The sequence below is a fragment of the Periplaneta americana genome, chromosome 5 (genome assembly GCF_040183065.1).
Source record: "Periplaneta americana isolate PAMFEO1 chromosome 5, P.americana_PAMFEO1_priV1, whole genome shotgun sequence".
Classification (NCBI taxonomy): domain Eukaryota; kingdom Metazoa; phylum Arthropoda; class Insecta; order Blattodea; family Blattidae; genus Periplaneta; species Periplaneta americana.
The window spans coordinates 57585132-57657220 of NC_091121.1; the positions used below are offsets into that span (position 1 = coordinate 57585132).

General features: G+C 36.1%; 1 protein-coding gene across 1 annotated transcript; it reads left to right on the top strand.

Annotated features, from left to right (window-relative positions):
* Positions 1–12916: 12916 nt before the first annotated feature.
* LOC138700487 (protein takeout-like) lies at positions 12917–37465 on the top strand. The gene is made up of 6 exons (XM_069827093.1): positions 12917–13046; positions 15894–15986; positions 19512–19659; positions 25158–25291; positions 29546–29695; positions 35761–37465. Exons 1-6 carry the CDS (start codon positions 12986–12988, stop codon positions 35919–35921), a joined length of 747 nt encoding a protein of 248 aa, XP_069683194.1. The 5' UTR covers positions 12917–12985; the 3' UTR covers positions 35922–37465.
* The last annotated feature ends 34624 nt before the right edge of the window (positions 37466–72089 follow it).

The window sequence follows — 72089 nt, forward strand, 5'->3', positions numbered from 1 at the left end:
ATTTGATTTTAAAATCATGATCGTTCCTACCATAGTACGTTGGCTTTTCTAACCAAGCCGTTATGTCTACCCATGTTTTCTGACCTAGATGTGCTCCATACAATGATGTTATTCTAGTTTTCCTACGTCTGTTTTCCAAAGTTTCCCATCTAAGTTCTTTTATCGTATCGTTTCCATCTTCTCTTTTACCTTTAACAAATTTAGCTGCCCTATACTGGATTCTTTCTAAGGAATTTATCTGATATATTCTATAGGGATCCCAACATGTAGTTCCGTATTCCATTAACGGTCGCACTAACGTTAGATATGCTATTTCCCTCGATTTGGGGCTTGCCTTTCTCAAGATTCTCATAATAAAGTGAAGTGCCCTCCATGCTTTACCCGTAACATTATCAACATGCTCTCCCCAAGAAAGTTTGGAGTTTAAATACACTCCTAGGTATTTACAACATTGTTCTTGCAGAATTGCAACACCACTGAATTCGTAATTAAGACTAGTTTCCTCGCGGGTTTTACAAAATGTTATAGATTTATTTTTAGAACCATTTATTTTCATCCTATGCATTAACGCCCAGTTACATATTTTATTCAAGTCTGTTTGAATAGCATCTACATCTGAATTATTTCTAATTTTTCTATAGATAATGCATTCGTCTTCAAATAGCCTCACATTTGATGTAATATTCTGGTCATTTACGTATATTATAAAGAATAATGGACCCAGAACGCTGCCCTGTGGCACCCCTGAACTTGTATTTCCAATTTCCGATATTTCATGACCTACTCTAACTCTCTGGGTTCTACCTTCTAAGAATTCTTGGATCCATAGCACCACTCTTTTATCTATTCCTATAAGCATTTTATATTCAAACACACTTTATTGAAATCATTTCACTTACATTTTCATTGTTTGAAGTTTGAAAACAGCTGCATATATTTATATATTTTTTGAATATTCTTATTTTTATTTCACACTTGAAGTAAGTACGCTTACCATAGGCTGAGAAACACTAATTACACTCTTAACTTGTTCCTTGTAAATTTGTAACTTTTATGAAATAGGCCCTCAACGTATCAACGATCCCTTTCAGAACCGAAATTTTGTTAAATTACAACATTAGAAAAAAAAAGATCTATATTTATTTGGCTACAATCTCCTACACCAATAGAGAATAAATTCAAACACATTACAATCCCAGTAAAAGAACATAATTCAGAAAACGATACCAGGAACAATTTTAGAATATTATAACACTTTAGATCTCTTAACATTAGTGTATGACTGCAAAACGGCGAGTAAGTGAAAAGAATAGATCATCAGAAGTAGATTTCAAAATGTTATCAAGAGTCATATAAATCATCGAAGGATCCGTGCAGAAGGTCTGAATCAATTTCTTAAAACAAGAATTCAACGATATGAAAAAAATCATCTACTTTTCCGATGGATCAAGTTCACAATACAAAAATAAAAAGAATTTAAAAAATAATTGCTTACATGAAGACGATTAATGGAATTAGCGCTGAATGACGCTTCTTTGCACCGTTGCATGGTAAAGGTCCATGTGATGTCATTGGATGAACTCTTACAAGGCTTGCCACGAGAGTCAGCCTATACATGATCCTATAAAAACGCCAAAAAAAACTGTTTGATTGGTCACAAAAAACATTTCTAACGTGTCATTTATATTTTGTCCATTGAATAAGCACAAAAACCACACAGAACATTTGCAGGCCAGATACCACAAACTAAAACCAATAACTGGTACATTAAAATTACATTCTTTCATTTCGTTGTCAAAATCTGAAGATTTAGTAAAACAATTTTCTTTCGAGAAAGAAGGTAGGCGAATGAAAATTTAAAGTGCAGTGTGAATGAAAACAAACGTCTAAAAAGCATAATCTACAAATATTTGAAGATATCATAATAAATAAATTAGCAATGTTTCCTCGAGTGACTTGATCCGTACTGGATATAATGTTGCAACGTGCACTCGATCATTCAGCGCCGATAAACCTCCCAGCGCGCTTCAATGCTTCCCGTCCACTGCTGCCGCACCGACCGCTACACATTGTTTCGTAAGTAATTATATTTCCATTAAACTATTGGAGATCCCATTGTGATTTTTTCTGAAACTATTAAGAATACTTCAGCGCACCTAGTAGGTATTTTTTTAGATTTTTTATACGGCTATTTCACATGATATCTAACTTTTAAAAATTGAATCATAAAAAAATATTTGTAATAATTATATTAAAATTAGTTAGTAAATATTTAACAAAAGACAGTACTTTATACTTTTAAAAACATTTTTCAAAAAATGTTTAACATCAATATCCTCCGAAATATGACGCATTTAATGTTGCATTATGCGACATTTTTAACGTTTTTTAACATGCAATCTTTTAAAAACATGTGAACTTAGGAGGAAATAAAAATATACTTGTTGGTTTATTAGACCCATAGAGTTGGTAAAAAAAATATAAACGCAATAAAAAATATGAACGTCAAAATTTGTATAGTTTTGTGCGATTTGACGTGCAATGACTCACATGTGTGGACATTGTGCCAACTGCCATACATCTATGACGCGGTGCATGAGGGTAGGCCACTAGAGGGAACCCAAGAGGTGGAACTTAAAAACTGTGAGGATTCGATCCGACATCGGGATGGGAGTCCGGTGTACCTTAGTGGATAGAGCATCAGCACTTAGAGCTGAAAACCCGGGTTCAAATCCCGGTGCCGGAGAGAATTTTTCTCTGTTTCACTCTTCACCAAGTGATGACACAGAATTTATGCACTGTAATATCATATGTGCTTCGGTACATCGTAATATACAATAATAGGTCCAATAAGTTTTCCATCCCCCAAATCTCCTTTCATAAATCAACCGTAATATCAGCGGAATGATATATAGATATTACCTGGACAAGAAAGCAATACCTATTGCTTTGCTTTGCAAGCATTAAGAATCATTTTGAAACGCACAAATTGAATATAATATGAAAACACAAATGCGTACTGTAATGATAGCAATACAACAGAGGACAAAAAGTAGACAAATAAGGCTTACGCAATTTTATTCCCTATGAAGTATTATTATTACGAGAATAAGATGAGACACGAATATCAACAAATATCAAGACGTCTAACACACATACCTACTTGACTTAAATAGAAATTGTAATAAAAGATAAATATGATTTTCTATACTTACCAAGGCAGTTGTTCTCAGAGATCTCTTGCAGTCACAGAAAGAATACCGGTATCTGAAACAATATCAAAATCAGTATATTTCAGTAAAATGTTTCGGGTGCAATAATGAAAAAAAGTAACTAAGCAATTTCCAAATACATTATGTTGTTAGTTAAAACGTCTGATGTCTTGGACTTCAGCCCGTTTAACATAGAATGTAATATTTACAGCTGTGTAATTTCCACTTTACGATATACACATATGGGGCTATTAAACATAAATCGATTGGGAGAATTGACCTGGTCGGGGTGCCACGAAGAGGGATAATTTCATTCTCTCATATTCTCTGTCTTGGACTTGAGAACACCATAATAGCGCATAATAGCTCCTCATCTGAACTACAACAAAGTACAATGATTCTTCTCTCTTTAGTCCGTGAAACTAAATTATGGTTTATTTAATGACGCTCGCAAATGCAGAGGTTATATCAGCGTCCCCGGTGTGCCGGAATTTTGTCCCGCAGGAGTTCTTTTACATACCAGTAAATCTGCTAACATGAGCCTATCGCATTTACATGCCAGTAATGAATTTCCCTCTCTGAACCGAAATTTTGATCACTTACAACATTAGAAAGAAAATTACACCTATATTTATTTAGGTAATCCGGTGTTATCTTTCAAACATCTCCTACATCAATACAGAATAAGTCAGTTAAATTCCAATATATTACAATTCCAATAAAACAACATACTTCAGAAAAACGATACGATACCAGGAAGAAATTAAAAATATTATAACACTTTAGATCTCTTAACATTAGTGTATGGCTGTGAAACAGCGATCAAGTGAAAAGAATAGAAGCAACTGAAATGAGATAATCTGGATATATCACGAATTGAACATTCAAAATGTTACCAAGAGTCATATGAATTATCGAAGGATCCGTGTACAAACTATAAATCCAATCAAAATGCCATATTAAATTTTAATCTTCGAAATAACCGAGAAGAGATATAGGATGAGCCCAAGAAACTATGGACAGTTCAGCCTCGATATTTAACAGTCGTCAACTACTTATGTACGGAAATGGGTTAATAAATGCATTTTGTGAAGGTACTGATGAACCTTGAAATGATCAAGCATGTAATTTAACGCAGGTGAAATATGTATACAAAGACACCGAAAACAGTAACCTCGTTATATGAAAATGATGACAAATTCAAAATGTTGGTAATGTAACTCACAATGAAGATAATTCAATATTTGTCTCTACATTATTTACCTCCTTTTTATCGACATAGTACAGGGGAGTCTATAATTAAAGAGTGTGATTCCAAAACTCACTCAGTCCGTTTGGCCATTTTATGATTAATACATATATCATAGGATTAAGTTTGAGACATCTATCATTACATCTAAGCTTGCTTTCTTCCAATACAACGCCAGTCCTTGTCTAAAACTTCATGTTATTTGTCATTCACTCGATCAGTCCGTAGACCAGTGGATAAAAAAAGGACTAGTCCACTCCTTCCATAAAAATGGACTTAACGCATTTTGGGATCACGTTCTTCAATTTTGGACCAACACTAGACTCTTTCACATTCCGGACATCAATAATGGAAATGTCACAAAGAAAGACAAAACAAGGAACAAACACCCAGTCCATAACAATGAAGATAAGTTACCGCCCACGAACCAATTTGTAAAGTAGCAGATGCACTATCCACAAAACCATGGTGACAGAAACCTCATTTTCCAGGATATAATTCAGTTAAGAATCGTATAAAAAATCTGCCAAAACACGAATTATCACCAAAGATGATTCCTTTTAGTAAAAGTTTTTGGAAGTTAAACTAATAAAATTATCGGCCTTTTTTACTTTATTCCACTTCACTATCCGATTAATGAATATCTCGAAAAGGCTACACAGAAAGTCTGATACACCTTTCACAGTGGTTAACCGCTTTCTGAGGTCTGACAGCTAACACCCTCCAAAATAATCCCCCAAGGCTCCCATACATCTTTGTCAAACCATGATGCAGACGTTGAATTCCATTGCCTGTTGCGATTCGTCTGTGTGTACCACCACTCGTCGAAACGTTGTTAAGATGTCCTTCTTGTTTGCAAACCGCTTCCCATGCAGCGGTTTCTTCAATTGCATCTCGTTGCTCAGAATGACACTGAGGAGCATTTCTGCCACGAAGAACTACTATTTTCACGTATGACCGCTGCTCAACTATACTTAGGTATATCCATCTTGGAGCACAGCCTCTAGCATAATAACTTTTGCGTGTGCTGTCAACTAGCCACCAACGCACACAGACGCATATCTAGCGGCAACATACCGTACACTACACAATAGTTTTTAAAACTTATATTACTGAACTACAACATTTTCGGTTATTCGGAAGATATAACATAGTTGTCATGACTTATGAAATGACCCTCGTATAAATGTTTGCTACGTAATTCAACATGTGAAAAACACTGAGTTTCTAAGTTAACGTCTGCAATTTTGAGCGATTGTCCTTGGGATTTATTTAAATATAGTCACTACGGAAGCTAGTCGCACAGGAAATTATTGCAGTTGCCTAAAATCCAACGCCATATTAGTGGCCATCATAGGAATTTGCGAGATAAAAACATCTTCTCTTTCGGTTTTGTCAGTTAATATTATTGCTTTCATTACGTTTTCAATTAGGTTGTTCACACAAACTGTTGCTCCATTGCATTATTTTGGTGTGTCAGTATTTCGGAAAAGCATTATTGGCGATTCAATATTCAGTAATAATTTGTGTGGCATCATTCCTTGTGGTTTCATGGAATGCAAGAATTCAGTTGGATAAAACACAGCCTGCTCACTATCTACAAGTGTATCGAGAAACTCATAATATGTTTTTTTTTGGGCACAGAAGGCCAGCGCTATACCAACTCGCCAACTTCAATTTGTTTGATGTTTTATACTATACAATCGTGAAAACTTCATGAAATAGAGTAAGTAACAATTCCCACAGTTACAAATGTATTCTTATACCTGACACTAAGTGAACAAATTGTGCAGTAAACATAATTCAACATAAAACGATATGATAGTACGAAGTAAAATTATGAAATTGGTAACTTTTTATGTTTAAGGTTTAATTTACACACATTACAGAATACCAGTAACTTTATTTTGTATTTCATGAGATGTAAGCGAACTTCCGAAATACTGGGTGTTCAGTTCAAAATGTGTCTTGGCTCGCTGTATGCCGTCATGTGGCTAGCTGATGAGCCTAGAGAATTCAATCTTCCTACACTTCCGCAGCTTAGGTGTATAATCTAAGAGGCAGAGAAGTTGGCTAGCAAGTACGGCGTTCATTCTGAAGAGTACGTACCGATAAGTACGGTAACGCCGGTAGTGGCAGGAATGTGAACTGTTTGGAAATACGTACTGTCGGGATATGGGGAGAGGGTTAAGACGATTACTTACGTATTTGTTGACATTAACTTCGACGGTCAACATGGACACGGAGCATTTGATTTGTGTTGTGGAATGTTACCGTACGCAACCGATGATAACAAATACCCTGCGTACGACTTGCCGCGCAAAACACAGTTCGAAAGAGGTTATGGTAGCACACAGACTGTACAGACCGCCATCTGTTGCTACGACGTTCAAGTTATACCGTACACGTTCTCAATTTCAGATTGAAGAACGCCTTAAATAATAGGCAACTTCTCTAACATATAAGTTGAAACTCGCTTCAAATCGGTGACCCAACAACAGTGACGTCATGACACTTTGAAATGAACACCCAGTAGAAAGCAAAAATATTCTGAATAACAATTTTTTCTCAATATCTACACTAACTTCTAACTTCTTATGACTTCTAGACAAGGCTGTACTATGCAACTTTGTAGAAAATAATTGTCTATGGAAGCGCACTATTAGTTATTTAATAATGTACCTCAAAATACAAAAAAATACCATTTCCCTATCAGGATAATTCCCCTAAAAAATTGGAAATCTGTCTGTCCAACGAAAGAATAAAGTGACGTAAGCTACAGAACACCAATCGATCTGTTAACATGGCAACAAACAAAAGAGCCACTGCCAAATCAGATGGCTAAAGAACATGTGTGCTTCCACCGCTGTGGAGCAACGGTTAGCATGTATGACAGTGAAACAACGGTTCCGGATTCAAATCCTGATTAGATAAAGTTACCTGGTTGAAATTTTTCGTGGGTTTTTCCTCAACCCATTAAGAGCAAATGCTGTGTAATTTTCGCTGCTGGATACTGGACTCAATACGCAGCCATTATCACCTTCATTTCACTCAGACGTTAGATAACCATACCAATTGATAAATCGTCGTAAAATAAACAAATTAAAAATACCATGAGCATATATTTACTTGAATTTATTGTTTCATTAGCCTCCAGAGTGGGAAGTTTACCTTCACCTAGGAACTCTACATTAAATCATTTCATAAACGGAAGCATAAACTGAGCCCATATTGCAGTGTACAAACACAAATGAATGTACTTTCTAGGTATGTCATAATCCGGGAGCGAAACATCTTGTCCGAAGAAACAGGTTTGCTGTTACTTCACTATAGGTACGGTTTGTTTACTTGCTCGTAAGTAGTGATGGTCAGCGGTGAGGAGGGATAGGTAGAGACCACATATTTTCTCATTTTCATATAATAACATGAAGCGTAGAATGAATATAGTAATTTCTGGTAATGTAGGGGAGTCGGTACGCACATTAACCATTTCCGTTTGGAATTCAAGACTGAAATATAAGAGTTATTTAAGCATGTCAGTAAACTGGTGATTCATAAAATTTAAGAATATGAGGTACATCATTCATACTCATAATTTGTAAATTTAAACGAGTTATACAACCCAGCAAATACTATACAGATAAATATTCGTCCTGTTAATGCACTTTCAGAAAGGGTTAAAGCAGTGACTTACTTCAAGGATGTGAAAAGTACTGATAGCAGTGTAGAATTTGTTACTTTCAAAGAAATAGTTTCGAAACATCATCCAACACATCCGTTGTTAAAGCTGACGTGATTGAGGCGTTTTGACCTCACATGCTCAATTACGCTGAATTTACATCTGCTGTGTTGAAATGTGACTGGGTTCCTTGCTCATCTGTTGACGGAGAAAGGTTTTCCTGAATATAAAGGGTATCAGGAGTATGTGCCATTATTTTAACTCATGATTGTTCATGTCATAAGGAAGAAAAAATGTCCTCACAATTTTTTAAACTAATTATTAAAGTATACAATATCAGACGTTTGGCAACGTTGTTGGATGGGTAGGAGGGCGTTTACAAGTACACAGTACAGCTCAAGCGGGAACAGACATATCGGTATAAAACAGATGATCCGTTTCAATGCAGAGGCGGACCAGGCCAACTGTTGTTTACATAAAACGAGCACCAAAAACAAACTTTCAATCTCATTAATAGAACATTGTGGTAAATTACCATTTTATTGAACAATATTGCTCCATTTTATTTTAAGTCTAAAAAATTAACAATAATGATTTACTGCACAAAATCACACGACATTTTTTCTAATGAAAAATTGTAATCTCTCTCGCTTCCGTAAAGCAGTATCATTTTTAAAGAAATTTCTGGTTGTGTGATTTTCGAAACGGGGTAAGAGACTCCCAATTTCTAATAATTGTTGACAAACGCTACAAAAGTTCGCCAATTAGGTAACCTTCTTTGAGCAAACGTTGACGGTAAATCCTTCTTGCCGCACTTGAATTACGACGACGTTCTCTATACATTAATAACAGTAACATGATATTCCTCAACTATGAATGACATTGTAAGTTCATTATCGAATACCCCTACTGAACTGCAATCCGCTCGGCAGGAACATAATATGTACGGAGAGCTTGAACTCAGCTGATCTGTACGTCTGTGCAGAGACGTCACCTGCATGACTCCTGCTGAACATGTTGCCATGTCTCTCACGCCAGAATATTAACAAATTTAAGCATGCATTATTAGTTAATTTCACGAAAACGTAATATTTATTTAAACAAATATTAATTATTTGCTAGATAAACCTACTGATGTAATAGTTTTCGTAATTTTATTACTCATGATATAAGCAGTATAACGCAAATAAAATAAGGAAAGTAATTTTTTTCTGGGAAAACTATAAAGTTTTGACTCTAAGCTGCATCAACATTTTTTGATCCTGTAGATAGTCACCGAAGACTTTGAATTTTTTTTATAATTAAATTTAATTCTTGTTGCAGTTATCAATAAAACAGTTGAAACATTTAAATGTATGTACATTCTTAGAAAAAAGTTTTCTAACAGAGATACTTTACGAGTTCCAGAAAGGAGGCAGTGCGCATGATCATACATACAACGAAACTAAACTAATCTTATTACTTCAACTAGTTCTCTTGCGAAACAAGTTGCTCGTCCTCAGATCATGCGCACTGCTTCCTTTCTGAGGCTAACAGGTCTAAAGTATCGTGCGGCAATAACTTACTTTTTTCTAAGACTCCACATTTCTTAACCAAAACCAACAGTAATTTTCAAAAGTAAACCTACAATTCTTTGAATAGCTTGATCGATTGTTTGTTGCTTCATGATATCTGGTAGGAAAAAAAATGACAATCGGTGCAAAAAATTTAAAGTACTTTTCGCACGTTACTGAATAATAGTCAGTTTTTAACATCTTTACTTAGCGTTAAAAGATCTACTTTTAGGTTTGGCTTCTAAAGACTACTTTTCGATATCAGATTATTGATAACGTGTATTTCTGAGATTTCATTTCAGCATACAATACGTTCTAATTGGGACTGTCTTGTGCTAAGTGATATTGACATATCATTTTCGTACAGCGAGTGATAGTGAAGTTCTTTATTTTTGTTTCTGGTGACAGAAAAGTAAGAGATACCGTCCCAGAACTAAAATGTGTTGAATGGGCAGGGAGGGGGAGAAATGAATCTGATTCAGAAAGACATCAAACTCCAGGGGTTCAAGGATACGTACCTGCATAACACAACCTGAATCACAGTGATGAAATATAAATAGCTCAGATGAAATTAGTTCAGGGACCAATGACACTCAGCAAATTTACACAGTTTTATTGGCAAATACAGAGCCCCCCCCAAAATGTATACACACCTCAACTAACAAAATATCTGCGTAAAACTTTACAAATACAGTTATACACATAATAGGGACGGCTATGAGACACGTTCAACAACTACGCCTACTGTCACAACACAAGGATAACAAGGACAACATAAGTAAAACAAGTGAAGTGCAAGAACAATAAGGAGAACACAATGAGAACAAGGGGAATGCGTGGAGAAGAAGGGCAATATAATGAGATAAAGACAATAACAAAGTAAAAACGGAAAGACAAGGAGAACAAGGGGAATAAGAAGATAACATGGGGAACACAAGGAAAACAATAGGGGTAGAACGAGAACAAAGTGAATACAAAAAGAAAAAGAGAAACAATGGGGACACAAGGACCAGAGGAACAAAAGAAAATACGGGATTGGGTTGCATCTTATTATAACTCACTCTAATTAAAATTCATAAGTTTTGTAAAATTGCTTAAAATTCCCACATTAATATAAAAATAGTTTGCGCAAAATTTCACTTTTATAACATTTGTTTTTGCAGTGTATACATTATGCCGGTAGACTATAATAAATTAAGAATATTTATTTCACATAATTTATAGCAGTCAGTAAATAAAAAAAAATATGCACCTAAAAGTTATGTGTCACATCTTAAACTATATCAAAGAGTTACAATATAAAGCTGTCAAAATTAAATGAAATTATGGCTACAACTTTTGTGACTTCGCAGTGTTGGCGCTTACCGGGTTTTCGCATAAACGCATCTGCATGCACAGAAATATAAATAAATTTTCTTTTTAAATTAAAGGATTTTTAATAACGTAAGCTTTATTCTACTTCTACTTCTACTTCCGTTTCCTTGAGTGTAATTTTCTGCAACCTGTCTTTGCTTCCAAACCATTATAGCCATTACTTGCGAGTGTACTGAACGGGTCTCACGTCCTGAGCCGAGACCTCCCTAGTGCTTATAACCACGCCTCTTAGGTCTGCTCGGACCGTCATGGCAGCTGCAGCGTGCGGCACGGTAGTATATTACATGTTCTAAAAATATTATCCTATGCCATAAATGGGGTATTTATTGTTTATAATACTGGATATTATAATCGTGGTAACCACTATCGCTATTACCTCTGATCGCGATTTCCTCAATGTACCACTGTAGGCTGAACACGACTTGGTGCTTTAGACGGTTGTGGGGAGGGTGGGGGTGCAACAAAGAATGTTCCAGAGTCACACACTGCTACCGTTCGAGGGGTGAGATTCTATTCAATGACCTAAATACAATTTAGCAAACATTATCAGGAATATATCTTGAAACTAAATACCAATTAATGATATCTATTCATGGTAAAAATTAAAAAAAAACTACGGGATATAATTTTTGTAGGGCTTATGTTCAATGTTCTTACTTCTACAGTATATTCATTTTCAACAGATATCAGCGTCTAAACACCGTGTACCCTACGTACTGTGAACACTATTCTGCTAGCAGCCCTGCCAGGTTGCCGTAACTATTAGGCTATATAAAGTTAACATTCATGCTAAATGTATTTTAATTAAACACGTTGAAAAGAAAACTATTAATATTTCAGCATAAAGAATTATAAGAATACTTATTCATACAATCTTAAACTCAAAGTTTTTAGTACATAATGATATACATAATTCAGTATTCCAAAAAGGATAACGAATCAGGCATAACCTCGTATTTTCCCGATAATAATTTTGTCTTGCACTTTGTGTGTACAATTCTGGAAAAAACCAGATGACTGGAAGATCTCGCTACATTACAACCTCATGGTACTCCACCCTGAAGGCAGGTAAACTTCGTCTGGATTTCCGAAAGCATCGAAAAGTTGAAAACTAAAGGACTTTCACTCAAGGATGATACCATTTGGGGCGAAAAAATGAATTCAGTGCTGTCCGTGGAACTGCAGGTCAGCAAGTAGTGAGAGAAATTGGAATTACGCCAGTTTATTTACTATTAGGCAGATCTTCATCGAAAAAACTCGGAGCCTTCCAGAAGACATTTCTGTTAGCCACATCCAGTTCTTTAAATATGCACTCGTAACCTAGTGGGATGTCCCGAGTTCGTTTTCGCTGTAAAAGAACATAATGCCCAATAGCTAACAGAACTTAGTTTCTGAAAATATGGATAATAGCTTGTGGTACATTGTGCTACATGCCTCGTTTAACTTTAGAATCTCACTGAAAACTAAATCACGAATATGTCATATAAATGTGTAATTTGTATGAAATTAATCACTTTACTTGTCTATTTAAAATAAAACTATTTTTATAAACGGTAATTTTCAACTCCCTGTGAAATTGTGATATTACTTACTTAATATATTTTAAGGCTTTCTGTTACGTATTTATCTACATATTTCTAGGATCAATATTACGTAAAACTCCGGACTCTAAGAAAACTCATAAAGCAAAACATATATTGAAGTACTCAACAGATATATTGAATAAGTACTAGTTAAACCTGTTGTAATTCCATATATGTTCGCTAAAATATGGAATTGCTTAAAACTTGCGAAACAATTTTATTAATTCACTAGGAGTGCTTTGAAATCATAGCCAAGAGAAGGACAAGGAATTCTTTTCCTACAAATGTAGACAGAGGCTGGGTGCTGGTGGCTTTCTGTACAGTACAGCACCACCATGAGGCTGATCTTGCTAGCTGTGATACTACACCTCGCCCACGCGGAGATTTCCCAACTACGTAAGTCTTACGTTACATTGTCTTCAATCTCACGTTCTGAATATTCTATTTCATCTATCTCGTAGTTAGCAAGTGTGTTCATTTCCTATATTAAAGTCATTTTTTACACTGCGTGCTGATGTTAAAGTTCATTTCTCAAAATTTGATTTTACTTCTTAGATTTCTGTACCGGTACTCTAATTGAAGTCACACAGTAACAAATTTTTTAAAGGTGTTTTACAGACAGATTCCTCTAAATTGGAATATTATCATCATCCAATCATCGACTACTACTGGGAATATAGAAGTAGTTACTATTTGTTTGCTGAAGTTAATGAAACTTGATTTATGTCTCATCAAGTTCAGTTATGTATTTAGACACAAACTGGTTGCAACTTAGGTAGTTTGTAAGTTGGATTGTGTTCTAAATTATTAATAAGAGGTTAATTGTAAGGTGTTTCTTTCAGTTAGTTATTTAACGCCGCTATATCAACTCGTAGATCATTTAGTTTCTATAGGAGTATTGGAGATAACGATATGGTATTTTGCCATGATGAGCCCGAGGAATAGTCATAGATTATCTGAAATTTTACTGAGGGTTGGAAAAAATCTCGGGAAAAACCAAAGCATGTAATCAGCCGAATCGGAAATGGAACCCACGACCGAGCGCAGCAATACCTGGCAATACCTAAGTCGTCTAGTTGAACCTGTTCACCAATATAAAAAGGAATTGAAAGTTTCGTTGCTTCTATTATTAAATATTCAAACAGTGGCGTATACTGGTTAAAGGGTTTGGGCTACCGCTGACCCTATTATTACACAAAATATTTCGAACAATTACTTTAATTTTAATTACTATGGTAAAACTAATAATACAAAATTAGTACATTATGTTATATTATAAACTTTTTCTTTTGTAATTTCCATGGGCTACCGCCGGTAGCCCCGGTAGCCCGCAAAATACGCCCCTGAATTCAAATGAATAGGATATGGAAACAATATCATCCGCATGTGATCATTTCTCGTGTTTAAGCGACTTCGATTTCATTTTCAAGTCGGCATTCCCCCCCACCCCATTGTAATGTGATCTTGAAAAATCTTCAAACATTGCATTCTGTAGTAAAGAAATAGACAAGTTTAAAAATGACATGCAACACATGACGAAAAATGTTGATCACCTGTGGACTAAAATGAGAGACATCTCTTCATCTAACTGCTCACGTACCAAACGAATTCGAATTGACTGCATGGTAGGACAAGGAAAAAATGCTCATACAGACGGCTATGAGCTAAGATCATCGATACAGAATGCCAGAATGTTTCCGAAAGATTTTCTGAGAACCCGAAACTTTTCCTTTTTTAGTCTTCTCGATGCAAAATATGTTTCTGAATATAAAATATCAATCCCCGAAAAAGCTTTTAAATGTCTCATAGAGAATTACGGAATGTTCTGTCACAAGTGACCTTGTGGTAATTGATTCAGATACAGGTGTTGAAAGACAGTGTACATGACTTACATCATTGCAAGTGTACTTCAGAAATGACCTCTATTTTTCCTCAAGCAACCAAGCTTCGTGAGTAGATCCAAATTACATCGGCAACCAGTGCAGCAAGTGAACCAACATCTTCCGCTTTAAAGAGAATAAAAAACTCTTTGAGAACCTCCCAGAACCACGTCAAATTATCATGTCTGGATTTAATCAACATTGACAAATCCCTGCTAGTCAAATTACAGTCCACACAGAGCTTTGAGGATAATTTTTTAGGCGTACTGTATTCACAAAGAAAGATCGAAGAATTGAACTGCATTATAAACGATAGGGTAAGACTGTTAGCAGAGTAAGCCTATAACATTTATTAATTTAATATATATGATTCGTAATTCGTAATAATTATTGTAACATTATATTCTTACTATTAATTATTTTTAAGAATAATTATTACTAACACCCTTGGGCTGATTCCCCCGTTTCGGAAGTCACGCTACGACTCTGCTAAACCAAATGTTTATGGGCAAATGTTTGTAAGCTATGTCTCTTTTTCGTTTTGGTTGAGAACTTGTCACCAAAGTTTGAACAAGTAGCCTATTTCTGTTACACCCTGCATACCTACTTTAATTACAATTCGACCTGTAATAGGTGTGGAGTGGGTATTACAGGCCTATTACAAGTATAATTCAGCCACCCCCGTGGCTTAGTCGGCTAAGGCAGTTGTCTGCCAATCCGAAAATGCGCTCGGGCGCGTGTTTGATTCCCGCTTCAGCTGATTACCTGGTTGGATTTTTCCAAGGATTTCACGAACCATGAGGCAAATGTCCGGTAATCTATGATGAATCCTAGGCCCTATCTCGCTAAATACCATATCCTATCACCAATCCCATCTGCGCTAAATAATCTCGTAGTTGAAACCGCGTCGTTAAATAACCAAGTATAAAAATAGGCTATAACTCAAATTAAAGTCATTCAGGCCTATAATTTTAAAGAGTATGTAATAAATAAAAATAAATATTGGAAATAAAGAAGCAAAAAGAGCAATTTGTACACTTTGTACAATTTATGTTAACAAAAGACATATTTCCATGAAACCTTTCTGAACCAAGGTACCACTGTCAGTTTTGTATTCAAATCTCTTCCAATGTCTCTGCTTTGATTTACAATTCTGCCTTGCCTCCATTTTCCTACAACTGGTTAATTTCCCGATTAGATGATGGGTCGTCATCGCTCAATTCTTCATGGTAAATCAGAGAATTTTTACACGGATCGAAGTTTATGATAGAGTGAATTCCTTCACCGCAAGACAGCTTTCTGACATATCGACATTAGGTAGACCTATATGAGGAATAACAACATTACTTGTGTTCTATTACAGCCTCATACTTCAAAGTCTGCTCACGCTTTGACCCAAACTTCAACGAATGTGGGCTGAAAAGCGGCAGAGAAATAATTCCGTACCTCGTCAAAGGTAAGTAAATAACAAATCATAGGTTATACAATACAAATCACACCGCGTCGGCATGAAGATTTTATTCGTCTTCTCGGTCCATGTACAGTACAAAGTGATTCACGAATATAATGCAATACTCCTGGAACTGATTTGTGCACTGTTATTTACAAGCAATGTGAATTATTTACAGTTACTTACCTACTCACTTATGTCTTTAAGACAAACCGGAGGCTCATTGTCACCATCACGTATGTCCGCCATCGGTCCCTATCCTGAGCAAGATAAGTCCAGTCTCTACCATTATATTCCGCCTCCCTCAAATCCATTTTAATATTATCCTCTCATCTACGTCACGACCTCCGCAAAGGTCTTTTTCCCTCCGGCCTCCCAACTAACACTCTATATTAATTGCTGGATGAGCAAATACGCGCTACTTTTCTCATCTTAAAAGTCCGGATTTAATGTTCCTAATTATGTCAGGTGAAGAATACAATGCGTGCACTTCTGCGTTGTGAAAAAAAATATTTACAGTACAGTATAATTCTAAACGCTCAAAAATTTAGGATGTGAATTCTAAAGTCATTTTGAGTCGAAAAGTTCGTATGAATATATGTCCGTTTTCGAACGGTTACGGAGATATGGCTCTTTGATTTCATGAAAACGTCTAGGATTCCATTGTACTAACTCGCATTTAGAGACAGATAACGGACAAATTTAAAGTTTACATTCACGTATGCATACATACTTAATATTCTAGACGTCGGGGTCGATGTTTTCGCATATTTTCAAAGGTACCTCCTTCTGTTTCAATGCATTGTTGCGCTCGGGCGTGAATCGCGCTCATCGCTCGGGAGAGTTGCATGTAGCTGTTCTTTATGCCGCATCAAAAATACTGTCGATTAGCGCCTCTCTCGTTTCCCCCTTCCTCTGCAATACCAAGTCTTTCATCCAACCCCATAGACAGTAAGTACTCTTCGATATGGTACCCTTCTGTTCGGAAAGTGACGTTCATATTCAGCGATGGCGTATTCTGTAGTCGAAAATTTATAAGGCATCTTGAAAAACACAACTTAACACTTTCGATAACTGTATCTGTATAACTACCGTACTGTAGGTAGCTGACTGGACTGCTTTGAATTGATGATAGTGTAGGCTATTTGTGTTATCTACGGGTTCTGTGTCATTACATCAGACAAGGGCAGGCGATAGTACATTTGTAATGCCCCACCACCCGGTTTCTTCCTCTTATCTACATCGTTCACAATGCAGTTTCCAATGTTACATCATTCATTGCGACCTTGACCTTGTCTCACGCCTCGTCTCACGTCAGCAGCATATGGTAACGTCTGATTCACACTGGGGCGAGACGTTTTACAAAAAAAAATCCATTTAGCTCCGCCATCGTTCGAAAATGGACCTATGTTCATATGAACTTTTTCCTTCAAAATGGCCTAAGATATCGTATTCTAAATTTTTAACTTTCCTCGTGAATCACCCTGTGTGTATATATACATATATAATAAAACTGTAGGCTGAATTTTCCTGATAACTTTCGATTTTACAAAAATAAATTAGTGTTAATATGTATAATGAACTTTCCTGAGACCGAAAATCGCATTTTTCATATTTTTCTTTGTATGCCTGTATTTTTGTTACCTTCATTCATTCATTCATTCATTTAGTGTTCTGCCCAATGGCAGATCTTTCACTGCAAACCCAGCTTTCTCCTGTCTTTCCTAATTCCTGCCTTCCTGTTTGTTTCTTCACATGATCCATATATCTTAATGTCATCTATCATCTGATATCTTCTTCTACCCCGAACTCTTCTCCCGTTCACCATTCCTTCCAGTGCATCCTTCAGTAGGCAGCTTCTTCTCAGCCAGTGACCCAACTAATTTATCTTCTTCTTCCTGATCAGTTTCAGCATCATTCTTTCTTCACCCACTCTTTCCAACACAGCTTCATTTATTATTCTGTCTGTCTACTTCACACGTTCCATTCTTCTCCATATCCACATTTCAAATGCTTCTATTCGCTTCTCTTCATTTCGTCGTTATGTCCATGTTTCTGCCCTATACAATGCCACACTCCATACAAAGCAATTTTCTCTTAAATCCAATGCACGGGTCTTTTGACTGTAAGTTCTGTATAAAATAAGTCCTAGTTTGTAGGTTTCACACCCTCATCTACGATTACATCCAAGCACTCTCCAAAAGAAAACACACAAACAAAACATATTATATAATATATCCTAACCTAACACACAAACAAGCATAAAAGTGTATTACAACAAACAATTTAGAAAATAGTACTCTGCATTATACACGATAAGGCTAGATTGTTAGCGGAGTATTACTTTTAATTAATGAAACATCTACGGTTCTTAATTACTGATATCAAATTACATTCTTATCTATGAATTTAACAATAATTATTACTAAATTAAACTTGCTTGCTTCCCTTTCTTCGGAAACCACGCTACGCCACTGATACATCTAAACAATAGTAAGACGTCTTGTGTTCAGTACTCGTCGCTGAAAGAAAATATACAACAAGAATTTCGAACATTTCACTCGAATATGAAACTAGGATGGTAAAAGTTCTCCTGAATTTCTACATGACTTAGTAAATAAATAATTCCCAATCTCTAAACAACTTAAATTTCAATAATAGTACATTATGCAACGAGCCTATAATGATAGAAATTAAGACGCGAGGATGTTTATGAAACGAGCGCAAGCGAGATTCATAATTTCCATACGAGCGTCTTAATTACCATTATAGGCAAGTTTCATACGACTTTTTATGCTCGACCATATTTCTAACATGAAATTATTCATAAGTATTCATTTTATTATGTGACTGGGGAGCGAACTGACCTAGTACAATCTCGTAAATTGTGAGATGTGCGCAGACGCGAAAGTATTGATTTTTTCCGGGCAACGAATGTCGACGACCTTGATATAACCTAGACAGTAAACTTGACATAACCTTGAAATTGAATTCGACATTGAAAAACGAGATGACAAATTGAATTTATTTGAATATTATTTACAATTAACGCTAATTATTATAGTAACAGAACATAACCTTCTGCGAAGTATTGGATTTCCAGCCTCCGTGACGTTTCCCTCGTTGTCTTTCGATTGCATATCCGAGAATAATCGAAAACCTGAACTTCAATGAATAGGTGTACTTTAATGACATGCATTAAAAGACTGCTACCAGGTGTATAATTACTACATTTCGGCATGGTCGAGCATAAAAGTTATAATGAATGTGAAAACTTTATCTCTACCTATGTGCTCTATATTAAAGACTGTAAATAAGTGGAAACTTATAAAATTACCTATCAATCCAGGGTACATATCGCTGTATAAAGAAAGTAAACCACCACGAATCAAATTTTCGTTATCAGAGCTATCGAGAACGTATTTTTTATGTAACAAATTTCTTGCTTCATCACAATGCATGTCGGTTGATAGAGAAATTATGTTCTGCGTTCACCCAGATGTAGTGACGTATGTATATATTTTTTTTCAGGTGAAAGATTATTCAACTCACCCCCACTCGACCCCTTGGAGATCAAAGAAATAAAACTGTCGCATGGACAGGGACGAGGACAACTGAATCTCACTATGAGAGACGTGAAGCTGCTCGGGCTGAAGGATGCGTACCTGCAGAACTACTCGTGAGTCACAGTGACAAATTATAACTAGGATCCATAAGTTCATGTCCTAAAAGACTAATAAATATGCATGCAAATATGCCCATAAAAATCGCACAAATTTTGCCAAAGAAAGTGCATTAATAAATTTTAAAAAATTAATTCCTGTAACAGTATTAATGAACGTAAACTTACATTATTCTTTGGAGGTAGAAGCAGAGGTTATTCAGAAGTCTAAAATCAGCAAAGGATTCACAATCAACAAATAGCTAAGATTTTTCATTGGCAAACTGCGTTTGTTGTCCCTCAAAATACGTGTTTAAACGGGGCGTAAGGAGTATAAGTGCCATTATTTTAACTGATGTTTATTCATGTCATAAGGAAGAAAAAATGTCCTTACAATTTTCTTCTAAGTGCAATATTTAACTAATTATTAAAGTTTACAATATTAGACGTTTGAAAACGTTGCTGGATGGGGTAGAAGAGGTTTACAAGTACACGGTACAGCTCAAGCGGATACAGTCATATCGGTAAAAACAGATGCTCTGTTCTAATGCAGGGGCGGACCAGACAACTGTTGTTTACATAAAATGAGCACAAATACAAACTTTCAATCTCATTAATAAATCATGATAGTAAATTTCCATTTTATTTAACAATATTGCTCCATTTTATATCGTGCGTTAAAAAAAGAAACAAACGACTTAAATAAACTTTTCAAAGATGAGCAAAACAGGTGGGTGGGGGGGGGGAATTTTATATGTATGTGAAGAGACGGCGCTAGGAAAACTATTCGAGCCCCCTCTAAAAAAATGACCTCAATCAATTTATTGTACAGCACAGTGAAAACCCAGAAAAACTAAATTTCTATTATGCCACTGTTTTTTGGATGAGGGCAATAATACCTAACTTATCTTCTGTGAAAAAATATGGGTGAGTTTTCTATCAAGCCTAGGAACATAAGGAGAAGGGTCTCTAAATTAAAAACTCATAAATCAGTAGGACCTTATGCTATCGCCGGAGACATGTTAGAATTCGGAGGGGAAGCCATGATTCCCTATCTTTGAAATATCAATAAACAATGGTACTGCCCGCGAGATTGGAAAGATGCAATAGTGTGCCAATTTATGTCAGGGTCTTGCTCAGAGACAAAAGAATTACAGAGCAGCCAGCCTCGCCTCTGTGGTTTGCAAACAGCTGGAACACTTGATTTCAGCATATCTAAGGCAGCATTGGAATGATTAAAATTGGTTACATAAGTGTCAGCATGGATTTCGGGGAGGCTACTCATATGAGAGTCATTTAGTGGCTGTATATCAGGATTTAGCAGACGGAATTGGTGAAGAATGGGTGGAGAGGAGAAAAATTTTCTCCGGCACGGGGACTCGAACCCGGGTTTTCAGCTCTATGTGCTGACGCTTTATCCACTAAGCCACACCGGATTCCAGTTCCGATGCCGGACTGAATCCTCTCAGTTTAAGTTCCACATCTCAGTTTCCTTTTAGCGGCCAGCCCTCATGTACTGTGTGACAGTGGCACAATGTCCGACACACTATGTGCAGAAGTAAACTAATCACGAGTGACTAAGCGCCCGGGATCCGACGGAATGAGCGCCGTCTTAAATCACTATTTACGCATATCATATTATTGTGATGTACCGAAGTACATATGATATTTACGTGCATTACCATATGCTGAAGGATGGGTAGGGCGGAGTAATGCAGAATTCCTACACGGAAATATCACATGTACTTCGGTACATCACAATAATATATTATGCCTATTAGAGTTGGGAAAACTGTTATTTTTAAGAAACAGTTTCGACTGTAACTGTTTCCTGAACGAAGCTGTTCCAAAATAACAGTTTCAAAGAAACAGTTTCATAAGAATATGTTTACAACATCAGTGCCAACTGTTCCACGTTTTCCAACTGTTTCAACTTCTCCTCTGCTTCAGGAACATGTTTCAAAGCCCTTGAATCGTCTTTAAATCAGCTGTTCAGTGTATTATGACGACGAAAGTCATTTTTAGTAGGCTACTGTTAAAGAGTACAGTAAATAACTACAATTCAAAATGAATCGATTTGAGTATAAATAACGCATATAACCCTAGGAGAGTTTAATAACGATGACATTAGCCAATGATATTTTTCGCGGTATATTAATAATTAACACTATGTTAGGGTACCATGAACATATTCTCCATCAACGGACAGCTAATAATTAGGAGATTTATTAGGGAATTTGATTCGTACAATTAAATTGCGCGATCCTACATAGGCTACTGTTGCACGAAGGCCGTGTGGAATATGGATAATATTATATGAAGAGTCCACTGCAAGAATGATGGATGTCATTTGGAATACATTTTGCAGGAGAAGCAATTGAAAGTTTGAAATGCTTAGCGCTCATAGCTTAACTGAGATTTTCCGATCATTACTGGACAATGACTATCATTGTTAATGCCATATAACTCTCTATGTACAATCTATATGTCTTAAGCTATGCATTGACAGTCTTGATTTATTTTCGACAAGAAAGTGACATCCATCATTCTTGCAGTGGACTCTTCATATCTATTTTCGATTGGAGGTCAATGATAGCGCTTTACGTGGTCATTGCAGACAACAAAGAAGAGGAACCTCTTGGAAGTATGTGGAACGTTGAAGTGATCACTGGAGCAGTGTAATCCTCTTTGGAATAGTTGAAATAGGTTATATCACGAAACTGTTTCTTATCGAAACAGTTTCAATTGTGAAACAGTTTCAAATAAACTGTTTCAGCTATTTTTTACCCATCTCTAACCTACTAATTTGAGAAAAAATGCGTAAATAATCACTTAGTGATTTAAGATGGCGCTCATGCCGTCGGATCCCGACCACTTAGTTACTCGTGATTAGTGCACTTCTGCACATAGTGTGTTGGGCATTGTGCCACTGTCACACAGTAGACTACATGAGGGCTGGCCACTGAAGGGAAACTAAGAGGTGGAACTTAAACTCAGAGGATTCGATTCGGCATCGGAACTGGAATTCGGTGTGGCTTAGTGGATAACGCGTCAGCACGTAGAGCTGAAAACCTGGGTTCGAGTCCCGGTGCCGGAGAGAATTTTTCTCCGCTCCACTCGTCCTTCATCATATGGTAATGCAGAATTCCTGTACGGAAATATCATACGTACTTAGGTACATCACAATAATAATAAAACGGAATAGATTCAAATAGCCAAGTAGATGCAGAGATGCAGAGTACTCCACTGGATCAAAGAATTTTTAACTTGCACTCAGAGGGTATGGGTGAGGGAAGAATTATCGAGCCCAATAGAAATTACTTCCGGAGTCCCACAGAGAGTGAATTGGGGCCCCTTCTATTCCTGGCTTTTGCAAATAATCTGCCAGCTAACATCTTGTCCAGAGTTCGCCTATTCGCGGATGATTGTGTCGTATACAGGGAAATAAAAAGTTATGAAGATACTACTCTTCTTCAGAATGGCCTCAACAGAATAAACGATTGGGCAATGACCAACAAAATGAAAATAAATTATCTGAAGAGCAAAGCAGTCAGCTTTACAACAAAAAGAAATAAAATAATCGCGTCGTATACTTTAGGGGTGAAACCATTCCGGAAGTTAACAAATGGAATAACTTTTAGCAGCGATGTCGGCTAGAGGGAACACGTGACTGACACAGCGGGCAAAGCATGGAGGGCGTTACACTTTATGATGAGAGTACTAAGAAAAGGCTCTGATAAATCCAAAGAGATTGCATATAAGCAGACAGCGCATTAGTGTTCCCAAACGTACAGTGGATTCAGTAGTTTCTCCTTGTACATCTATTACGTCACGTGAATGCATAAATAGGATAGAATTGCAAGCAGTTACCATAGACTATGAATCATAGTACAATACAGGCGCCCCATCGTCAATGTTACAAAGTAACGAACTACATTGTAATCTGATTCTAATACTGAATAAGTTGCATTTTCATTCAGACTTTTGTGTCTCAATTATTTTAAATTATTTTAATTTATCAATCTATGTTATACTGTATTTCATTTTCATGTTTTTTTTTTAATATTATGTAATATTCCTGACGCGTGAAACAAACACTTAAAAGATGTACTCTATAAGAACCCTGATTATTTTCAAATGAGTAACATCAATAATTAGATGAAATGAGATCATTAAAGAAATGATCTAATGGTTTATAAATATGCCTCTGTAATGTCATGTGACATAGAAAGAACATTATATCAGTTTAAAGCAATTTTATATGACGTCGTAAAATATTTGCATTTCATAACCTAAAAATGTGTGTTCGTTCACTGCAACGGGATAGGTTTTGATAAATGAATTGTGCCGTTCAGAGCAGATGTGGTGTTAGTCAAAAATGGGTCATGAGGGTTAAAGTAAACATTCTGTAAAATACAACGCAAAGTAGCAAATAATATTCAATTTATTTCAACTATTAGTAGTCAGTGGATAGTAAGAAGGGCATATTAATTGCTACTTTGCGCTGTATTTTACAGAATTTTTACTTTAAACCTCATTACCCAATTTTGACTTACACCACTTTTGCTCTGAACGGCTCAATTATTTGTATATAAGGGGGTCAGAAGCAAACAGGTATAAGTGCACTTCTGTTAATTTTGAGAAAATATGATTGAAAATGTTTAAGCTTTCGTAAACACAGTGATGTTTTGATTTTAAATTGTAATGTGTGATGTCGAAGATATTGGTGGATTGTAGCCAGGGATAGAGACAAATGGCGAAGAATCCTGAAAGAAGCCGAGGTTCGACCCGGGCTGTAGTGCTACTGACGATGATGATGATGATGATGATGATGATGATGATATATCCCTTTGCCACTATATTTTTATGTTTTAGCTTATCTCGGATGCACTTAACTCACATTTTTAGAAATGTCACTTGTACCCATTTACTTCTGACAAGATGTTTTCCTACATTTAAATTCACGACATCACTGATTTACTATGTCATAACCTCGAAGTTACGGTAAGTTTATGTTCACGATGGATTTGAAATTGAGCCATAGGCTGCTCTTTTTTCAGGTGGTTAATTACAGGTCTCTGCTCCACGCACTCCATTTTCACACAACTCAACACTCCCCATTCGAAGAACTACCATGACGCAGCGAGAACAGGTTCAGACTTGATTCTTGTACTGTACAGGCTGACTAGTGACATATCAGATATTTTAATACTGTAAATTATGAATTTTAGATCGATTAGAAATGGATTATGAGTGGAGTATAGGAATCAACCATCGTGCACTCTGCTTACACTCAGTCTTAAATAATGTGCAAGAGATTGAATACTCGCTGCATTCCAGACTGTAAAGCAGATTTGAAAACAGTAGGCCTGCCATGTAATCACACGCTGCAAAGATATTCATAGATTATTAGATGTTAATTTGAAACCCTAGTCAAATTCACTCCTTCACGGATTCCCTCCCACCCCCAAGATGTAAGTGTATACAATTCGACATTCAAAGAAATATCATTTCAGACATGACTTCAATACGAGCCATACTACATTCCTGCTTACCGTACCTCAAATTAAGGTGTTGAGTACGTACAACGCATCAGGACACATCCTTATGCTGCCAATAGAAGGAACGGGAAACATGAACATCACTCTGGGTAAGAGACTTGCACATAGATTACATAAGGCCAGTCACAAATGAAGTTCTTGTTCCACAGCATATACAGGGTGTTTCCGAGATGGTGTTACAAACTTTCAGGGATGATGGCGAAGGGCACATGTATCAATTTGAGATTAGGAACCATGGTCCGGAAATGACTGAGTCGAAAGTTATAAGCAAAAATAGTTGTGTGGAAATGGAATTGTAATTTGGCACCACGTGCCCTCCTTCTCTTAACATTTGGAACGGCCGTGGAAAGATGGTATCGCCCGGATGTCTCCTACGTGGGTACTTGCCCGATGCAATCTGTGAGCTTATCTACTGTTCCCATTGGCTCATTCGTATTCGAAAATTAGGTCTGCTTATTCCGCTCTCCTGTACTCCTCCCTTTCACTAGGACTGATCGACTGGACACTTCAACTTGTACACATACACTGCTGTCTACAGACGTGCATATCAGGACCGACCAGTCCGTTACACATTACGCTATTTGCATTGCTTTAGTGTAGTTTCCTGTCCCCATCCCTCAGACAGCGCATTGAATGGAAAACTGTAAGTAGACAACGTAAACGTCAGATGACTAGAGTAGGTGTAAGATGTACAGATAAATACACATAAATAAGGTGTACAGAGGAATAAAATTATTTCATTTCCACACAACTACTTTTGCTTGTAAATTTCGACTCGGTCATTTCCGGACCAGGGTTCCTTACCTCAAATTGATACACGAGCCCTTCGCCATCATCCCTGAAAGTTTGTAACACCACCTCGGAAACACCCTGTATATAATCTACAGTGCAATCGAAAAATCTCTCCGCAGTGCTTGTGTAGCCGAGAATCCACTAGACAGAGAATTCAAGTGGCAGCACTGGCCGCTAAACATATGGTGGACTGGGAGTGTGATGTCAAACGGAATGAATGGGGAAGTACCAAATTTCTACATGGTTATATTCTAGGGTTTCTAGAACTAACAGAGCTGCGGAGGGAGTTTTCGATCGCATTGTACATACGTATGTCTTATGTTCAGTTCTCGTCGCTGATCAACGGTGACAGAGGTATAAACACTTAGGCTATTCACAAATATATCAACCATTACTGAGATTATTTTCCGAGAGACGAGTAATAAAATTTTGTGGGGGCTTTTTTACACTATACAATTAGTGTGATATTTCACAATACGAACCTCAAGGAAAAAAAAAAAAACAAACTCTGTTTTAACTTTGAACTAAATTCAAAGACAAAAAAAATACTGAAGTACCAAGGTGCTTCACATTACAGAATATTGATAGCTGAAAGAGATACTACAAAAAAGACTACTTGGGCACTTTTTGAAAATGACTGTTTCAATATCTCTGATACTAAAAAAAAAAAAAACACCTTTAACAATGGCGGGCACTTCACTTTTGTCACTCACCCATATGAATCCAGTTGTGTAGACCAATCTACCTACATAGTCGTTACCCAAGGTGCGCCGTAAGAGGTTAGTCTACGCTACACCCGCGATGAGATGAGATTATGGAGAATTGTTGGGATGCCAAGGGGGAACCGGAGATCCCGGACAAAATATCAGAGTTACCTGGACCACGGGCTTGCCCAATACAAGTTTTAAACAGGGGTTAATCAGAGGATTGAACCCGGGTCCACAGGATTATAATTTGAGCACTCTACCCACAATACCACCGCGGTTGTATAATTGTAGATTCCTCCAGAACTATTGGACAGATTCTGTTAATCAGTTTGCGAGTAAATTGGTCTGAGAATGATGTTAATGCAACTAATTATTTTTAACTTACTGTAAAATTATTAAAGCAATTAATACACTATGGCGAATTAATGAAACTAAGATACAATCATTTTTCATTACTATGCTTCTTATCTAAATTTGGCTGCTGCAACACGTCATATACAGATAATGTAGAAAATATTTATCTACAAAGGCTTGCCTCAGATATATATATATATATATATATATATATATATATATATATATATATATATATATATATATATACATACACACACACACACCATTCGTCAGGAGCGGCTGTACAATAAGAATTGCACAGCTGCAGACTGCAGAACCGCCATTTACATGGATCTGTAAAATGTAAAACGTGCTTTTATGTAATCTAGTTCATTGTTTCATTTTTTATTTCCAATTCATTCTTCTTCGATTCGAGATTTTACTATCTGTAGGAGCCTTGAACTGCTCGAGAATTTTATCTGTAGTGTACTTTTCGGATCTGTAATCGGCAGTTCCTGGAGCTCAACGTAGGGTAGTCGGTAGCAGAAAACCTGTTTCCTTCACCCTCCCATGAGACTGCATTAGAGCTGCAACCGAAGCAGCTCTCTCCGAATATACAGAAGAACCGCCAACACCCTCATCTCTTTAAGACCTGCGTTAGGAGAACACATAGGCTTCTGGATTTACTGTATATCATTACAGTTCCAGTGTGTTAAGTACTGTGGGTTGAGTGAGATGATTAGTCAGTGTGTGTAAGGAAATATTTTATTTTAAAATGAATGAAATGAAAACCTAAACGACCAACCCTTTTCTAAATTAAAAGAGAAATTGCAGCTCAATGTCTTATACTGTAATTCCGACTGCCGGTATGGGTGTAGGCTAGAAAAGTAGGCGTAACGAAATTCGGAGGAGTTAAAAGCGTTCGAACAGGAAGTTTCTGATGGTTGTTCATTCCGGTATCAACATGTGGAGCATATCTCCACTACGTGTAGTTGTGCCGGGTGGGAGAGGTGTAGCGCACGGATGAGTAGGGCACGCGAATGGTTGGAGTACAATTTCGGGTGCAGAGTCAACTTCGAGAAGGCGCTGTAATTACACGCTTTATCCGATTTAGATGCAATAAACAGCATAATTTTGCTAAATACACTATTTTTCATGTAGAACTGCCAACCTTTGTAACCGCGGGCCGCTAGTGCAATCCTTTGTAAATTGACCGGTGTTGATTCCACAAACTAGCAGAGTGCGTCAATCCCCCTTCACGAATTCTTTTATCCTCTCAATGCCCCACGCTTCGTAATCGCCTATGATGTCTTGCATACAACGACAGTGGCAACATGAGCGGTTAGCTGGGATATGAAAACAATATCTCTTTGTTCTTCTTGCAATTTCCTCAAACGCAGTACTGAGGTTTTACTGTGGAAGCGAGGTAACGAAATCTTATTGCTATTTCAACAATATTAGTGACTGTCAACCATATGAAGGGTACACGGGAATAACGATCAAGGTCCATTTTAGAAAGTTTCGAGAAAAACGAATTTTGAAGTTTAAGCATTTAATACTTTGTTATGTGTTTATTTAATAGAAATCGACGTATTGGACTGTCAAGAACGATGATTTCTTATTACTAGCTAGACCACATGATAGTACTTCCTTTCCACTATAAGATAACATTATTAACTCAATTTCGATGTTTGATGGACCTAGATCGTTTTTCCCGTGTACCCTTCATATGGTTTCAACTAACACTGACATCAGTACTGCTCCACCTATAATAATAACAGATATAAAAAGTTCATTAATTCGAAAGATTTTTTATTAATTCTGTTGTTTATGTACTTAAAAATTGGCATTGTAAACACAGAAGGCAATGAAATGTAAAACAGACATTTATAGGCACTAATACGCCTTTCATTTAGTAAATGTTGACCTGAAATTGATTTTTTTCACATGTTTTATGATCAAAAGGAAAGACACCGGTAGAGGATAGACATTATAGATAATGCCTCCAGCTCAGTGATCACTGATATATTCTTGCAGAAAGATTGTTTTTATGAATAAAGGGGATTCCGTAATGGCTTAATTTATTAAATTTACAATTTCAATATATACATATATATATATATATATATATATATATGGAATAGAAACCCACCCACATATATATGGAATAGAAACCCACCCACATATATATATATATATATATATCTCCTGAAGTGTTTTTTCGTGAGAAATGATCCCAATACATTACAAATTTTAACTTTAAAATAGCTGAAGAGAAAGGATTCACAAAATCATAACTATTGGCATAACATAATATTATATCGATTTTCAATCGGCCTGGATGTTTCGAGGTTAGTCCTCCGATTCTGAGCTTATCATTTAAGAACATACATTGTACTAGAACAACTACTGCTTTTAGTGCTAAACATAGTTTTTTTAGTTCTCTAAAGGAGTGCATATTTAAAAAAAATATTTATACATAAGATACGTACTTTTTTCATCCGACAGTCGATACAAAATGCAAGATCCGATATCACTTCTCGAGTCAGAAGATTAATGGAGTAGACCATTTACTGTTGTCTGCAGCGAAAGTTCACCTGGACCCAAAGAGGATGTACATCCACCTTGACAACCTCTTCAACGGCGACAAGCGTTTCGGTAAGACAAACTTTCCTTCACTGCAAATTCTCTCTTGTCAATTATGCATTTTGAAATAGGGTGAATAACAGTAACACAAACATCATCCACAGTCAATAGAAGTACGGAGTTAGATACTACAGAGGCAGTAGTGTAATGCATTTCATGTTCTGCTATTCTTTCACCACTGGTAAAAACCCGGTGGAGGCCGTAGCATTTGTAGAAGTTTACAAATCTTGTTTTCACCTGGAATTGAACCCAGGACATTTCAGTCCTCACTGGATAATCTCGACTGATGCTGCTCTTGCTGTGAATATCCTTCCTAGCATGACTCACAACTCACTTTCTGTTTTTCTCGTCCAGCAGCACTGCTCCCGGTTGTGCATCGTTAATTCAGCCATGTATTAGAGTATATTTTATAAATCAAGTTTCCTTTCACACTTTTATTATCTTTTCTATGACGTCTGTTTTCTTTCCTCACAATTCCGAAAAAATAACTTATTTTCCCAGCAACTATTGATGCATATGAAAAAGTACTGTGATGTTGTAAAACATACGTTCACATTAGAACAGTGAATACTTTTTCATCGGCCTGATATAAAAAAGTGAGTTTTGGTCTACTCCCCTATCTCTTCATCCATCCATGTGCAGTGAATCTTTCTGAAGTAAAGGCAAAATTTTGTACATTCTCGAACCAATTCAATGGAGAATTAAATATAGCAATTTTAGCGCAAAATAACTCATGAGAAAGATATAATCCAAATTGGCTTTCATGGTGGAGCTCAAAATTTTCTGTCCTTCATAAAAACACGCAATAAGTGCAACAGTATATTGATTTCAGCACAAATATTCATCCACCTTTAATGAAAATAACACAAGATGGAGATATCCTCAACCTCAGGTATTTACTTATCCATAACAAGATTTTATCCTCCTCTGTATAATAATTTTTATCAAACTGAGTTTCGAAACGAAAATTTCAGACAGAATTATTAGAGCTCACATGTACCTACACGACTATATTTGTAAAATATTACTACTCGCAGGTACGTACACTAATCAGTCTGTAAAATATCAGGTATCACAGGTTCCTACAGAAATATATATGTTCACGAATTAGTCTATAAAATATTAGAGCACACAGGTACCTATAGGAATAAATCTGTAAAGCATTAGGGCTTACACATACCTATACAAATCACTAGAGCTTACACATCCCTACACGAATCAATCTGTAAAATATTAAGGTTCGAAGATATCTACACGAATAAATAGATAAAGTATTAGTACTCACACACACATACAGGAATCAACATGTAAAATGTTAGAGCTCACAGGTATCTACACGAATAAATCTTTAAAGTATTAAGCTTCAAGTACCTAGACGAATTAATTTGTAATCACGAATCAATCTGTAAAGCAATAGGCCTCATATGTACGAACATGAATCAATGTATAAAATATTAGGGCTAGAAGATACTTACACAAATCAATTTGTAAAATATTAGGGCTAACAGATAGCTACACATATCAATATATAACGTATTAGGATTTATAAATATCTGCAGAATCAATCTGTAAAGTTTTATGGCTCATAGGTACCAACACGAATATGTAAAATATTAAGGTTAGTAGGTATCTACACACATTGTATTCTTCACCTGACATAATATATTAAATCGAGACGTTTGAGATGGGCAGGGCATGTTGGACGTATGGGCGAATCCAAAAATGCATATAGAATGTTAGTTGGGAGGCCGGAGGGGAAAAAGACCTTTAGGGATACAGAGACGTAGATGGGAAGTTAATATAAAACTTTTTAAAGCCTCTATTATGAGTGCAACTTTCTCCAATATTTGGGAAAAAAACCTATGTACATCCCCTTCCCAAAGTCAAAACTCCATCAGTACCTCGCGATTACGATCCTCTCAGCATTTTACCTACCCTGTCGAAGGCACTGGAACGAATCATTCACAAGCAACTTTCTGATTATCTGAACGAGAACAATCTTCTGAATCCTTATCAATCTGGCTTCCGTGCAGACCATAGTACTGCTACTGCCATTGTCAAAGTAACTGAAGACATTCTTCAAGCAATGGACAATAGTAAGGTAACAGTGATGACCTTGCGAATGCATTCGGTTCTGTGAACATAAATTTGCTCGTCCGCAAACTCAGAGCCCTGCATCTCTCTGACAACTCGGTTACCTGGTTCTCCTCCTATCTTTATGACCGCCAGCAGTGTGCAATTTTCAATAACCAATATTCAACATGACGACCAGTAAAGGCGGGAGTATCCCAGGGATCCGTATTGGGGCCTCTTCCATTTTCAGTATACAAAAATGGCATCTGATACTCTAAAACACAGTAAATACATGCTCTATGGTGATGATGCCGTCATATAAGCACACACGCGACATGAAACTCTAAATGACACAATAGACCAATTTAGCAGTGACTTGAACTCAATATCAGCATGGTCTACAAAATTCGACTCAACTTTAAATCCAAATAAGTCGCAGGCAATTCTAATCGGGCAACAACGGCTCGTACGCATTTCAAAATCCGTTATTATAAATTCTGTAAAATTAAATCAAGCTATAACCTCATTCAGTTCCTATGTTAAATATCTAGGTGTGTACATGGATGAGGGCCTCAAGTGGAATTTCCAAGTCACAGACATGCAAGACCGTCTGCCTCATCCTACATTCATTAAATCGCCTGAAAAAGTTCCTACCTTTTCAATTCAAAAGAATTCTCATACATACCAGTACATTGGCGCTGCCACATTTTGACTATTGCGACATTCTACTAACAGATTTAACTTCTAACTTAGCCCAAGTTTCATTTGCAATATCCGCAAATACGACCACATTACACTTTCCCTTAAGATTACAGGACCGAAGATATATCTATTCACTAATTTTCCTATATCGCATCATCAATACTTCTTCGCCTAACTATCTCTCGCTGCGTTTTAATTTCTTGTCCTCTTATCACAGCCTGGGTACTCGTTCTAAAATGACTCTTTATTATCTATGCCTTGTCATAAAACAGCCCACTATTTTTCCTCTTTCACAGTATCAGCAATTCGTTTCTGGAATTCCCTACCCAGCTCCCTCAGGAATTGTCGAACGATATTGCAATTTAAAAAGTAAATTGTTTAAACATGTGACCAGTACTAACTCCAAGCTTCAGATTTAATTTTCCCGTTCCTTTATGCTATCATGATTGTTGTATGCACTTTTATCATTGAAATTATTAATATACATTATAATACTACAAATTGTTAGTACATATTTCACTCATTTTTCTGAAAATGTCTTCTTTCTTTCTCATTCATGTTCAATTCTCCTTTGTGTGTATGTGTGTATATATGTAATTTTCCTCATTGTTATAATTTACATTTGAATTTGTGATATTGCATCACTTACCGCTTGCATATTCATTGAGTGTAACTTCTAGCCTTATATTTTTTGTAATTATTACTTAGTATGTTTGCATTATTTTACTCAACTTGTGCTTGTATGACTATATAAAATTTTTATCACTGTTCTTGAAATATTAGTATGTAATCATTAACTTCTATTACTGCAAACTGTATCAGCTTCTCTTGTTTCTGGCAAAGTAGAAGAGAAGGCCTGATGGCCTTAACATCGCCAGAATAAATAAATATTATTATTATTATTATTATTATTATTATTATTATTATTATACGAATCAATCTCTAAAATATTAGAGGTAGCAACTACGAATCAATCTGCAATATAAATTAAACCTCGGAGATACCTTATTCGAATCAATCTGTAAAATATTAGGGCCTACGCCTATCAAAGATTAACACGGATCAATATTCAATGTATATTCAACTTCGCAGCTACCTATGAAGGTTGTTTAAAAACTTCAGAGCCTGACATAGAAATTAAACCAGAATTATTCTGAAACAATCATTTCTTAAAATAATCCCACTTGAGACATACACACTTGGTCCACCGGTGCCACAATGCTGCTGTACTCTCCTTGTAAACGGACTCCTTGAAGTCTTCTGCTGCTGCAATAACATCTTCAATATGACGAACTTTCTCCCCAGTTACATGAGTTTCGAGCTTTCGGAAAATAAAAAATCCAACGGTGCGACATTTGATGAGTAGGAGTGTACGGCTACAATTTTAACCGTATTTCATGTGGGTGAGTATTCGTGATTGTAGACATGTGAGCAGATGATTTGTCGTAAAGCAACAACACTTTCTTCTAGGCCATACAAGACCTCTCCTCCCGAATTTTCCCTTTCAGTTGCTGCAGGAGATTTGAATAGTATTCTCCGATTATTATTCTTTCCCTTAATTACCTCCTTAGAATCCCATGATTTTTCCAGCCAATTGAACTGCTTTCAATTGAATTGCAATTGAATTTGCTTTATTTGGAGGTGGACAAACAATGTGCTTTCATTGCTTCGATGTCTGCTTTGTCTTAGGTATGTTGTAGAGGATCCAGGTTTGAATAGTGACCACAAACCGAGACAAAATAATTGGACGTAATTTTATAGAACCGAGCCATAAAATCTCTCGAAATTTGATATCGGACATACTTTTGTTCCGGTGCTAACAAACTTAGAACCTTCCTTACAGTGGGAGACCTTCGACATGCCTTAGACATTGACTAAGATGTAGCACACCCGTTCAATTTAGATACGTATAACCTCGCTAATTTCCCGTACTTTTAGTCAACCGTCATTCAACGTCATATCGTGGTCTTTTTCTACTATTTCTTCACTCGTTGCTGTTACTGGACATCCACAATGGGAGTCGTTTTCCACACTCTCTCGATCATGTTTATATGGTGCAGCCCATCTTTTCACAGTGGACAACAGTAGAGCGGATCCCCCAGGTGTAGCAACCATGTCTGCTTTCATTTCTGTTGGACTAACTCCCTTTTTCATGAAAGATTTAATGACAACACGGAGCTCAGTCTTTTCATTTTTACCAATCTGTTCAGCACAATAATTTTGTGATTAAAATGGCAGCTAAAAATAGCGGCATTGTTGACAGGTTTTTAATGTCATCTATATGTCACGCCACGAACATTTAAAACACATCTTGTATATAAATCAATCTGTAAAATATTAGGATTAACATGTATTTATACTAATCCAACTGTTATATACATTAAACTTCGCAGGTATGAATCAATGTGTAAAATATTAGGGCTAACAAATATTTACACAAATAAATCTGTAATCCTCTATCTATTAAACGTCGCTTATACCTATATGAAATATATAACATTAACGTAACAGTATTGCTTGTATCCATCTGAAGTTTGATTAGTGTAATATGTAGCTAATCGGCGATGTATGCAAGGGAGGGGGAAATGAACTGGCCACTCTTCCCGATTATCTCCTGGCCTAGTTACCTCATAAGCGATGTCTTGTTGGTATCACTTTTGAAGTTCAGACCTGTCTTCGAACAGTTGACTAAACAATAACAACGTAACAATTGCCGTTAATGCACACTGACAAAATTAAAATAATTCATTTTTCTGTCAAAATTTTACTTCTCCTGACTGAAATCTGTCGAGATTAAATTTATGCAAAGAACAGAATACAATACTATTGGTCAAAATTCAAACTTAAGAAAGAAACTTTGCAAGACTGAAGTAATTCACATTTTGGAAAAAGAAAATACTAACATACCAAACAAACTGGATTGAATATCTAAACCCAACATCCAGATCAAGATTATGAAAATTAACAGTGGAATATTTTCCGAATATAACAAGGAACCAGGGCCCACCAATGATAAAATTGACGGATGAATAAGGCCAGAAGAAGTCAACCGTGTCCTATGTCCTCGAAAGCTGAATGATGATGATTTTACTTTTCTGTAGACACAAACGCAAAAATACCGCAATTATAAAGCCACATATCTATTAATTGTATCACAGTGCTATTAATATTTGCTGAGAGAATAAAACATTTCATTCTAGGCACCTTCTGTCACCTCATTATTGGGACTCACGATGGCTGTTATAGTCTCATAGCCTTTCATTTTCAAATACGTAAATGAGTTAAGGATTCATTGCTTACAGGTGACGAAATGAACGAACTTCTCAACAAGCACTGGAAGGAGGTGTTCTACGAGATCACGCCGCACATAGCTGCATCATTCTTAGAAATGTTTATAGGATTAGGAAATACTATTTCTAAAAAAATCCCTTACGATTTATTAGTTCCAGAAAAACTGTGCTAACTTCCTCAAAAAGATGTCCAATACAATCTCCATTTTATCTGATATTTCACTGATTAAACTGAAATAGGGTAAACAATGTGTTTACGGAGTAAGTGTATGCATGTTAAATTTCTCTTTTAATTTTAAAGTAACATGTTAACATCTGTTCCAGTTTCCAGTACACAGTACAAAGTAGTACACATTTCAACATTTCGAATATAATTTCTAATGTTATGTCCGCTAGCAATATATCAGGCAATGATAATTAAATATTTACTTGCTCCAAATATTTTTAAGTTTTGTTTTTCGGAGTATTTTCATAATGATCACAAGGAAAATCAAAGACTACATTGTCTTGCAGGAAGTAATGCTTTGTGTTAAGAGAGGAACTTCGACAGTCACTCATCATAACACGACTAACTATAATGTTTATTTGGTTCTATTGGACTACTGTATTATATGTCCGGACAGAATTTTCAAACTCAGCAGAATAAAAACTTTGGGCTATTTAAAAAAATATATAACCCAAATATAGTATCTACTCATTAAAATAAGCCCTGGGTCCTGCTTCCTAAAGCTAATAGTCTTGTAGTTCTAGTGTTTGACTTCTTACCTTGTCTAGTTTTACTGCACATTATTCAATTAACATTAACGAGGTTTACTGAAATTGGACAACTATCAGAAATACTAAAACACATATTAATGACTTCATTTTATACTCTAACACATATTATTGAAATCATTTTACTTATTTTTCATTGTTTGAAATTTGAAAACATATAGGCCTACACGGGTTTATATATTTCACGACAATTCATAATTTTATTTCACACTTCATGTAAATACCACCAGCAGTGGCTCATGTGCATGGGTGGACAACTCGTGCTCTCAAAGTGTGAACACAACCTCAGTGCAGGTAGAACGGACTCTGTACTGTAGTGTCTGTATACAAGTTTGCTCGCGTCTGCAATAAGTGGCGGCTCGTTTTAAGTGAAAAACAAAATGTAATTCCCAGATCATTTCCCTTTAGTGATGAGTCGAGAGAGAAATATTATTTTTATTAAGAAGGGAGGTAAAGCTTATATTATGTTATATTACACTTTCTTACGCATAGTTTATGTTACAAATAAACACAGTGAAGGTTTTAGTCTACATCTGCTTTAGAATAGCTAAAGGTAAAAATGGGATATCAACAAGATGAGACTGATATCAAATATCGTAAGCACGTTGTGCGTGCGAGTTGCAGAATTGCACGACATATGATCGACTAATTAAGACCATTTATGAATAAATTTGAAATGTGGCAGTATCATGTAGAACATAGACAACTTCACTTTCCTTGCCTATAAACAATCTTGAAAAGGGATAAGGAAATCTTCTTATCAAATATAAGACCCTACTTCAAGCCTTACAGCAGAATTCACTGGTAAGTTTGGAGAAACAATGACAATTGACAAGGAATCGAGATTTTTTGAAATCCTTTTGGCTTACAGCCGATAGAGGATCCTCAAAGTTTATAGCTTGAATTGATAAATGTACAGAATAATGTATAAATACTTGTAAATTCTCACGTTCTATGTTTCAAATAAGACATAATAAAATATTAACAAGTAGTATAATAATAAATAAGTGTTGCAACTATGTTTGTTGTATCTTGAAAAAGTTGTATTCAGTTTGTATTTCCAGTACTAAACTAATTCACAAAGCTAGGGAATAATATAATTTTCTTATGTGTGTTTAGGTACAGTCTGTCTAAAATTACTATAATTATTGTACCATGCGTCATTCTGAAATTCAAATCATGGAGTAGATATCACGATGATCTGCATGAGCCGCCAGAGCGCACCGTGGCTTTTGCAGCGAAACTACAAACAACTTGTAACTGCTGCGGCTGGCTCCGTCTGCCTTTCTCTCTTTCAAGGTTTTTTAGCACTTTGGGAGCACGAGTTGCCCATCCATGCTCGTGTACCACAACTGGTACGCATACCAAAGGTTGAGAACTGCTGAGTTGCACTATTAAGTTGTTCCTTCTACCTTTGTAACTTTTATGGAACAGATCCCTGAATTTATCAAAGATATCCCTAAGAACCGAAATTTTGATCATTTACAATATTAGAAAGAAACTACATCTACATTTATTTGGCTACCGCCTTTGTTGTCTTTCAAACATCTCCTACATCAATACAGAACAAGTCGAGTAACTTCCAATATATTACAATTCCAATAAAACAACATACCAGGAAGAAATTAAAAATATTATAACACTTTAGATCTCTTAACATTAGTGTATGGCTGTGAAACAGCGATCAAGTGAAAAGAATAGAAGCAACTGAAATGAGACAATGAGGATATATCACGAATCTAACATTCAAAATGTTACCATGGGTCATATAAGTTATCGAAGGATCCGTGTAGAAAGAAGAAATCCAATCAAAATGCCATATTAAATTTTAATCTTCGAAATAACCGAGAAGAGATATAGGATGAGCCCAAGAAACTATGGACAGTTCAGCCTCAATATTTAACAGTCATCAACTGCTTAAGTACGGAAATGGGTTAATAAATGTATTCTGTGAAGGTACTGATGAACCATGACATGATCAAGCATGTAATTTAACGCAGATGAATTATGTATACATTTATACCGAAACCAGTAACCTCGTTATATGAAAATGATGACAAATTCAAAATATTAATAATAAAACTCACAATTAAGTTAATTCAATATTTGTCTCTACCTTATTTACCTCCTTTTTATCGACATAGTGCAGAGGAGTATTTAATTAAAGAGTGTGATCCCAAAACTCCCACAGTCCGTTTGGCCATTTTATGATTCATACATATATCATAGGATTAAGTTTGAGACATCTATCATTATATCTAAGCTTGTTTTCTTCGAATACATCGCCAGTCCTTGGCAAAAACTTCATGTTATTTTTCATTCACTCGATCAGTCCGTAGACCAGTGGATAAAAAAGGACTAGTCCACTCCTTCCATAAAAATGGACTTAACGCATTTTGGGATCACGTTCTTCAATTTTGGACCAACACTAGACTCTTTCACATTGCGATCTTCAATAACGGAGACGTCACAAAGAAATAAAAAACAAGGAACAAACATCATAACAATGAAGATAAGTTACCGCCACGAACCATTTTGTTAAGTAGCAGATGCACTATCCACAAAACCATAGTGACAGAAACCTAAATCTCCCGGATATAATTCAGTTAAGAATCCTACAAAAATCTGCCAAAACACGAATTATATGCAAAGATGATTCCTTTTCGTAAAAGTTTTTGGAAGTTAAACTAATAAAATTCTCGGCCTTTCCCCCCTATTCCACATTACTATCAGTTTAATGAATTTCTTGAAAAGGCTACACAGAAAGTCTGATGCACCTTTCACAGTGCTTCTCAGCTTTCTGAGGTCTGACAGCTAACACCCTTCAAAATAATCCCCCAAGGCGTCCACACATCTTTGCCAGCGATGATGCAGACCCTGAATACCATCGGCTGTGTGCAATTCGTCTATGTTTACCACAACTCGGCGAAACGCTGTTAAGATGTCTTCCTTGTTTGCAAACCTCTTCCCATGCAGAGGTTTCTTCAATTGCTTCTCGTTGCTCAGAATGACACTGACGAGCATTTCTACCACAAAGAACTGCAATTTTCACGTATCACCGCTGTTCAACTTTACTTAAGTATATCCTTCTTGGAGTACAGCCTCGAACATAATAACATTTGCGTGTGCAGTCAACTAGCCACCAATGCACACAGACGCAATCTAGAGGTGGCAATCCGTACAGTATATAATAGGTTTTCAAACGTATATACTGAACTATAGGCATCCAATAAGGAAAACTCAGTGCGCAGAAACCAGCGGGCGTGAGTGTCTCGCGCGGATGACGTATTCTCCCGTTCCCAGCATGCTCACTAGCCTACTGAAGGGGGGTAAGAGGGGTATAGCATGTGCACAGCGAGGAGTTTGAGCTGAGTTTTGCTTTTAGGATACCTATAACCATATTTTCGATTATTCGGAAGATATAAGTGTTGCCATGAGTTATGAAATGATCCACGTATAAATCTTTGCTAAATAGTACAGAAAGTGGAAAACACTGAGCTTCTAAGCTTCTGAGTTGCAATTTTGATCGAATGTATTTGGGATTTCTTTATTAATATAGTCGATACGAAAGCTAATTGCACTGCTTAAAATCGAACGGCATATTAGTGGCTATCATAGGAATTTGTGAGATAAAACATATTTTCTTTCGGTTTTGTATCTTAATATTGTTGCTTCCATTACGTTTTCAATGAGTTTTTTCACACCAACGTTTGTTCCATTGCACAATTTTGGTGGGTCAATATTTCGGAAAAGTATTATTGGTGATTCAATATTCAGTAATAAATTGTGTGGCATCTTTCCTTCTGGTTTCTTAGAATGCAAGAATTCAGTTGGATAGAACATAGCGTGCTCACTATCTACAAGTGTAAAGAGAAACTCATAATATGGTGTTGGACTGTGTAATAGCTACTGACTGCATACACTTTCTAGATTTTGCCTTTTATGATGTATCAACAATGTTATTTAATTTTGTACTATTTTTATCCACGGCTCCAAGAGTCGAGTTTAAATTATCAGAAATAAACAAATTACTGCAGAAGAGGCTATTTTAATATGATGCATGCAGGTTTGATCCTATTAATTTTTTAATTATGGTTTATTTAATAACGCTCGTAACTGCAGAGGTTATATCAGCGTCGCCAGTGTGACGGAATTTTGTCCCGCAGTAGTTATTTTACATGCCAGTAAATCTACTGACATGAGACAATCGCATTTAAACATATTTAAGTGCCATCGACCTGGACCGGGATCGAACCCGCAACCTCGAGCATAGAAGGCCAACGCTATAACAACTACGCTATCGAGGCCGACTCCTATTAATCATAATGTTTCATTCATTTAAATAATGCATCGTCCACTCGCCCAATTTCAATGTCGCCAATAAATTTTCTCTCCTTCTTATGAAGGCTAAATTTACAAAATTTGAAAAAAATATCAGTCAAAACGTATAGATTTGTATAGAGAACAAACATGCTATATACCCACATATATAACTCCAAGAGAGTAGCCTATAGCATTTAGCCTAAAATTTCATTACTTATAATTAAATGAAGACTACCTCAGCCAACGTCTTTGTTGCGATAGAAAACCTCTTTCACAAACGCAAATACTTTTTTTTTGGGTATTTACCAAAATCAATAATATTGGCAACTCGTTAAACCTGTTCTGAAAACATCCATGTTCAATTACCTTAGTAGCTGGAAGTACAAAAATCATAAATTAAAACCACAAAAAAAATCAACTAATTCGTCTATTTGGGTTGACGTGATTTTCAAATCAATGCAACAAGCAGGGCAAAGACTTGAACAAAACCTATATTAATATAGACAGAGGCTGGGTGCTGGTGGCTGTTCTGTTCGGTACTACACCACCATGAGGCTGATCCTGCTGGCTGCGACACTGTGCCTGGCGGACGCTGGGCCTCTGGCTCCTCAACTACGTAAGGCTACGTTTCATCTCTTCATCTAAACAACTATTAATACAATTCAGGGCTTTCTTCAGCAAATCTCAATTTTTCCCATTCTCTGCAGACCTAATTCCAAATCAATTAATTTCTAGTTAAACAAACGTAAGTTCAATTCAATTTCAATATTTCAAAGATTTTGTGCATTGCATGTAGGTCTAAAACTTCATTTCTGCAATTTCGAATTTACTTTTCTATTTGCGTCTCTGACTCGTGTAGCAACCGCAAATGGAACAATTTCTGCAAACCACTGAACTTAAAATAATTACTTTAATTGGAATATTATCATGAGGGAGCGGATGTTATTAAAATGGCATTATGTTTCTTTTAACTTTAAAACGATACACATTAATATAGGGGAAATTCGGAAATTTTGGCAAATTTGGCAATATTCTTGTATTTTTTCTATTGCCAAATTTCCTCCAGAGTTTTAAGAAATTCATAGAGTGCAACATCTGAGTGTACTTTTAGTTTTCGTTTCATTCGAATCCACGCATTGTAGTGGCACATATTGTTACTAATAGAAAGAAGTGTTGAATACTTCTTTTGACGTGGTGGATGTGTTGACGTGTGTATACAAAGACGGAAGAAAAATGTTGTTCATTACCTACTTTTGTTTGTGCATTACATATCAAAAGCTGAGATTCCATATTATAAGGTAAGCCATTTATATAATTAATGTTTTCTGTTAATAACTCATCAGTCCTTAGCTCGTTTTATGTTCTTCTTAGCAAAAAAAAAAAAAAAAAAATGTCTTCCGAAGAGTAGTGTGAATTAGCAATTTTCCTTTATAGTGATATATTACTGCTCTCTTTGAACAATAATGTGTATTCGATGGTAAAATTTAAGTGTAGGGACGTATGAGGGATTTTTATAGTCTTTAATGCAGCACTGTGTGTGGTGTGTTGCAGATATGCCAAGGGAACGAGGACATTATTCTGAAAAATATTCCAAAGATGATTTGCGGGCTGCGGTTGGGAGTGTTTTGAAAGTTAGATGGTCGACTTATAGGGCTTCTAAGAAGTACAATGTGCCCTTTAACAACTTAAAGAGGTTTCTGTATGTATCCTCAGGACCCGATGACGTTGTCTTTCCCAAGAAAGGAAGACCTCTAGCTCTAACCGTTGAGGAAGAGCAAAAAGTGGTAACATATGTAATCAAAATGGAAGAACTTGGGTTTGGACTATCGACAACAGAAATTAGAAGACAAGCCTTCAATATAATTAATAAGAGTGGTCGGAAAAATCCATTCAATTTTTTTTTCTTGCTTTAGTTTTCTGTTTATGGTATTTAGTGATTTCTTGTCCCAGTAAATTAAGTCTTATAAACCTTGTACCAATGTTTTATTTTGAAAAACTTATTTTTTAATCGTATTGCCAAATTACCTCTGTACTATTGCCAAATTATCCTGATGAAGTAACAAATCTGGAAACATGTAACTTGTTATTTATTAGTGTGTTATGTGTAAAGTAATTTAGATTTGTAGAATTTTCTTTCAGAGGTTTATTGGGATTTAATGTTTAAACATATTCCATAATAGAGGAATATTTAATTTCAGAATATGTAACTACAAACTGTGTCAAAATACAAAGTATTGCCACATTAGACGAGTCTCCCCTAATAATTCATTTTATGTCATAACAAAACTAAATATGCAATCTTTATGTTGCATTTTTACCATTTTGGGTCGGAAGGTAATTAGAATTAATTTTCTCCAATTCTTATTGATTTTTATAGGATATTTTATATCGTTTTATTTTCCAGCGATTTTACATATAAATCACATAGTTGCTGCTTTTCTACTTTATAAAATTTGTCATTGCTAAGAAAACTAAGCTTCAGTCGGTGACCTTAGTGATCCAATAAGCTGACAAAGACTGTGGTTAGGATAGATTTTACCTGTAAACACGTACAGAGTTCACTGCAGTCTTCTACCGAACTTATTAATTTTATTATTCACTTCGCAGCCCGCAAGCAAGTAAAAATCTAGCCATGGAGGTTATTTTTTAAAATTTCCTTTTAGATCGAAAATGAGGAAAAGGTAGGTGAGAGGAGAAGAACAGTGACGAGAGAAAATGGTTTGAAAATTTTAACTTGTGATCAGTTGAGGTCTACTAATATGCATATAGAAAAAAATATATATATATATATATATATATATATATATATATATATTTGCAGAGGGATAATACATAACTTCATTGAATGAAACGTTTTTAAATCATTTTCTTCTGAATTTAAATTGGACCCATAAATGCATGTACAATATATTACTGCCACATATTATGTAATACATTAATGTTTCTATTACTTAAATTCTTATGATAAGCCATTTTCAATTGATGAGATATAAAACTATTTTTTAAAATTATTCACTCTTATATAGACAAGCTAAACAGAAGAAGTTTCAACCCTTTCCACTAACAGAGAGTAAAAACAATATATATATATATATATATATATATATATATATATATATATACAGAGTGATTCAAAAGTCGCGCGACATAGGACATCTCCGTTATTAGTGTAAGTACAAAAAATAGTTTCAAATAAATGTTTTAGATATTGGTACGTGTAGTTCATATGCAAATTTTAAAGAAAATCGTAAGAGCTATTTTCGAGAAAATTGCAACAAACATGACCGCGTTTCAAGTAAAGTACCAGTTTGGTTAGGGAAAACGCATCCAAAACTGAGATGTCACATCTCTGGAGCGTACGAAACTTAAATTAGAAATGTGGTTTGGGTCGCGCGCCGTAATTAATAAATTGTGTTTTTTTTTGTGTAGACAGTTGAGTAAGTGCTAGTTTCAATAGTGAACCAGGTAGCAACAGACAATGTACACAATTCCTGAGAGGATGGAAATGGTTCTCATCCATGCGGGAAGCCTGAGTCTATGGGAAGCAGCAGAAGAATATCACAGACGGCATCCAGATCAACCTACCCCATATCACGGAAGCATTGGTCGTTTAATGGAACGGTTCAAGACTGCAGGCAGTATCCACGACAAAAAACGTTCAGGGGAGCCTCGTTCAGCAACAGGGGATGCAAAAGCAGCTAGTGTACTAGCTAAGCTGGTAGTCAGTCCATCACGGTCAACCAGGGAAATTGCGCAAGAATGTGGCACCAGTCAAGCGTCCGTGTCCAGGATACTATCCGTCAATCATTTCCATTCCTATCGAATGCACTTTGTGCGGGAACTGCATGTGGATGACAAAGATATGCGGGTGCAGTTCTGTGAGTAGTTTTTTGAACGACGAACGCACCAGCCAAACCTTGAAGCTGATATTTGTTGGAGCGATGAGGCCTGTTTCCATTTGAACGGAACAGTGAATCGACATAACGATGTGTACTGGGCAACCGAGAACCCCCACATAGCTGTAGAGGTTCATAATCAGTTTAACCCAAGATTAAATGTGTGGTGTGGCATACACGGGGATGTTGTCATCGGTCCCGTGTTTCTGAACAACAAGCTCACTGCTCCACTGTACAGATAGCATCTCGAGGCTACACTGCTGCCCTACTTGGATGATCTGCCCCTAGGAAGAAGACGTGGGTTTTTCTTTCAGCAGGATGGAACACCACCGCATTTCAGATTGACAGTCCGCGAATTGCTGAATGAAGTTATCCCTGGGCGTTGGATCGATCGCAGGGATCCAGTGGAATGGCCGCCTAAGTTGCCAGATTTAACGCCACTTGACTTTTTTCTCTGGGGACATCTCAAGTCTGTAGTGTACAGCAACAGGCCCCGAAAACTGGATGAACTGCAGGGGCAGGAGAGAATGTGCACAAATAACACTTGCAGTGTTACGTAATGTGCGGAGCAGTTACCTCAACCGTGTACGGATGTACCGTCAACAAAATGGCCAACAATTTGAACACTTACTCCATTAATGTGCATGTGGAACAATTATACAGGTCGTGAAAGTTCAAGAGTTAAAAATGTTTCAGTTTGTCATTGTGCCTCTCAACTTACTCACCTGTGAACACAAAAAGCACAATTTATTAATTACGGTGCGCGACTCAAACCACATTTCTAATTTAAGTTTCGTACTCTCCAGAGATGTGAGATCTCAGTTTTGGATGCGTTTTCCCTAACCAAACTGGTACTTTACTTGAAACGCGAACATGTTTGTTGCAATTTTCTCAAAAATGGCTCTTACGATTTTCTTTAAATTTTGCACATGAACTACACGTATCAATATCTAAAACATTTATTTGAAACTATTTTTTTGTACTTACAATAATAACGGAGATGTCCTATGTCACGCGACTTTTGAATCACCATGTATATATTCAACATTAATATGTAGAAAAATATTTCCAATAAATTAAACAATTTTTAATAGAGAAAATATTACAATGGCACATAAACTCAATAACAAGCTCAATACTACTTCAAGTAATGGTCTCCAAAAACATAATAAATTACACAATAATGGAATCTACAGTTTATAATGTTTAAAGTGCAAAAGAAAATACATAGGACAGACACGGGAATTTCAAAGTCAGATATGGGAAAAACATATCTAACTTCAGAAATAACAGTAGAAAATCGAAGTACGCCACTCGTTTGACAGAAACGGGTCATGAGTTGGGTCAGAGTACTGACTTCTTCAAAACTATAAAATCGTTTTCTAATAATAAATTAGTAAATATTGCTGAGGAGTTCTATAATAATAAATGAGAATTTGGTTCACAATAATAATCCTTTGTATAATCTCTAACCCGCTTAAAATAGTTCTTCATTCTAACATAGTTCATTTCAATACGCAGATACGAGAGCAAAGCGTATTCGGCAATTCCAAGACAGTCGAACATACACATGTTAATACATGGGTGTCCAAGGGCCTGTAGAACCAGGAGATATTCCACGTCAAGCATATCTGCTAAGGTCAATAACTTTCCATATAAACTAGGAAAAACGACCTTAAAGAATATGCGATGCGGGTTGCTTACGCCAGGAGTTGCCTCGTACGAGTTACAATAATTAATGGACATCTATGCGCTAGTAGATATCATCGCATCACAGACTTTATTAGTATTACTTAAGTACAGACAAACACGTCGTATAACATAAAATCTTGTAACATTAACTGCTATAATATCCATATCTGTTACACATATCAGAATTGACCATATCGAGGTATTCATGATATTACCAATGATGCTGCATCGTCATCTTATCTTATCACGACAACATTAATCCGAGATAAATTTGTAATACACTTGGACTTGATATTTAATGATAAGATGGATTCTTAATGTTTTTACAAATACGACATCAGTACGCACATTTTATGGCAGTTTTAAATAATCTCGCTCCCTAATGGCAGCATTTAACAAATTTTAATTAATCAACGTTCGTTGACAATTCAATGCAATGATATCACTAGGGCAGGAGAAAAGTATTGGTATCAGGGTAGTAAATAATTTCTATATCAGGGCCGGGCATGAGAGCGGCTCCATTTAGCAGGCCAGAGCTGCTCTCGCTCGGCAAGGCAAGCCAGAGCAGAATGCTCACGCAGTGGCGAACTCACATTACAGCTACCTTCCCTGCATTAATATAACTAGAGCAGGTATGCTTAAAATTGTAAAAGCCCCGATTACACGGATGATGCTGCACTGCATAACACACACAGTGTACGGACTGGGCTCCGCAACTACATTACAGCACCGCCCGCGGCATCGCTCTCATACCCTTACAAATATGGATAATAAACTGAATTTGAAAAAGGAAAGAATATACACTGTAATATTCAGTTATTACATTGTCTATTATATTTAATATAGTTATGATATTATTATCATATCATATATAATGTTATTTTCATATTCCACCATACATTGCGGTCTGTTCAACATATGCATTCTTTTCTGCAAGTAATCGGAAATCTATTTCCAACGAATTTACTCAATGCGCAGCTGGCTCAAAAAATGCTCACCTGTTAATCGGGATCTATGTTTGGATTTAGCAACTTTCATTCTCTTAAATAATTCTTCGCACACATAAGTCGAGGCAAAGGTAGCTAACATAGTGGCAGCGAATAAGCTCATCGTGGGATATTTCGTTTTGTTCATTTTTTAATACTTCTATGCTGTAGAGTCATATTCTCTGCATTTAGTTCTCAATTCTACGTCACTTTGTATATCAATTAACTCGTCCTGGAACTACACTCTCACGGATTGCACTAAATTTACTACGAAAGGATTAACAAAAATATTAATACCACTTTCCATACGTCTAAAATTAGTAAATCTGTGTTCTGTGAATTCAAATTTGAGTTGTTCCAGTACACAAATATAATTAACTATAATTTTTTCAGGCACCATATATCTCTTTACAAGTTCACCATCCGTGAAGGGTTTTAGTGCCTTAGCTAATTCCCAACACACTACATAACTTGCTCCTAAACATAGACTCTAAATTCTTCGACTCTCTTCAATGTTTGGCCTTTCATTAAGTGCTTTCAATTCTTGAAACTGTAGTGCCTCTGAAAAATTATTTTATCATAACATGTATTTCTGTTGAAATAAAATCGCCACAATAATAATGATAATAATAATAATAATAATAATAATAATAATAATAATAATAATAATAATAATAATAACAATAGTAATATACCTAACAATAGTAATAACACTACTACTAATATTAATAATAATAATAATAATAATAATAATAATAATAATAATAATAATAATAACAACGTTGGTATATGAGTACATATTACAGAAAACAGCTTCCCTGTCACTTCGGCATGTTCCGGATGGCAGAGCCTATAATGTCATTTTATGTTGCTCAGTAGTATTCCTGACAGTACCTTACAACATAGTAAACACTTTAACAAACTCAAAACAATATGGTATATGTCGTTTGCCTACAGAAGGTTTTGACTGTGTCATTGTCCCGCACTGTTCGTGCGTTTAAGTACTTGAACTGCCTTCCGCAGTCATCCGTCGAGCTTCGAATGAGGAACAGCACGCTCTACATTCGAAGGTTGTGATTACAGAACGTAATCGCGAGTCAGAGAATGAGCATACCTGAACTAGAGCCACGGTTGTTCTAATCATTCAGTCTGTCAGCACGTAATAGTTTATAAGAATATTACATCAATCCATTGTACAATACAGACTTTATAACACTCTTATTAATTTAATGGAATAAACTTCGCTCTTTGCATACACAAATCATTAGTTCATTTACATAACCCATACGCACATACTGCCATCTCTTTACCACGGTTCTACGAGACAGGCGTATGGCTTTCCCCTACCCTCTGTGGACAGAGTTCATCTGCCAATAAAATTAAACATCGCTTGATGAATTCACCTTCGTTGAAAGTTTTCAATTCCTTTGCAATTTCGTGGTAAATTTTGTAGCTAATTCTCATGGCCGATTCATTATGTGCATTATTGTCATCCTGTAATATAATATAAATATTAATATGATATGACATGATAAATGATATGATATATGATATATCATAAACTGTAATATACTATACTATGGTATAACATAATACTTGTATAATTCAAAATTATACATTACTAAATGTATAATAACTTATAATGCAATATAAATATCAAATAGATACTCTAATATAATGTACCTAAGAAACATTTTCTTTAAGTTATTGTATTAATTTATGGCGTTCATTACCAACATATTTGTCATATTCAGTAGCATGTTGTAAAGAAAAATGCCGTTGGATATTGAACTTCTTATTCGGTTGGAGTGTTTTATGACAAATTAAACACTTTGCTAATCCACTGTTCTCTACGAAAAAGAACTCGTCCTCCTATGATACATTAAAAACATTGGGAGTAGTGGGCCGCTTTAAAGTATAAGCGGAAGCTCCGCCTTCAAAGTTCGCCATCATACTGCAGAATCGCCACTGCACCGACACTGAATGACGTATAGTATGCATACGTCACAGCGCTCGAAAGAACCGCTCTTTAAAGCTCACAGCGCTCATTTCTCAGAATCACGTAATGTGCCCAGCCCTGTTCTATATACTACAATGTTTACAAAATGCGTCCCGTTGCAGAGTATCTCTACTGTCTGTAAGGAGCAGATAGAGTGAGAAGGATGGGTGGAGCGGAGAAAAATTCTCAAGTGAGCATTCGACATACCTCAATAGTAGAGGAGCTTAAGTGACGTGAGGTTGTATAAGAATGCCGAAAAAAAAATCCAACAAATAGTAGATAATAAGACGACTGAATTCAGAACATGGGGAAAATGTGTTTAACTTTATTGATAATAAAGATATATTTTTTTAAATTTAATATTTGTTCTGAGTTACTTAGCTAATTTCAAACGCAAGTAATAATGTAAACGTAAATTCTATTATGAGTCGTTTATAAGGAGCGGACTGTACAAGCAGCTGCTAAGGTAATTAATGGAGTGTGCACATAACCATTTTGTAAACACAGAGATCTGCGTACGATTCAGCGTAGTCCAGGTGTTCCCAACCAGTGTGTTGCGCAGCCCCATGGAGTGTGTCGCGAAATTTTGGAATTGCAAAATAAATTTTATGCCATCAGAAAGTATCTTTACAACGCACTTTTTTATTTACAACGTAGTCTTTGATATGGTACATTTTATTTTGAGACAGACTTTACCAATGAAATATGAACAACTGCAACAATGTTTAGTAATTCGTTTACTGTTCTTACTTAGTAATAAATACAGTAGGCTCTAGAATTTAGAATTGTCAGAACATATTGGTCAGTTTCAGTATGATAGTGCGACTATTTTATGAAAAGTCCTTTATTTAGATTTTATCATGAACAAATTTTTAATTCGAAATCAAGCTCTGGGTTAGAATTAGATAACAGCAGTGCTAATTCAAATAATGCGCGCGAAAATTTCCTTCAGAATCCATAAAAACGTACTGCCTTTCCTAAATATAGTGATGAATACTTGCACTATGGTTTGACGTAGTGTGGAGATGAATATAAACAAAATCCCTAGTGTCTTATATGCGGAAATGTTTTGTCAAATCAGTCGATGGTGCCGAATAAACTAAACGTTTTCAACGTCATATCTGTGTAAATCAGCATTTTCTACCATGAAAATAGTGAACTCTAAACAAAGTAACAGACTGCTGCATCTTGAAGATGATTTACGTGCCCTGTGATACATAAGGCCACATAATTATAGAGAAATTCTGTGCAAAGCACTAAGCGTAGACTTCACATTAATTTAAATGTAGGTCAGTTTTCAAAAACGACCATAAAAATCTTTTATCGGACATCCAGCATAGATATGTTGGGATTTTTGACACATACTACGTTTGTATTTTTCTAATTCCACTCAAGCTGCTGCTTGTTTTTTTTTCGATTGCATGTTAACATCGATCTATCTACAACAGTGGATGTCCGACATTACATAGAAATTTCAGTGTTTTTCTTCTGGCGGAACGCGCTGGAACGGCGTTCAGGCACTTTTTTCTCGAATTTTTCATCGTGCAAGCGAAATATGTGTGAAAAACTATGTTTTTAATTTAATTTTTCTTTGAATTTATCTTAGACCTTGAAAGTCTTAGTTGGACGAAAAGGAGGATAAAAACGACAAAATTCCAGTGCAGTGAACAGTAATCATCTACCGTACGCTATAAAATATTCTACACAGAGTTTCACCACCTTTTCCTCCACAAGAAGATCACTGGTTGTTGTTATTATATTGTTATTTATTAATAAAAACAAATAAGTGTGTCGCGATATCGTGTGCGTTCAGTAAAGTGTGTCGTCAGTCAAAAAAGGTTGGGAACCACTAGCGTAGCCTATAACCAATACTTTTCAGCCCTAGTTATCACACATAGGTAAGTCAGTCTTATAATATAAGTGAGGTTATGATGGCAACAACCCACTTTTAAGTTTATCTTAGAATTCGCAATAGCATAATACACATTTTCAAATGCAAAATAATGTTAATATTTTATATTTGATATTGTTATGTATTGCCAGATGATGTACCAGACAGCGAAAACGTTTGCACCTATAAATAAATTTAGAACAAATGTTATAAAATATAACTTTTTTATATATGTAATGTATTTGTAAATCATAAAGATTTATATTTTAAAACTTGATCCAAACAAACATGTATATTGGCTTATCTGAAAATCAAATGAATTCTAAAATTGATTTTTACTGTCAATTTTTAATAAGATAATGTTAAAAGTAGACTATTATAACAGTGATTCTGTTATCAGTTATGTTGAAAAAAATATTATTATAAATCACTCTGATTAAAATTTACAATTTTTTAAAACAGCATGAAATTCTCACAATATAAGAATAGTTTACGCAAAATTTCAGTTTTGTAAAATTTGTTTTTGACATGAATACACTATGCAGGTAGACTATACAAAATTAAGAATATTTACTTCACATAATTGGTAAAAGTATGTAAATAAAAAATTACGCACATGCCGAAGCAGAGGTGGACGATCATCCAATCCTGGAGGTATCCTGTGGTTAGCACGATGATCCCCCAGTCGTAATAGCTGGCTTTCGCAACCGGATTTCGCTATCTATCGAAGCTCACCAAGTGCATCACGATGTTGAGTGGGCACAGGTCCCATACACTGGCCGAAATTTCATGAGAAAATTTCTTCTCCCATGAGGACTCGAACCAGCGCGCATTCCGTAACGCGAATCCTAGGCAGTATGCCTTAGACCACGACGCCACGGCGCGGGAAGCATAATCCCATGGGTATGCCCAGAAATATAAATAAAATGTATTTTGTATTGTAAGCATTTTTTTTAATAACGTAAGCTTCATTCTGCTCCTACTTACGTTTCCATAAAGTGTAGTTTCCTGCAACCTATCTTGCTTCCGAAACACTATAATCATAATACCAGTATATGCGAGCGTATCCTTGAAGGCTGAACACCACTTGGTGCTTAAGGGTACGTACACGTTGGAGCGACGATAAACGATAAAAGAAGCAGCGATGCTATATCAGGGAGAATTGAAGCATGCATTGTCATTGAGGTGTGCATATTGGAGTAACGATAAAAACGACGAAAAAGATAAGTTCCATTTTCTTCGCTCTTGTCGTTCATATGATCTCTGATTAAGATAATATTAATCTGTATAATTACCGGTGGTTATTAATATATCCGAATATTAATCGATTTATTATTATTTCGGCATATTAAATTAATTATTGTAGATATTGGCAAATTGATCAGTTGTGTATTTATTCGTCATATGTTACGTGATCACAAGAACCAATCACAGCACAACGAATTTATACTATCTTTGGGACGAGAAACGGGTTTAATTTTGTACGTATTTAAGTTATATTAACCTTGAACTTAGCAGCTGATATTTCCTATAATCTTCTTTCATTAAGTGGATGCATAGAATATCTTCTACTGACAAATCAAAATGTTCGCTTCCCGCGTCGTCGTTGCTCCGATATGAACACTTGATTCTTTGATAATACCAAAGCGTTGCTAGGTCGTTTCTTTTATCGTTTATCGTTGCTCCAACGTGTACGTACCCTTAGACGGCAGTGGAGAGGGAGGCGGTGCAACAGAGAATGTTCCAGAGTCACATCACTGCTATCGTGCTGGGGATGAGTTTCTAGTCATTGATCTAAATACAGTTTAGCAAACATTATCAGAAATAAATTTTGAAACTAAATATCAATAAATGATATATAATAAAGTTAAAAATTTAATATCTACGGGATATAATTTTTTGTAGGGCCTATGTTCAATGTTGTTATGTCTATACTTGTTTTCAAAGGATATGCGTTTAGTATTACACCGATTTACAGCGTCTAAGCACCGTGTACCTACTGCGAATACTATTCTGTTAGCAGCCCTGCCAAGTTGCCGTAACTATTACATAAAATTAGCATTCATCCAAAATGTATTTCAATTAAACACATTGAAAACAACTATTAATATTTCAGCATAAAAATTATTATAAAAATATTTATAACATTTTAAACTCAAAGTTTTCAGCAGGCCTACGTGTGATATGTAATTCAGCATTCAGAACAGGACAACGAATCAGGCATAACCTGGTATTTTCCTGCTAATTATTTCGTCTTGCACTTTGTTTGTACAATTCTGGAAAAACCCAGTTGACTGACAGGTCTCGCTACCTAACAACCTCATGGCACTTCACCGCCTGAAAGCAGCTAAACTTTTATCTTTGTCTTTTGTTAAATGATGTTTGTAAGAGAAGTAGAAAAAGGCGAGTGTCTTTTCCTGCAAATGGAGAAGGTATATTTTGTTATACTGCACAGTAGCTTCATTCCAATATTTACTTGACTACATCGCAACGTACCTTACAGAATTCTAAAATTACGCGTGGTTTCATGTATATCAACTTCAACTTAAGCTGGATTTCCGAAAGCATCAAAAACTTCGAAACTATCGGACTTTCACTCATGGGATCGATTAATATCATGTGACGAAAAAAATTAATTCAGTGCTGTCCGTGTAACTGTAGGTAAGCAAGTAGTGAAAAAATTGTAAGCAGTCCTTGAGTAAATTCGGAATTACGCCGGTTTATTTTCTATTAGCCAAATCTTCAGCGGAGAAACGCGGCGTCCTCCAGAAGACATTTCTATTAGCCATATCCACTTGTTTAAATATGTACCAGCAACTTCGTGCGATGTCCAGTGTTCTGTTTCGCTGATTAAGAACATAATGCCCAATCACCAAAAGAACTTAGCTCCTAAAAATATGGATAAATAGCTTGTGGCACATTCTGCTATAGAACTATGTGTGGATTAACTTTAGGATAGCACTGAAAATTACATTCGAGTATGACATATGAATCTGTAATTTGTATGAAATCAATCATCTTATTTGTCTTTACTTAAACAAAACTAATTTTTTAATGAATGGTCATTTTAACTCCGTGTGCAACTTTGATATTACATATTTAGTATATATTTTAAGGTTTTCAGTAACATATTTATGTGCATAGCTTTAAGATCAATATTACACAAAAATCCGGACTCAAAGCGTGACTCACAAAGCAAAAAAACATTTTTAAGTACTCAACACAAAAAATAAATAATAATTAGTTAAACGTGTTCTAATGCAATATATGTTCACTAATACATCGATTTGCATAAAGCTTGCATTAAAATGCAATGCGAAACAATTTTATTAACTCATTAGAAGTGCTTTGAAGTCATGGCCAAGAGAAGGACAAGGAATTCATTTCCTACAAATGCAGACAGAGGCTGGGTGCTGGTGGTTGTTTTGTACAATACTAAACCACCATGAGGCTGATTCTGCTGGCTGTAACAGCTGTAACACTGTACATGGCCCACGCCGAGGTTCCCCAACTACGTAAGTCTTGCGTTCGATTTCTTCAATCTCATATTTTCTCCACAGTTCTGAATATTCCTTTCATTCTAAATCAGAAGTCGTCAGTACACTGCACTCTCGGGCTAGCGTCTCTTACCCGCAGGTCTCGTACAGCAACAGCGTGCATCCGTGGCTGCTGGCGGGTATGCTGTATCTCTATCCCTTCTGCACGACGTAGTATAGGCCTACTCTGTTGCACTCCTTGCATTCTACCCATTTCAGCGAGTGCTGACGACCACTGATCTAAATTGTACTTAACGACTGTGTTCATTTCCAATATTAAAGTCTTTTTTACACTGCGTGCTGATCTTAAAAGTTCATTTCTGAAATCATTATTTTGCTTCTTACCTTTTTCTACCGGTACTCTAGTTGGAGTGACACAGTAACAATTTTTGGAATGATTTCCACAAACTTCAAAAATAAATATTTTATTCAAATATCACCTTCATCATAAAATTATTCTTTACCAATTGGAATTTAGAAGTGGTTAATATTTTTTCTTTAACTTAACGAAACTTGATTTGTGTCTCTTCAAGTTCTGGTACGAATTGAGATACAAATTGGTTGCAGCTTATGTAGTTTGTAAGTTGGATTCAGTTCTAAGTTATTAATAAGTGGTTCATTGTAACGCGTTTCTTTTATCAGCTTATTTAACTATACTATATCAACTACTAGATCATTTGTAAATTTTAAATATAAATACTATAATTGCATAGTAGTAAAGATGAGGGGTTTGTGCGCAGCACGAAAAACACGTTGACTCGACAGGGAGCATAGGTGGACAGACAGGTGAACGACTACGACCAGTGCAACCAAAAGAAATGCAACTACACTCTATCCATTTGCCTACTTGCCGTCTTATAACACGAAACGAACACAGGCCTTCATAGTCCAATGCACTGCAGTGGTGAACGGATGTAGTGAGCAGTAGTTACCTACAATGACGGAAACTAAGCAAACAAAGAATGTGAAATTAAATAATTTGTCACGGAGATACAGCATCCAAGCAAACACAATTGTATGTACAGTATGTGAGTATGAAATTACAATATTATGTAGGAACTATTACGTAGAAAGACATTGTAACAGCAGAAAACATAAAGACAATATTGCACACGCTTTAAAGGTGGTGATTTCCTCAACATCAAAATCACTATGAAATGCAAAATCAGAATTTGTTAATGATTTATGTGCGATGATGATTAAAGCAAATATTCCGTTCGAGGATTTTGGAAAAATAGACCAGCAGCGCGTTCCGAATCAGACAACTCTCCGTAGAGACTATCTGGTTTGGAAATATCCCAGGGCAAAGCAATAATAAAAGAGGTGTCAGAAAAAAAAATAAAAAAAAGGACCTGCAGAACCTTGCACACAGCGAATAAAGAATAAATAACAGAAAAATAAGAGCTATTTAACAATTTGTAACAGGCTGAATAATGCAAAATCATCAGACGATAGGATAGTATACTTAACGTCCTGTGACGTTGAAAGAAGCTTTTCGCAGTTCAAAAACTGTTTGAGTGATCGACGACGACGTTTGACATTCGATAATTTAAGAATGATAGTAGTGCAGTGCAATTCGGCTTGTGATGGCTCTGAAGCTATGGATGAATCATAAAGGCAAGTTTCTTCTTCTAACTATACTAATGTTTCTACATATCCTTCATATTTGTAGATTGTCATCTGCTAGACATTAACGGAGTGTTGCATTTCTCATTTTTAGACTGTACTCTTCGCGTGGTTTGTTCAAGTCGGAAGTCAACACAGGCACTGGGCATACAGCTGTATAACGTCTATGCTCACGCAACCTGACGACAAACCGCACAAATCCCTCATCTTTACATAGTAGACATAAGACAAATTGTATTGTATACTTATTAATTTCAATTCAGGAATCCGCCCCTGAGCACGAGTTCTCCTCTTTCAGGGGCGAGCTAAAGTTTTGTCTGTATGTATTATATTTTATGTTATAATTATTAGCAAAATAATAAATAAATAAATAAATTTAGTTTCTACAGGAATATTGGAGATAACAATATGGTATTATTCTACAAAAAGGCCGAGGATTCTTCATAGATTATATGAAATCCAACTTGGGAAAAATCTAGGGAAGAACCAAATCAGGTAACAGCCCAAGCGGAAATCCAACCCAAGCCGTTAACGATTATCAAGCAAACGCGTCTGCCATCTGAGCTATGCCGATAGCTCATCGTGAAATAAGTACTTTTGCTTTCTTACTGGATTTGTTCAAAGAATATTTTTGCTTTCGTTTCTATTTGTCATTTTACCTCTTATTAACTGTTCGTCACCTGCTTCTACTTCATCGGTCGGTATCGCACAGCTCCTCCATATTGTAGCACTTCCTCTCGCGCACCCCGGACTACCAACGGCATGTGGCATTCTTATTAACTGATCTTCACTTGCGCTGACTTTGCCGGTTGATCCACAATCGCTTCTCCTTGTTGTATTTTCACTTGCGCGCCTCGTACTACCCTCACAGGTCGTTCTCTCAGTCTGTGCCCCAGCTCTCCAAACAGCATCTTCACTGGTTCCAGCATCTTCTTCCATACTAGGTTTTCCTTCTTCAATCTTCTTTCTTCTAAAGGGATCTGTGAAAACCGTGCTCTCTAGTTTACTTAGGTATGCTCTTATATCATTCACTCCTGTAAGCCCATCAATTCTTCTATTTGTTATTTCTGATTCCTTCTGCCCACTCGATGAGTTACTTTTCTTATCAGTCCTCTCTACGCTTCTAGACTTCCTGTTTCGTGATGCACTTCTGTTTACGTGTGGTGTAGATGACGCTCTATTTCCACTAGTCTCAATTTCCTTATTTCTGTTCTTGTTGCAGCAACTGAATAAATCCTCAATGTTTTGATTATTTAAGGCCTCTACGTTAACTATGTTTCCGTTTATCTTCATTTTATCTTTTTCTAAAGTTGCCCTAAATCCTTTACCTCGAGCTTCTTTTAATATTGGAATTAATTTCTTTCGTTTCTCTCTAATTTCTTTTGCAAAGTCATTTTCTATTAATATATTTGTGCCCTTGAGTTGACGCGTATTGGCAATGATGTGCTCTTTGATAAAGTAACTGTTCAATTTCACAATACTTGGTCTTTTTTTTCCGTTACCTACTCTATACGCGTTATTTATCGCACTTATGTCCAAGTTTAGACTGAAATATTTAGTTAATAATTCTAACATTACGAAACCAGTATCAATTCCTTTTTCATGATTGCACTCTTCAACACCATAAATTACAATGTTATTCATTCTACTATAACTTTCCCATTTTTTAACTATCGATTTTAACACCACCTGCTCTTGGATAACCTCCTTTAACTTCTTTTCCACTTCAGTGTATCTGTTTATTAATGTATCTGTATCACCTGCTACTTTGTTTAGTAGAACACTTGCTTTTAGTCTGTCTTCTCTCGTTTCTTTCATGTAATTTATCCATTCTCTTTGGAACACTTCATCACTGAAGACTCTTCCTTCTGTATCTCCAGGACCAGGGTTTAACTCCACATTTCCAATAATCAGTAGAATTAATAAAACAGCCGCGGCCACAAATATGTTGATTCTATCAGACACTATTGCATTTTCACCTTTTGAACATCTGCAACACTGCCCTGCATTGAAGCACCCGATTCGCGATTGCTTTCGTTTCAAGTGGGTCGGACTTTCAAAAGTTTGTTAAAAAATATTACCTCAATTCTCATGTCTTGAACTTTGATCACGAGTGTGTTCTATTGCTTATTTATTTTGTCCACTATAGAATGTAGATACGCTGAATGAATTAATGTAATTGATCTTGTGTTAGAACTGATACGTAGATCGTGAATAAATCTACATTACTGCCACAAAAAATGGATTGTTTTGTGCTATAGCCCACTATATATTTACATGTAAAATGAAAATCTATTATAGCTAAAGTAATTTATAAGCATTAAAGAACAGAAAATAACAATAACCTTCTACACTTGATAGATTTCATTTTTTCTTAATGTAGTAGGCCAAAGACGTACTGAAAAATAGATTTCTTATAAAATATTGAACTATTTTTAAAACGCCATCCAATATAATAGTAAGATATGGTAAATACGTGAACAAGATATCATCATCACCACAACCACCATCACCCTCACCACCACGTGGCCCGGTTTCGATTCCCGGTAGGGGCAAGTTACCTGGTTCAGGTTTTTTTAGGCGTTTCCACTCAACCCAATATGAGGAAATGCTGAGTAACTATCGATGTTGGACCCCAGACTCATTTCACCGGCATTATCACCTTCATCTCATTCAGACGCTAAATAACCTAAGATGACGATAAAGCGTCCTAAAATAACCTACTATATATATATATATATATATATATATATATATATATTTATTTATTTATTTATTCGGTAACAATTGGCAACATTCAAAAGACGCCAATTTAGCTTTTTGAGAAATAATCTTACGTGATCCCTACAAATTCCGCGCAATGTAAAAGGTTATCTAGGATGTAGTAACGACATCAATCGAGACTTGTAGTATCATCACATCTCAGGCAACAAATTGCTGGATTGTATCCCGAAACCCAAGGCTTAAATGAAACCCTTCAATTTTATAACTCATTAAATCAAGCATTTACGGGCAGATGTTTCTATATCTTTTTCTTCTTCTTTTGGTCTTAGAATCACCCCAAAGTTTGTACAAAATATTTCTGATAGATCCTGCGTATCTATTACAGGTCTATTTTAGGCCTAAGTATAATTCAGCCACAGGCGTAGCTCAGTCAGCTAAGCCGCTTGCCTGGCGATCAGGAGTTGCGCTCAGGCGCGGGTTCCGTCTCACTTGGGCTCATTACATGGTAGGGTTTTTCTGACGTTTTCCCCAACCTTAAGGCAAATGTCAGGTAATCGATGGGGAATCCTCGGCCTCATCTCGCCAAATACCATCTCGCTATCACCAATCACATCGACGCTGAATAACCACGTAGTTGACAGTGAGTCGTTAAAGAACTAAGTAAAAAACTACAATTAAAATTAGTCATATATAATTTTAAAGGGGAATGTAATAAATGAAAATAAATATTGGGAATACAGCAACAAAAAGACCAATTTGTACTATTCATATATTTCACTGACGTATTTCGGAACCAAACTCTGGACTGTCAATTTTATATTCAACATTATTCTAATGATGTCTCTGCCTTTGCCTATAACTGGTTACTTTCCCTATTACATGATAAGTTGTCATCGCTCTATTCTTCATGGCAAGTCGAGAATTTTTCACATGGTCGAAGTTTATGATAGGATGAATTTCTTCACCCCAAGAAAGCTTTCGACATGTCGGCATAAGGTAAGCCTATAAGTGGAATAACAACATTGCTTGTGTTCTATTACAGCCTCATACTTCAAAGTCTGCGCACGCTCAGACCCAAATTTTGGAGAATGTGTGGTGAAAAATGGCAGAGAAATAATTCCGCACCTCGTCAAAGGTAAGTAAATAACAATTCATACGTCACACACCAACAAATAACACCGCGTCGGCCTGAAGACCTTACTCGCCTTCTCGGTCTATGTACAGTACAAGGCTATTTAGGAATATAGTGCAATGTTCTAGGCTAAGAACTGATTTAGCCAATACTTTGTGCAGAGTTAGGCCTACTTGCAAGCAATGTGAATTATTTACAGTACAGTAGAATTCTAAACGCTCCTGAGAAATTCACATGAATCTGTGTTACAGAAACAAGAATATATGGTACAGAAACAAGAACCGTGATTACTTCAAAAACCACTACACTGTAACAAAAATTTTGTGGATATTTTCAGCTTCACAAAAATAATATTGGTGTTAACATGTATAATGAACAGCCTTGATACGGGAAATCGGATTTTTTAAACTTTTGTTGTATGTCTATGTTCTCGCGAATTTACATAATTTATTTATTAAATAATTCGCATTCTCAAAGCAACTTAATTCCAATAAAATATATAAACAATGTGGAAAATTTATCTCTACCTACGAGCTCTATATTAAATAAATAAGCGAAAGCTTATAAAATGAACTAATATTCCAGGATACATAACACTACACAGACAAGGTATACCATCATACACCAAATTTTCGTTATCAGAGTTACAAAGAACGTATTTTTTTATTTAACAAATTTCTTGCTGCATCACAATACAATGTTGGTTGATACAGAAATTGTTTTTGTCCAGCGAGAGGTAGTGACGTATGTCTTTCTTTTAGGTGAAAGAAGATTAAACGTACCCCCACTTGATCCCTTCGAGATCAAAGAACTGAAACTGTCGGAAGGGCAGGGAAGGAAACAACTGAATCTGATTCTGAGAGACATCAAGCTGCACGTGTTGAAGGATGCGTACCTGCAGAACTTCTCGTGAGTCACACTGCAATTGCAACTAGGAATCATAGTTCATGTCGTAAAAGACTAATCTATATCCATGCAAATACGTCCACACCTGTGGAGCAACGGTTAGCGCGTCTAGCCGCGAAACCAAGTGGCCCGGGTTCGATTCCCGGTCGGGGCAGGTTACCTGGTTGAGGTTTATTACGGGGTTTTCCCTTAACCCACTTATAAAGTGAAATTCATTAATAAATGACAAGAAATTAATTCCCGTAACAGTACGTATACTAATGAATTCAAACTTACATTATTCTTTGAAGCTTGAAGCAGACGTGATTCAGAAGTCTAAAATCAGCAAAGAAATTCACAACCAACGCATGGCTAAGTTTTTTTTATCGACGAACTGCGTTTGTTGTCCCCCAAAACATGCGTTTATATACTAAAAACTTCTTTCTACGTCACAAACGCTCATTGGGGCATATTTAAATCATGTTATTTGGACAGATTTGAGCAATAAGCGAGCAACGAGCAAAATAACTTTGTGCAGATATTTATTTGGAACTAAATAGAAACTCATGGCATAATGTTTGTTCAAATTAAACTCAATCTGAGTATGGAAGAAAATAACATGATACAAAACCGGACTTCATTTATCATTATAATAAATAAGATGTAAATTTAGCACTAACTAACTGTGTTTGCTTGTTATCCCAGAATATCAAATAGAGGAAAAACAAGTGAGCAACAAGTAAAACTTAGTGTTGATCGTGAAAAATTAAAAATCATATGTTCAGTCATTATTTTAAGGCAGTTTCAATTATTTGGCTTCAGATGACTCCAAAACCTCATTTCTACTAAATCGAATGGAATTATGTAAAACAAAACAAATAGCAATTTTGATTTGGATATTTTGTAGTGAAAAATTTGTTAAGCTGGGACCAAATTTTGGAATCTCGCTTTGTATGAAGAGAAAATATGTTTCATGCCCTTCATTAATCACTTACCTTATCATAGACCCATCCTTTTCATTTGTAAACCGAAACAAATTTAAAACATTCAGAACCAACACAAATGTAATTTTATTCCCGAACTGAGTGACGCACTGTACCTGCTTAGACAAACAAAAATTGACCCGCTGTCATCAGAGGCACTGTATACACTGACTCTGGCTGCCATATGCTAGGTAGGTCTACCCTTCGGAAGACGCAAGATCCCCTTCGGAAGACTTCGGCGATTAGTGAGAGCTTTGGTTTACACGTGAACGAACTTGGTCCATTTTTTGTCAATGTTTCATATTATAGAGTTCTCTGTAACACCTAGTCTACAGGTAACTTAGCTGTGTGGTAAAAAAGCAGTTCTAGTCTCCGCTCTGTTTCTCCGCTCTTTGTTTGTCATGTTTTGTGTCTGTTTATAGCACGTGATATAAATGATTTACAACAAAATGGAATAAACCAGCTGTAACATAAAACTCCTCTATCTTAATAGTTATAAATACGACAGGGTTTGCTTGTGTGAATCACATGATGTCTGAAGCTGGATTTAAGACAAATTCATGCTACACAAGATCAATATTTCTTGTGTCTAATAGGCTACTGTAGGCCTATATGCCGCTTTATACCTGATAGAGCGCAGATATTTTCGTCTGTTCTCGTATAAAAAAGACATCAATTTATACTTGAAGATTTCTTTATTTCGATGTAGCACAATCTTCTGTCGTCTATTCGCTCGAATTTTGTGAAAGCGCTCATACCTTAACGCAAGTTCTTGAAATTGGCGCATTAAAATACGACGTTACACGAGGGGAAAATAACAATACAACATTCTATCGTAGCCCTTTTTTTTTTATAAATAATCACAATACCACACTATCTGTCTCTGATAACAGACAGCTTTATCTTACCCGCCGATGGATGCACCTTGAATTTACAAAGGTTCAATACTCCTGATGTTTCCATTCCTTGCTTTGAATTTTTTGCCTCTGGATCTTAGTGATCAACCCTAGACTCATTCGTAGTCAAAAATCTTTCAAGAAAATTTCGCTTTTTTGTCCGAGAAGTACTTTGTTGAAAGTTATTGGCATAACACAACTCGAGATCGTTCTTGTGATGCTGTTAACATTCGAGGCATCCATCTTGTAGTTAATCTTTTCATTGCTAATTCGTTTATTAAAATGCGTATTATGAATAGTATGATATCAGAAGCCCGATTCCTTCACTATATCCCTAATAGTCCTAATCACTCTTTGTTCTTGCAATACTAAATCACGCACGTAATAGAAGATTTCTTCAGTTGTCACAACTACGGAGACAACTCCACCATGTTCACATTAGCACCATGTTTTCCCACGTTTATATTCATGACATCACTACTTTACTATGTCAAACCTTGTGACTAAGAAATAACAGATTACCCTAAAGTTTCCGTCATATCACGATAGATATGAAGCTAAGCCATAGGCTAAATTTTTCAGGCATCTATTTACATCTCTATACTCCACGTGCTCCATTTTTACAGCAATTCCGCATCACTTCTAATTCAAATAGGTACTTTAAAAGATTCAAACTTGAACTTGTACAAGCTGACTAGTGTCATATGAGACATTTGAATGCTGTAAATTAAGAATTTTAGACCCAGCAAAAATGGGGCAGGGGCTGACTAGTGTCATATGAGACATTTGAATGCTGTAAATTAAGAATTTTAGACCCAGCAAAAATGGGGCAGGGGCTGACTAGTGTCGTATGAGACATTTGAATGCTGTAAATTAAGAATTTTAGACTCAGCAAAAATGGGGCAGGGGCTGACTAGTGTCATATGAGACAATTGAATGCTGTAAATTAAGAATTTTAGACCCAGCAAAAATGGGGCAGGGCAGGCTGACTAGTGTCATATGAGACATTTGAATGCTGTAAATTAAGAATTTTAGACCCAGCAAAAATGGGGCAGGGGCTGACTAGTGTCATATGAGACATTTGAATGCTGTAAATTAAGAATTTTAGACCCAGCAAAAATGGGGCAGGGGCTGACTAGTGTCATATGAGACATTTGAATGCTGTAAATTAAGAATTTTAACCCAGCAAAAATGGGGCAGGGGCTGACTAGTGTCATATGAGACATTTGAATGCTGTAAATTAAGAATTTTAGACCCAGCAAAAATGGGGCAGGGGCTGACTAGTGTCATATGAGACATTTGAATGCTGTAAATTAAGAATTTTAGACCCAGCAAAAATGGGGCAGGGGCTGACTAGTGTCGTATGAGACATTTGAATGCTGTAAATTAAGAATTTTAGACCCAGCAAAAATGGGGCAGGGGCTGACTAGTGTCATATCAGACATTTGAATGCTGTAAATTATGAATTTTATATACGGCAGAAATGAGTCAGGGGTGTAGCACAGGGATCATCCATTGTTCACTCTGCCTACACTCTGTCTTAAATAATGTGCAAGAGATTCAAAACTCGCTGCAATCCAGACTGTAGAGCAGATCTGCAAACGGTAGGCCTATCAAGTAGGCTAATCACACCCTGCAAAAGTATGTATGTTAATTTGAAACCCTAGTCTATTTCACTCTTCCACGGATTCCAGCTCACCAAGATGAAAATATCTAGATCTCGGCATTCAAAGCAATATTATTTCAATGCTGACTTCAATCAGGGTCGCTCTACAATCCTGTTTACCGTGCCTCAACTGAAACTGCTGGGTACCTACAACATATCAGGACAGATCCTTCTGCTGCCAATAAGAGGGGCAGGAAACATCTACATCACTCTGGGTAAGAGACTTGCACATGGATTACATAAGGCATATTATAGCGTACATTATATAAGTATATATATATATATATATATATATATATATATATATATATATATACAGGGTTGAAGGTAAAGTAGTACATTGACAGGAGCCATAGAACTCATTATTTAGGTAAGTATTGTAAAATAAAAAAAAATATAGGACTTACGGATAGTGAGTTAATTACAAGTGAATGGGTTATTTATGAATGGGCCTAAGTCTTGAATACTAAATTGTTAGCAACTTAAGAAAAACTGCTTACAGGCCGAAATTTTGAAATAAAGGCTCAAATAAAAATTGTATCATAAATTCTACAAAGCATTAGAGTGTGAAACTTAGTCCTCTTCATATCTAAATCGATGTATCTACACCCAAAGAGCAGTTATTACATTACAAACTCATTTTCACAGAATAATGACTTAGGCCCTTTCATAAATAACCCATGCAAGTGTTTCCAAAGCGCTCACGGCAATTGCAAGATGTCTCAACGCCGCATAAGCAGTACCCCACACCCATGCGGTCAGCGACTTGAAGGGGTGGGTTAAGTTCAACTACCTTTGAACGTGGATCTTGCTGCAGGTGAGGGGAGTACGGCAGCAAACAAATGTACTGGGCTGCGGTGCAATACTTCACGAGCTAATTTGGGGATAAATCTTCGCACAAAAATGACCTACGTAAACTCCGGCTAGGGACGTAACTGTTATTTGTTTGGTTGTGTAATTTAATGTCAGAAAATGTAAATTAATAACATGAATGAACATAATAGCCCGTGTCCGGGCGCAGTTCAACAATGAATGCAGAATTATCAACTTACAATGCAATACACTAACAATTCAATACTAAGTATGGCGTAATAATTCTAATGTAAGCAAGAAATACGTACAGAAATAACAAGAAATAACGTGAAAACCAGAAAATTATGTCCAAATTAGTGAAAACACTTGGGATTGAAGTTTCAGTTACAATTAATGAAAAAATAAAACTGATGTAACTTTGTGAAGAATATGTAATTAACATTACAGTTTCCTGCTTTACGAATCACTCATTCTGGTCCTTAATAATGAAATAAAGAGTAATAAACTCTGTAAACCACATTCAACTCACATCTTACAGGTACTGTTCAAAATGTCCACCATCAGCGTGCGTGCAGCTTCCACATCTTCTAGTCCATTTATGACGAACTCTGGCCAGTAGTCGTTCATTGTTCCGAATTTCTTCCGCGGCCTGGATCATGTCTAAGTACTCACGATTTGTGAACTCTGGCACTCGTAGTTTCGAAATAAATTAAACTGTATCGCTGTACGTCCAACTGCACACTAATGCAATGTAAACATAATAACAGCTGATCAGTTGCGAGTACTAGGCAAACTGTCTGCCGTCCGGACAGCGATGCCACATTTTTAGACCTTCTGTACGTGACCCGACAATCAATGTTTCTTATGTTTCTTCAATCGAGTAATTCGAAATCTGCGAATTTTTTAATTAAAATACTGCTGCAACGTGAACATAATAAACGTTCTCTTCGTTGTTATACAAGAAATTAAACCGTATTTTAAACACTATTCGTAAAATATGCGATAGAAATGTCGGCAAAAAAGTATTTCTTCAAAAACCTCGCAAAAACGACGAAATGGTATTATACTTTTTTGTTGGTTATATTTCAAGTATGGGCGAATCCAGAAATGCATATAGAATATTAGGTGGGAGGCTGGAGGGAAAAAGATCTTTGGCGAGGCCGAGACGTAGATGGGAAAATAATATTAAAATGAATTTGAGGGAGGTGGGATATGATGATAGAGACTGGATTACTATTGCTCAGGATAGGAACCAATGGCGGGCTTATGTGAGGGCGGCAATGAAGCCCCGGGTTCCTTAAAAGACAGTGAGTAGGTAAGTATGTTTCAAGGAATCACATCCTACAATTGAGGAGCTTAGAATAAAAAGCAGATAAGTGACGGAAACCTAGTTTTCAGGAAATTACAGATAAAATTCTACAATGACATCATTTTATTTTTACTTCAATTTTTATTGTACCTGAGTTTTTTAATGTACTTCACTCCCACCCCTTCTACTAATGAAGTTCCAACTGTCCTCCACACAGAATCGAGGCCGCATATAGTAAACAGCACTGAGTTAGTGAGTATAGTATATTCTATAAATATGTTCGCGTTTTCCAGTGACGAAAGAGCGTTCAATATTGAATCATATTTTCGCACAGGTACTGTCCGTTTGCCTACGTCGCATCCCGATTTCCCCCACCTGCTTCTGCACGCCCCTCTGTAAAAGCTGGGTTGTCTCAGCTCTTTTTCTGAAAACATTAATTTCTGTTAGGAATTGGACGTCTACGTAATATTATACAACTGTTTAAAATAACTTAAATAAAAGGGCTTCGTTAAGTAATTAACTGTCACGTGATTTTCCCCCTTTCTACGATCCTGCGGCATAACCACTTGGACGGACAGTAGATAGCATGTCTGAGTAATTTTATCTGTGTGGGTCGGGTAGAAGTGAAGATTGAAATTACAGTACGTAAGGTACTCTTTTATAGAGTAGATACAGAATTATTTCAACATGAGTTACTAGTACGAAGGACGAAACTGGCAACTGGAATTAGATGCAATAGTCTACAGTGCGATAATATGCACAAAAGAACTGAAGCCTGTATCGAAATGAACGGCCACCATTTTCAAATATGTGTTTAAACATCCATATTATGATTATTTTTCAATTTAACTTCATTCTCTAAATTGTACGCTAATGTCCTGTATACAGTATAATATACACTGCATAATGAATACGTTCGCATGTATAATTCAGTTCGTGAGTAAAAACACTTATTGTTAATACAGTACTGCATTTTGATTAAACAAAGACCTAATGAAAATTATCGAACTCAAAATCGCGATATTTCCTAGTTTACGTAAATAGATAAAGTACTTTTCTTCCCTCCTATACCTAGTAAAGTGATTTGTTTCTGTTTTACGCCAGTATCATTGAACTCCAGCCGTGGAAGGGGGTAGCGAACGGTGTTTCCGGTTCTCTAAAGGTATAGCCAGGTTAATATTAAAAATGTTAGTAAAAATAAAATGATGTCCCTGTACATGCAATGAAATATTATATACTAGTTTGGTGAAATGATGCCCATATAGCAGCATTGCACATTGTGATCACCAGGCTTCGAGACTTTGGACCCGATACAATAAGTTCACTGTGCATGCACTATAGGTTGTTGACTCGCTACAGGTAGATAGAGATGTGTTGAGGTAACAACGTTGCTATTTAGAATAGAGTACGGTAGTATGGGGAAACACACACATATGTACATTCTGAAAGTAAATATACATTACACAATGATATGTCAAAAGAATGTGAAAAGAATTTATTCTCCTGTCTTTTATAAGCATTTGTCTTCAATTATACACGGTGTTAATGGTGGAAATAAGCATGTACCAATTTAATTTTTTTCATTTATCCTATTGGTCGTCTTTAGGAAGTGCAGTTACAATACCGAATTGCAATGTACCTACTACAAGATACATTCTCAGTGTCTCAAACGTAAATCTTTTTCGGTTATCTGCCAAAGTTTGTACTGTAGAAAGCTGCGCTCTACGTCGCATGACGTGATAGAATCAAAACGGAAAAACCTAACATCATTGCACTCTCTAAGAGACAGTCCTTTATTCTCGGGTAACTCTATGTCCACTAATTTACTGTTTATGTTACACAATGTTCCATATCCGTTATTTTTACATAAAATTGATTTCCACTTCTGTTTTACACGTTCAGTAACCGGTGTACTTGATGTCTCATTAGTTCTCTGCAACATTTTCTAAATTAATTTGAGGGCTTCCAGCATTTCTTGCCGTGACTTTTCTAACCGTGTAATAGTTTCAGACACAGTTTGTATGAAAACAAAATTATTCATCAGAACCTTCAAATCCAGAGCGTTTTCCTTTGCGTATTTGTTGGCATTCATTCTACAGTACCCCCACCCACTGTACGATTTACCACTATACTCAGTACGCCGTTATGCGGATTTCCCACTCAACTGCTCTATTGGATCCGAAGTCTCGAAGCCTGGTGATCACTTACCTGATTTTATCCCAAAGAAACATCCTTTTTGGGCTATAACAACACGCACTTACCTCATTTTTTTTAATAATGTCACTTACCTGCTTTTGTTCTAAGCCCCTCAATTAATGTACTACCTTACCTTCCACCCTGTACATATTCATCCGCATAACATTAATACTCATCTCATGAACTGAGTACTTGTCGCTGATCAACAGTTACAGCGATATAAACAGTTAGGCTACTCACCAATATACCAGTCATTACTGACATTTTTCTTCCAGGGATGAGTAATAAAATTTTCTGTGGGCTTCTTTTATACTGCACAATTAGTGTGGTATTTAATAGTAAGGGTCTCATGATAAAAATAAAAAGTGTTCACTTTGAACTAAATACAAAGATACAGAAAAAGAACCGAAGTACTAAAGTGCAAAATATAGGTAGTCAAAAGAGGTAATAAAAGAACTACTTGGGAACTTTTATAAAAATGAATGCTTCAATATCTGTTATATCAAAAAAAAAATTCCTAATGTTGGGTACTTGACTTATTTCATTCGCCCATATCAAGCCAATTTTATTATGTAGACCAACTTACCGACAGAGTCGTTGCTCAGGACGTCATAGAAGGCTGGTCTACGTTACACCCGCGATAAGATGAAATGAATATGGAGATTTGTTGGGATTCCACAGGGAAACCGGAGTTCACGGAGTAAATATTTATGTTACTTGGACCACGGGCTTGCGCAACAAACTTTACAAATCGAGGGTAAACCAGGGATCGAACCCGGGTCCACAGGATTATAAGTCCAGTACTATAGCCACTAGACCACCACAGCAGTTACAGTTATAGAAAAAATGTAGTTTTTAACTACCTTCTGCGTACAGCGATTCCTCCAGAGCTAATGGACTGATCCTGTTCAATCAGATTTGGACTCAATTCGTTTGGGAATGATGTTAATGGAACCAATTTTTTTTAACTTACTAAGAAATTATTGGAAAAATTAACACATAATGGTGAATTAATGAAAATCAGACACAATCATTTTTCATTATTTTAAGTTTCTTACCTAAAACTGACTGATGCAACACGTGATATAGAGATATGTAGAAAATATTTATTTACAAAGTTTTCTCTGAGAAATTTTTCTACATTAACCATCCACTGTAAACTGACCAGTGTTGATTCCAATAACTAGCAGATTGTGTAATCCCCATCCACGAATCCTTTGAACCCTTCAATGCTCCACGCTTCATAAGCGCCTATGATATCTTGTATACACAGACAGTGGCGACATCACCGCTCAGTGGTGGCATTGTAGGTACCTACCTTATTAAATAAATTAAATATGTTTTATTTAACGACGCTCGCAACTGCAGAGGTTATATCAGCGTCGCCGGATGTGCCGGAATTTTTTCCCGCAGGAGTTCTTTTACATGCCAGTAAATCTACTGACATGAGCCTGTCGCATTTAATCACACTTAAATACCACCGACCTGGCCCGGGATCGAACCCGCAACCTTGAGCATAGAAGGCCAGCGCTATACCAACTCGCCAACCAGGTCGACAGGTACCTTATTACATAGAGTATTTCCTATTAAACATTTTCAGACAAGAAAAAAAAATATATCGTTCAGACATATCTACATAAAATGGTTAACCAACCTAATGGAAACAAACCAAAACAGACACTTATTTCTACAAAGATTGTTCCGACATAGACTATTTACATGAATTGAGTTCTCTAAAACAAGAACTTAACTACGAAATCTTGATTTTGAGTTACATACTGAAACGAATTTCGTCGCTCCTCGTCGTGTCGTATCTCGTCCCGCCGCGTTGGATGGAAAAGGTACAGTGAATGCAATGAAACCTTATAACAAGCATACAGGCAGTGGAAGCGATTAATAATAATAATAATAATAATAATAATAATAATAATAATAATAATAATAATAATAATAAGAAGAAGAAGAAGAAGAAGAAGAAGAAGTGCAGTGGAGCCAATTAACAACAAAACCTAGCTTTGCAAAAAATAAAAATATAACTGACTGAACGATAAGATAACAATACAATACACAAATGAATTGATGTACGATACAAATAACGATGATACAAAATGCTAGAGTAGAAACCAATCTGCATATATTAACAAGATTACCAAATATCTCTCTCAATAATGTAGTTCTATCCAGAATGTTTCCTCACAGAAGGTGAGCTGTACTAGATTTATACCAAATTGATCTTTAGAACTAACTCGAACCTAATACGTTCATATCTATAAATCCCGATATATCTCAATAGTACTAGCTCTCACTCTACATTAATTCCAATTCAATATAATTCCTGACTCAATACAATATTCTGATGCATACTTTCCCTATACAACAATTCTGATTCACATCCTTATAAAATTAATTAGTATAACAAAATAGATATACAAGTGATCTATGATAACTAGCTATTAGCCTTCCAATACCAAGCACATATCTGCACTATACTTTACGAAATTAAATAATTAAATACAGAGAGAGGGAGAGGAAATAAATACCAGGCCTGTAATCTAAAACCAAGTAACCAATTTGACCCTTGCTATTAGATATATTTCGTTACGATACACAATAGCTTGCGCTAATTAGTAATATTCTCGACACTATCACAGAATACCAATTCGACGTAAACTACATTCGCAAAATTCAGCGTATCCTATACACGCGCAATTCAATATACAAAATCTAGCGAATCCAAATCATATACAGTAACCTCAAAGGCTATCGTAACCCAATATGACACTATATATAACCACAAACTTCGCGTAACCTATACACACCCGAGCCAGTATATTATCTACTGCAGCGATGTCAAAGAAAGAGCGCATGAACGACGTTCGATTCCTTCGCGTGCTTACGTGCTGGAGTGGAATTCCGTGAACACAGAAACGAGCAAGACACAGGGGCGGACAAAGTGAAAATGATCTGGTGTCCAGGTGTAATAGTTCGTTACACATTTGTTTGTACATTTTTAT

What these genes read in the sequence shown, in the direction of transcription:
- LOC138700487 (XM_069827093.1), top strand. Translation starts at nt 12,986, where the DNA reads ATGAGGCTGATCTTGCTAGCTGTGATACTACACCTCGCCCACGCGGAG. An exon ending in AATTCCGTACCTCGTCAAAG is followed by an intron (nt 15,987 to 19,511) that starts GTAAGTAAATAA and finishes ATTTTTTTTCAG; the next exon opens with GTGAAAGATTATTCAACTCA. An exon ending in CAACGGCGACAAGCGTTTCG is followed by an intron (nt 29,696 to 35,760) that starts GTAAGACAAACT and finishes CATTGCTTACAG; the next exon opens with GTGACGAAATGAACGAACTT.